At 38.4% G+C, this 72,089-nt stretch overlaps 1 protein-coding gene and 1 pseudogene across 1 annotated transcript; both read left to right on the top strand.

The window, feature by feature from the left end:
- Positions 1-33,543: 33,543 nt before the first annotated feature.
- Positions 33,544-34,482, top strand: LOC121437776 (annotated as a pseudogene).
- Positions 34,483-67,755: 33,273 nt separating this feature from the next.
- LOC121438720 (putative vomeronasal receptor-like protein 4) lies at positions 67,756-68,679 on the top strand. Its single transcript, XM_041639102.1, has one exon. The coding sequence runs from the start codon at positions 67,780-67,782 to the stop codon at positions 68,677-68,679; it is 900 nt and encodes a 299-aa protein (XP_041495036.1). The 5' UTR covers positions 67,756-67,779.
- The last annotated feature ends 3,410 nt before the right edge of the window (positions 68,680-72,089 follow it).

Here is a 72,089-nt window from a genome sequence, read left to right as displayed (position 1 = left end):
ATCCTCCTGCTTTCCCAAGGCCCGACCTCCTTCCCTTCTAACTTTTCTCTCCCCATCTCCCCTTACCCCCAACCCACCCCACCCCAAGATCCCAATTTTCTCCGCGGCAATTTTGTCTACTTCCCTTAGCCAAGAGGATAACTATATGTTTTTCCTTGGGTTCCCCTTGTTACTTAGCTTCTTTAGATTCACCTATTTTAGACTCCGTGACCCTTATTTATGGCTAGAAACCAATTATGAGTGAGTACAACCCATGTTCATCTTTTTGGGTCTGGGATACCTCACTCAGGATAGTGTTTTCTATTTCCATCCATTTGCATGCAAAATTCGAGAAGTCATTGTTTTTTACCGCTGAGTAGTACTCTAATGTGTAGATATTCCATACTTTCTTCATCCATTCTTCCATTGAAGGGCATCTAGGTTGTTTCCAGGTTCTGGCTATTACAAATAATACTGCTATGAACATAGTTGAACAAATGCTTTTGTCATATGATAGGGCATTTCTTGGGTATATTCCCAAGAGTGGTATTGCTGGGTCCAGGGGTAGGTTGATCCCGAATTTCCTAAGAAACCGAAACACTGACTTCCATAGTGGTTGCACAAGATTGCATTCCCACCAGCAATGGATGAGGGTACCCCTTCCTCCACAACCTCTCCAGCAAAGGTTATCGTTGGTGTTTTTGACTTTAGCCATTCTCACAGGTGTAAGATGATATCTCAAAGTTGTTTTGATTTGCATTTCCCTGATTGCTAAGGAAGTTGAGCATGACCTTAAGTGTCTTTTGGCCATTTGAACTTCTTCTGTTGAGAATTCTCTGTTCAGATCAGTGCCCCATTTTTTAATTGGGTTAATTAGCATTTTAAAGTCTAGTTTCTTGAGTTCTCTATATATTTTGGAGATCAGACCTTTGTCTGTTGCAGGGTTGGTGAAGATCTTCTCCCAGTCAGTAGGTTGCCTTTGTGTCTTAGTGACAGTGTCCTTTGCTTTGCAGAAGCTTCTCAGTTTTAGTAGGTCCCATTTATTCAATGTTGCTCTTAATGTCTGTGCTTCTGGGGTTATACATAGGAAGCGATCTCCTGTGCCCATCTGTTGTAGGGTATTTCCCACTTTCTCTTCTATCAGGTTCAGTGTGTTCGGGCTGATATTGAGGTCTTTAATCCATTTGGACATGAGTTTTGTGCACGGTGAAAGATGTGGGTCTATTTTCATTCTTCTACAGGTTGACAGCCAGTTGTGCCAGCACCATTTGTTGAAGATGCTTTCTTTCTTCCATTGTATACTTTTAGCTCCTTTATCAAAAATGAGGTGTTCATAGGTTTGTGGGTTAAAATCCGGGTCTTGTATACGATTCCATTGGTCGACTTCTCTGTTTTTATGCCAGTACCACACTGTTTTCATTACTGTAGCTCTGTAATAGAGTTTGAAGTCAGGGATGGTAATGCCTCCAGAAGATCCTTTATTGTATAGGATTGTTTTGGCTATCCTGGGTTTTTTGTTTTTCCATATAAAGTTGATTATTGTCCTCTCCAGATCTGTGAAGAATTTTGATGGGATCTTGATGGGGATTGCATTGAATCTATAAATTGCCTTAGGTAGAATTGCCATTTTTACTATGTTGATCCTCCCAATCCAAGAGCAAGGTAGATCCATCCATTTTTTGGTATCCTCTACAATTTCACTAAGAGGAAAGTTCATCGCACTAAGTGCCCACTTAAAGAAAACAGAGAAAGCACATATTGAAGACTTAACAGCCCACCTGAAAGCTCTAGAAAAAAAAGAAGCAGATTCACCTAGGAGGAGTAGAAGATTGGAAATAATCAAACTGAGGGCTGAAATCAACAAAATAGAACACAGAAAACAATCCAAAGAATCAATGAAACAAAAAGCTGGTTCCTGGAGAAAATCAACAAGATTGATAAACCCCTAGCCAAACTAATCAAACGGCAGAGAGAGAATACGCAAATTAATAAGATCAGAAATGAAAAGGGGGACATAACCACAGACACAGAGGAAATTCAGAGAATCATCAGATCATATTACAAAAGCCTGTATAACACAAAACTGGAAAATGTAAAAGAAATGGACACTTTTTTAGATAAATACCATATACCAAAGTTACACCAGGACCAGGTGAACAATCTAAACAGACCTGTTGGTCGCGAAGAATTAGAAGCTGTTATCAAAAACCTCCCTACCAAAAAAAGCCCAGGACCAGATGGTTTCAATGCAGAATTCTACCAGAAGTTCCAAGAAGAGCTAATACCCATACTCCTTAATGTATTCCACAATATAGAAATAGAAGGGTCATTACCTAATTCCTTTTATGAAGCTACAGTTACTCTGATACCAAACCACACAAAGACTCAACCAGGAAAGAGAATTACAGGCCAATCTCACTCATGAACATCGACGCAAAAATCCTCAACAAAATACTGGCAAACCAAATCCAAGAACACATTAGGAAAATTATCCATTATGATCAAGTAGGCTTCATTCCTGAGATGCAGGGCTTGTTCAACATATGAAAATCTATCAATGTAATCCAGCATATAAATAAACTGAAGGAAAATAACCATATGATCATCTCATTAGATGCTGAGAAAGCATTCGACAAAATTCAACATCCATTTATGTTAAAAGTCTTGGAGAGATTAGGGATACAAGGGTCATACCTAAATATAATAAAAGCTATATACAGCAAGCCGACAGCTAACATCAAATTAAACGGAGAGAAACTCAAAGCCATCCCGCTTAACTCAGGAACACGACAAGGATGTCCACTCTCTCCATACCTCTTCAATATAGTACTTGAAGTTCTAGCAATAGCAATAAGACAACATAATGGGATCAAGGGGATTCGAATTGGAAAGGAAGAAGTTAAACGTTCGTTATTCGCAGATGATATGATAGTGTACTTAAGCGACCCCCAAAACTCCACCAAAGAACTTTTACAGCTGATAAACAGCTTTAGTAATGTGGCAGGATACAAGATCAACTCCAAAAAATCAGTCGCCCTCTTATACACAAAGGATATGGAAGCAGAGAGGGAAATCAGAGAAGCTTCACCATTCACGATAGCCACAAACAGCATTAAATATCTTGGGGTAAATCTAACCAAGGAAGTGAAAGATCTATTTGACAAGAACTTTAAGGCATTGAAGACTTCTCTGTTTTTATACCAATACCAAGCTGTTTTCAATACTGTAGCTCTGTAGTAGAGTTTGAAGTCAGGGATAGTAATGCCTCCAGAAGTTCCTTTATTATATAAGACTGTTTTGGCTATCCTGGGTTTTTTGTTTTTCCATATAAAGTTGATTATTGTCCTCTCAAGATCTGTGAAGAATTTTGATGGGAGTTTGATGGGGATTGCATTGAATCTATAAATTGCCTTTGGTAGAATTGCCATTTTTACTATGTTGATCCTCCCAATCCAAGAGCAAGGGAGGTCCATCCATTTTTTGGTATCCTCTTCAATTTTTTTCTTCAATTCCTTAAAGTTCTTGTCAAGTAGATCTTTCAATTCCTTAGTTAGAGTTACCCCAAGATATTTTATGCTGTTTGTGTCTATCGTGAAAGGTGATGCTTCTCTGATTTCCCTCTCTGCTTCCCTATCCTTTGTGTATAGGAGGGCGACTGATTTTTTGGAGTTGATCTTGTATCCTGCCACATTACTAAAGCTGTTTATCAGCTGTAAAAGTTCTTTGGTGGAGTTTTTTGGGTTGCTTATGTACACTATCATATCATCTGCAAATAATGAAAGTTTAACATCTTCCTTCCCAATTCGAATCCCCTTTATCCCCTTATGTTGTCTTATTGCTATTGCTAAAACTTCAAGCACTATATTGAAGAGGTTGGAGAGAGTGGACAGCCTTGCCGCATTCCTGATTTTAGTGGGATGGCTTTGAATTTCTCTCCATTTAGTTTGATGTTAGCTGTCGGTTTGCTGTAAATAGGTTTTGTTATATTTAGGTATGACCCTTGTATCCCTAATCTCTCCAAGACTTTTATCATAAAGGGATGTTGAATTTTGTCAAAAGCTTTTTCAGCATCTAATGAAATGATCATATGATTTTTTCTTTCAGTTTATTTATATGATGGATTACATTGGTAGATTTTAGTATGTTGAACCAGCCCTGCATCTCTGGGATGAAGCCTACTTGATCACAGTGGATAATTTTTCTAATGTGTTCTTGAATACAGTTTGCCAGTATTTTGTTGAGGATTTTTGCATCGATGTTCATGAGTGAGATTGGCCTGTAATTCTCTTTCTTGGTTGAGTCTTTGTGTGGTTTTTGTATCAGAGTGACTGTAGCTTCATAAAAGGAATTTGGCAATGACTCTTCTGTTTCTATATTGTGAAAAACCTTAAGGAGTATAAGTATAAGCACTTCTTGGAAGTTCTGGTAGAATTCCGCACTGAAATCATCTGGTCCTGGGCTTTTTTTTGTAGGGAAGTTTTTGATGACAGCTTCTAATTCTTCACGACTAACAGGTCTATTTAGATTGTTCACCTGGTCCTGGTTTAACTTTGGTATATGGAATTTATCTAAAAGCATGTCCATTTCCTTTACATTTTCCAGTTTTGTGGCATACAGTCTAGTGTAGTAAGATCTAATGATTCTTTGAATTTCCTCTGTGTCTGTGGTTATGTCCCCCTTTTCATTTCTGATCTTATTAATTTGCAAATTCTCTCTCTGCCGTTTGATTAGTTTGGATAGGGGTTTATCAATCTTGTTCATTTTCTCCAGGAACCAGTTTTTTGTTTCATTGATTCTTTGGATTGTTTTCTGTGTTTCTATTTTGTTGATTTCAGCCCTCAGTTTGATTATTTCCAGTCTTCTACTCCTCCTAGGTGAGTCTGCTTCTTTTTTTTCTAGAGCTTTCTTGTGGGCTGTTAAGTATCCAATGTGTGATTTCTCTGTTTTCTTTAGGTGGGCACTTAGTGCTATGAACTTTCCTCTCAGGACTGCTTTCATTGTGTCCCATAAGTTTGAATAGGTTGTTTCTTTATTTTCATTGAATTCATGGAAGACTTCGATTTCTCTCTTTATTTCTTCCTTGATCCAGGTGTGGTTCAGAAGTTGACTGTTCAGTTTCCATGAGTTTGTAGGCTTTCTGGGGGTAGCATTGTTGTTGAATTCTAACTTTAATCCATGGTGATCTGATAAGACGCAGGAGGTTACGAATATTTTTTTGTAACTGTGGAAGTTTGCTTTGTTACCGAGTATGTGGTCAATTTTCAAGAAGGTTCCATGAGCTGCAGAGAAGAAGGTATATTCTTTCCTATTTGGGTGGAATATTCTATAGATGTCTTTTAAGTCCATTTGATTCATTACCTCCATTAATTCTCTTATTTCTCTGTTAGGTTTCTGTCTGATTGACCTGTCCATTGGTGAGAGAGGAGTGTTGAAGTCTCCTACTTTTAGTGTGTACCATTTGATGGCAGCCTTGAGTTTTAGTAATGTTTCTTTTACGTACGTGGGTGCTTTTATATTAGGGGCATAGATGTTCCGGATTGAGACTTCATCCTGATGAATTGTTCCTGTTATGAGTATAAAATGTCCCTCTCTATCTCTTCTGATTGATTTAAGTTTAAAGTCAACTTTGTTAGGAATTAGTATGGCCACACCTACTTGTTTCTTGGGTCCATTTGCTTGATAAGCCTTTTCCCAGCCCTTTACTCTGAGTAGGTGCCTGTCTTTCTGGTTGAGGTGTGTTTCTTGTAAACAGCAGAATGTTGGATCCTGTTTTCTTATCCAATCTTTTAGCCTGTGCCTTTTTATAGGTGAGTTGAGTCCATTGACATTAAGTGATATTAATGACCAGTGGTTGTTAACTCCGGTCACTTTTTTAGTCGTAGAGTTTGTGTGTTTCCCTTCTTTGAGTTGTGCTGGTAAAGGGTCTCTAGATGTTTGAGTTATTGTGGTCATTGTTGGACTCCTTGGTTTGTGATTTTCCTTCTATTACTTTCTGTAATGCTGGATTTGTGGCTACGTATTCTTTAAATTTGTTTTTATCCTGGAAAATTTCGTTTTCTCTATTTATAGTGAACGAAAGCTTGGCTGGATATAGTAGTCTGGGTTTGCATCCATGGTCTCTTAGTTTCTGAAGTACATCTATCCAGGACCTTCTGGCTTTCATGATTTCCATAGAGAAGTCAGGTGTAAGTCTGATAGGTTTACCCTTATAAGTAACTTGACCCTTTTCCTTTGCAGCTCTTAATATTCTTTCTTTATTCTGTATGTTTTGTGTTTTGATTATGATATGGAGAGAAGATGTTTTTGTTTGGTCCAGTCTATTCGGTGTTCTTTATGCTTCTTGAACCTTCAAAGGAATATCTTTCTTTAGGCTGGGAAAGTTTTCTTCTATAATTTTATTAAATATATTTTCTGGACCATTGAGCTGTACTTCTTCTCCTTCTTCTATCCCCATTATTCTTAGGTTTGGTCTTTTTATTGTGTCCCAGATTTCCTGAATGTTTTGTGGTGAGAATTTGTTAGTTTTGCTGTTTTCTTTGATCAGTGTGTTTATTTTCTCTATGGTATCTTCAGTGTCTGACATTCTTTCTTCTACCTCTTGTAATCTGTTGTTAGTACTTGTCTCTGTAGTTCCTGTTGGTTTACTCAGATTTTCCATCTCCATCCTTCCCTCAGTTTGTGTTTTCTTCATTGCTTCCATTTCATTCTTCAAGTCTTGAACCACTTCCCTAACCTGTTTGATTGCTTTTTCTTGTTTCTCTTGGTTTTCTTGCGTGTCTTTGAGTGATTTATTCATTTCCTCTACCTTTTTGTTTGTAATCTCTAATTGTTTATGGCAGTTTTCCACCTCTTGTTTAAGGTCCTCTATTATTTTCATATAGTTCACTTTTGAGTCGATTTCTTCTAATTCTTTTGGAGTAGGGTGTACAATTCTTCTTATTTCGGAATCCCTGGATTCTGGTGGTGTCATGTTGCCTTTCAGGTTGTTGGAGGAATTCTTGCATTGGCGCCTTCCCATCTCTTCCTTCAAATGGAGCCAGGAGAGGCCTGGTGTCTTGGTCCAGTCTTTGCTGTGATTGACTCTCTGGGTGTATCTCTTCAGTGTAGAAGCAGGAACCGTTCCCATCCAGATGAACTCCTCAGCACCAAAACATGGACGCCTGGTAGTCCAATGACCCGAGTACAAAAGGGGGAACTTGGGGGGCAGGGTGGGGACGAGTAGAACACAGGACACCCTGCCGCACAGGCTGAAGGTGCATGTGCTTCCTTACCGGGGGTCCTTGAGGCCTGCCCCTTAGGTAGGCTCTCACTGCTCTGGGTGGGTAGCCTTAGTGTAGGAGCAGAAAACTGTTGCTGAGCAAAGGACCTTGCAGAAAACGAAGACTTGGGGGGGGGGGGTCGTGTGTAAGAAAGACAGCCCTGCAGAAGGAGCTGGGGAAGGGGGCTTTGTGCTCTCTTCCGGGACAATCCGCCCCTGGATAGCACACACTCACCCGTCCAGATGGGATTCCTCAGCAACTAAACAGGGCCACCCGGTAGCCCAATGATCGAGGGACAAAAGGATGAATGGAGCAAGGTGGGGGGGGGTGGTATCCAGAAGAGCACAGGAGAGCCTGGCGCATGCACAAGCTGAAGGTGCCCGGTCTCCCTTACAGGGGACCCTGAGGCCTGCCCGGTAGGTAGGCACTCACCACTCTGGGAGGGTAGCCTTAGTGTAGGAGCTTAAAACTGTTCTTGAGCACTGGTCCTAGCATACAGCTTGGCAGGGTTGGGGAGGGGTGCTGGGGGGCTGGGTAGTGCGAAAGAAAGACAGCCCTGCAGAAGGAGCTGGGGGAGGGGGGTTTGTGCTCTCTTCCGGGAAAATCCACCCCTGGATAGCACACACTCACCCGTCCAGATGGAATTCCTCAGCAACTAAACAGGGCTGCCCAGTAGCCCAATGATCCAGGGACAAAAGGATGAATGGAGCAAGGGGGGGGCGGTATTCAGAAGAGCACAGGAAGCCTGGCGCATGCACGAGCTGAAGGTGCCCGGGCTCCCTTACAGGGGACCCTGAGGCCTGCCCGGTAGGTAGGCACTCACCGCTCTGGGTGGGTAGCCTTAGTGTAGGAGCTTAAAACTAGGATCTGCAAATATTCTATTGAGATTGTTTGGTGCTGATTATCTACTTCAGTGCATGGGAACTAGCCTTTAGAGTGGTTTATTTCCCTAGTGAGGCTCCCTTGAAGGAACTAATGTTTCATTTGTAAGGAGCTATCAAACGGAGATAACTTCCAGGTTAGGATTGTCATTCTGTGTCAACTACTCTCAGCTCTAAGACACCACGTAGTGCAGACCTGTGCAGTGCCTGTGCATGCTGCCACAGTTTCTGAATTTATATGTGTGTTGGTGTGGTGTGTTTAGAAGGTGTGGGAGCCCATGTGTGACTCAGTTTTCATTTGAAGTCAATTCTGACTTATAATGTCATTTAAATTCAAACTTGCCTGCTTTGCCTGCTCCAGCATCCTTGAGGGCTATGAGAAAGTTCTGATTAAGCACATGAGAAAGAGCATTTTGTCCATCAGAAGAGGACACACTATCTAGAAGAAAGAATATCACTAATGTATAACCTTAGGAACATCAAGACAGAATTTGACACTGCTTAAAACAGGACAGGAATGGTCTTGTGGTTAGATACTGACCGTCTGTGCTGTTCTTTGTTCTGTTTTGTATATACGCAGGCTCTGAAATAAACTTGTGGCTGTGCAGAATAAGCTGGCAGTCCCCCAAATATATCCTCTGCTTTCTGTCACAATGTCTTCCAATCTGACAGTTTCTTAATCTTTGCACCCCTTCCCTGAATCCCAAAACTGATGTTGTTGGAGTAGTCTCTGATAAGAAGACCTTGTTTTCTTGGTGTCCTTATCCCTCCGGCTCTTATTCTCTTTCCACCTCCTCTTCAACAGAGCTCCCTGAGTCCTGAGGGTAAAGATTTGAAGAAGATATCACATGTAGTACTGAGTGTTTTAGGTCTCACTCTTCATATTGACTGGATGTGATCCTCCATATTTGTTCCCATGTGCTCCCAGAGGAAGCTTCTCTGATGATGACTGAAAAAAGCACTAATCTGTGAGTATAGCAGAATGCCATTAGGAGTCATTTTGTTGCTATTTTATTATAGCAGAATGTAGAAATTCTGCTGTATTTGGTTTTCCCCCAGGCTTCTGACCTATCTGATCTCTGTTTTTTTTATCCACCCAAGCAGTGTCAAGAATGGATTTCATCTCATGGAGTGCACGCTTTAAATCAAAGCAGATATTGGTTGGTTATTTATACAAGCTTAGTGCCACTGTTGCAGCAGCATATCTTGGAGGCAGGCAGGGCACTGTAGCTTGAAGGGTTTGTAGCTAGGTTGGTGTGCAGAGCACACTCCAGAATGATGAACACTAAACCATAGGGGTGAAGGTTCTAGATAGGCACCAGCTCAAATTTTCAGTGTTCAATGATTTGTGCAGGGTATTGTCTTCAGCAATAAGGCCTTACCACCAATTTGTGGAGAGGAACCAATAAATATCCTTGGTGATATCCTGGCTTTTGGGGGGTTTCCATGGGGCCCATTTGCTGTGGGACAATGGTTTTACTCTGTAAAGATTTGTTTCTTGTACTTTTAAAATAAAATGCTGATTGGCTGGTAGCCAGGCAGGAACTAAAGGTAGGGCGAGCAGGCAGGAAGTAGAAGCGGGGCCAGAAGAACAAGAAAATTCTGGGAAGAGAAAAGAGGCAGTGTGCAATCATCACCCAGACACAGGAATCCAGACATAAAAGAGACAAGATATTATTGTCTTGCTGAAATAGGTACCAAGCCACGTGGCTAACAAGGATAAGAATTATAGGCTACTATAAGTTATAAGAGTTAATAAGAACTCTGAGCGAATACGTCAATCAGTTTATAATTAACGTAGACCTCTGTGTGTTTCTTTGGAATTAAATGGCAGTAGAATGGGGTGGGTCAGAAATCTCTTTTAACACCCATTTGTTCAACAACTCAGTTAAATATAACCCATTCCTCGTACTAGAATCTACATTTGGCCAATAGTGATATTCACTTGTGGCTCTGTCTCCACTGTCATTTGGTTATTTAATATAGTTCACGTTCAGAAACATATGTAAGTTTTTACTATATTACATTCCCATACAACCCCTCAAGGGTTCCTTTGTTTTAGTTGTCTCACTCCACATTCCCTTTCTTTTCCCACTCTTTCGTCCCTATCCCCATTTAATTCTTCCGTTCCAACTCATCCATCCATCCATCCATCCATCCAGTCAGCCAGCATCTTCTATTCTATATGTCCTTCATAAGGAAATGCATGCATTCTCTCTATTCTCTTATTCTATACCTAACCTCTGTGGTTATATATAGATTTTAGCTTGCTTATCAATGATGTAAGAGCTAAAACCCACATATAAATAAATGCATACCATGTCCAAGTGACTCTTAAAAAATATAACCTATTGCTATTCCCAAATATTGTTTATAATTGTTTCTTTACATTTAAAGGGGGATATGTTATAGAGATTTACATTGATATGGATCTTGGTTTATTGATACAAATATAAGGTCGATTTTGTTATGCTGTGTATATGTACATTTCTGTTTTTGATTAAGGTATTGTGTTTGTATAGCTCATTTAAAAATGTAAAGTATAATTAAGAAATATAGCTTAATAGAGAGTCATTTAAAATAGTCAAAATTATAGTCATGTTAGATAGATTTTCTAGATATACAGAGATGTATTTCAGACAAGTATTCTTCACATCTATAAGAGACCTTGAGAATATGGCATTTAAAATGGTTAATAACTTAAGATTTTTCATGACAGTGAGACACATCTGTTCCTGGCAGCACCAATCTGCTTCAAGAGGAAGATAGGCATTGAAGAGGCTCTTTATGGAGATTATTAGATGAACTGGACATAGAGGATCCACCGAGAAATAACTGCTGAACTTGCCTAAAGAAATACGATTCTTCAGGGTTTCTGCTTCATGAGAGAGTCTGCTAGACATTCTGCAGGACACAGAAATGTGATCGACAAACTGCAAGTATAGGTGGAACTGTCTTTGAAATTTCCTGCTTCATGGGAAAGTCTGCTGGACACTATGGGCCTGTGGGCTGAAGTTTGGATGCCCCAATGGTACAGAAGAACTTTGGGTGACTGTCCAGGTTGTGAGATGTCTCTGTCAATTTTAGAGTTTTGGAAGTTGCTTACAATGTACTTCCTGTTTACTTAGGTAATATTATATCCTTCTGGAGTCTATGATGGAGTTGAAGAATTTATAGTTATAGTTTTCCTTAGTTATGATAAAAGGTAAAATAGATATAAATATTGTAACTATAATTCTTTCTTGATATCTGTTTTGTTATATGTAATTTTCACTATGTTAAAGTTAAAACCTCCTTTTTTTATTTAAAAAGAAAAGGAGAGGTGATGTGAGAGTCCTCTTTGTGTGCCCAGTCATATGATAGTGTGTCAGGAGGCTGTGTCTTTGTAGCTTCAAAAGGAAAATGCTACACTGTGCTTTTTCTAAAAGGGTCCATGCCTAAGGATCATGTCTCTCTTCTGTGCATTCACCACTTTTTCTTTTTTAATTTTTAATTTTTATTGCTTTATAAATAATACCATTCAAAATTTCCACTACCTCCTCTTCCTCCCTTATACCCTCTTCTTTCCTCCGCCCCCTCCAGTCCTAAGAGAGGGCAGGGTGCCTTGCCTTGTGGGAAGTCCAAGGACCTCCCCCCTTCATCGAGGCCTAGGAGTGTGTGCATCCAAACAGACTAGGATCCCAAACAGCCAGTACGTGCAGTAGAAAAAAAATCCCAGTGCCATTATCATTGGCTTCTCAGTTAGCCCCCATTGACAACCACATTCAGAGAGTCCAATTTGATCACATGGTTGTTCAGTCCCAGTCCAGCTGGACTAGGTGAACTCCCATTAGATCAGTCACACTGTCTCAGTGGGTGGACCAACCCCTCGTGGCCCTGACTTCATTGCTTATCTTCTCCCTCCTTCTGCTCTTCAACTGGACCTTGGGAGCTCAGTCCAGTGCTCTGATGTGGGTCTCTGTCTCTATCTCCACCATCGCTGGATGAAGGTTCATATTTATCTTTTTGGGTCTGAGTTATCTTACTCGGGATGCTGTTTTCTTTTGTTCTGCCGTGTGGTGAGGGCTGAGCTTCCAACTGCACTGTTTCTTCAGTGCATCTTCAATGCTAGACTTTCCCTCTTTCAACCAGAAAAGCTGGGGCTTTAGAAAGGAACAAAGACAGGAACTGTAGGGTTCAAAACTACTTAGGTGTCTCAGCTGGGGTTTAAGTAGCTGGATTTAGGTAATCCATCCACAAGAATATAAAGGAATCTACAGATGGTCTTTACTCAGCCAGTTTTTTGAGGAATTTCATGGTTTTAAGGTTTACACCATACGCTGAAGAAAAAAAAATAGAGCAAAAAGACAAACAGTATAATCATTTTAATGATTACAGTGTTAATATTAGCATACACATTGCAGTTACAAAGTGGTCAAGAGCATTTTCTGCTCTTACAGAATATCTGTGCTTAGTTCCAGCACCCACATGGCAACCCACAACTGCCTAACTCATTCCTAGGGCTCTTCTAGCCTTTGCTAGTTCAAGACATAAGCTTGGTACACTGATATATGTGTAGACAAAACAGCCACAATTTATTTGTTTTATTTAGTTTTATTAATAATAAAACAAACTATCTTTTTTTCACTGTACAAGTTTACCACTCCTTCCCTACCTCCCACTCCCTTCACTTGCCCTTCACCACATCTTTATCCACTTCATAGAGAGGCTAAGACACATTGTTTTGCAGAAGGTCCAAGGCTCTGCCTACTATATCTAGGCTGAGAAAAGTATCCACCCGAAGACAATAGGTTCTCCAAATGCCAGTTCAAGCAGTGGGTTAAATCTTGGTTTCATTGCCAGTGGTCCCTAAGTCTGCTCCACCCATGCAACTGTCAACCACACTCAAAGAGATTACTTTGAATCCCTGTTTGTTTCTTCCCTGTCTGGCTAGAGTTGATGAGTTCCCATTAGCTCAGGTAGACTGTTTCAATGCATGTATCCATCATGGTCTTGACCTTTTATTTATATTCTCACTTCTCCCTCTCTTCAGCTAGACCTCGGTAGCTCAGTCCAGTGCTCTGATGGAGGTCTCTGCCTCTGTATCCATCCATTGCTGGATGAAGATTCTATAAGGACATTTAAGATATTCATCAGTCTGACTACAGGGCAAGGCCAGTTCAGACTCTCCTCTATTGCTTAGGGTCCTGGCTGGGGTCTTACTTGTGCATTCCTTGGAATTTCTATAGAGTCAGTTTTCTTTCTAGATCATTAAGGGCTCCCTCAATCAAGATATCTCATTCCTTGATCATATTTCTGTCCTTCCTCCATCTCAACTATCCAATTCCCTCAAGTTTTCTTCACTCCTCTCTTTCTCCCCTCCTCTTTCTCTTCCACCCTACCTTCTCCCCTCAACTCCAAGCTGCCAATTTTGTCAGACAATCTTGTCTATTATGGATCTATATACATTTCTTAGGGTTCACCTTATTAATTAGCTTCTCTATGATCATTAACTATAGGCTCAATATCCTTTGTTTATATCTATTATTGTTTATATCTATTACCACTTATGAGTAAGTACATACCCATCTATATTTGTCTTTTTGTGTCTGTGTTACCTCACTCATGATGGTGTCCTCTAGTTCCACTCATTTTTATGCAAAATTCAAGTTGTCATTGTCTTTTACTGCTGAGTAGTACTCTAAAGTAAAAATGTGCCACACTTTCTTTATCCATTCTTTGGTTGAGGGATATCTAGGTTTTTTCCAGATTCTAGTTATTACAAATAATGCTGCTATGAACATAGTGGAACAAATAAATGTCTTTGTAGTATGCTAGAGCATCTTTTGGGTATATTACTAAGAGTGGTATTGCTGGATCCTGAGGTAGGTTGATTTCCAATTTTCTGAGAAACCACCATACATATTTCCAAAGTGTTTGTACAAATTTGCTATTTCGCCATCAATGGATGAGTGTTCCCCTTTCTCAACACCCTCTCCAGTATAAGCTATCATTGGTGTTTTTTTATCTTAGCCATTCTGACATGTGTAAGATCAGTCCTCTGTATGATGTGTGGTTGGTGATAATCTTTTCATATTCAGTATGCTGCCCTTCTTACTTCTTGACTGTGTCCTTTGCTTTACAGAAGCTTCCCAGTTTCAGGAGGTCCCATTATTTATTGTTTCTTTCAGTATCCTTGCTACTTGGGTTAAATTTAGGAAGTGGTCTTCTGTGCTCATGCTTTGAATGATTCTTCCCATTTTCTCCTCTATCCTGTTCAGAGTGGTTGGATTTATATTGAGTTCTTTAAACCATTTGGACTTGAATTTTGGGCATAGGGATAGATATGAATCTGTTTTCATTCTTCTACATGTTTACATCCAGTTAGGCCTGCACCATTTGTTGAAGATACTTTATTTATTCTATTGTATAATTTTAGCTTCTTTCAATAATCAGGTGTTCATAAGTGTGTGGATTAATATTCATGTCTTCAATTTGAAATCATTGGTCAACTCCCAGTTTTTATGCCATCACCAAGCTGTTTTCATTACTGTACATATGTAATAGAGATTGATGTCAGGGATGGTGATGCCCCTGTAAGTTCCTTTATTGTACAAGACTCTTTTGGCTATTTTGGGATTTTTGTTTTTCCATATGAAATTATTTTTTTCTTTCAAGGTCTGTGAAAAATTGTGTTGTGATTTTAATGGGGATTGCATTGAATCTATAGAGTAATTTAGGTAGGATTGCCACTTTTCCTATGTTGATTCAAACTATCGAAGCACATGAGAGGTCTTCTCATTTTCTGGTATCTTCTTCAATTTCTTTCTTCAAAGACTTAAAGTTCCTGTCAAATAGGTCTTTCACTTCTTTGGTTAGTGTTACCCCAAGATATTTGTGCTATTTGTGGTCATTTTAAAAGGTGCTGCTTCTCTGATTTCCTTCTCAGCTTTTATATAATTTGTATATAGGAGGGTTACTGATTTTTTTTGAATTAATCTTGTGTAGTAATGAAGCGAGCAGGCCTGCTTTTCATCCCACCCAGCTCCCATAAGACTAGCTTAGTCCCGGAAATAACAACACTCAAACTGCATTCATTTAAACACTGCCTGGCTCATTAGCTCTAGCCTCATACTGGCTAACTCTCACATATTGATTAACCCATTTCTATTAATGTGTGTAGCACCAAGAGGTGGTGGCTTACTGGGAAGATTCTAACCTATGTCCATCTTGGGCCGGACCTTCATGGCGACTGCCTCACTGCCTTCTACCCCACATCCTGTTCTGTTTACTCTGCCTACCTAATTTTCTGTCCTATCAAAGGGTCAAGGCAGTTTCTTTATTAACTAATGAAAGTAACACATAGACAGATGACCCTTTTCCATTAATCTTGTATCCTACCACATCACTGAATGTATTTATCAGCTATAGGAGTTTTCTGGGAGAGTTTTTGGGGTCTTATATATGATACCATGTCATCTGCAATAAAAAAGTTTGACTTCTTCCTTTCCAATTTGAATCCCCTTGATCTTCGTTTATTTTCTTATTGCTATAGCCAGAACTTAAAAACTTGAAGAGATATAGAGAGAGTGGACAGCCTTGTCTTGTTCCTGGTTTTAGTGGAACTGCTTTGAGTTTCTTCCCATTTAATTTCATGTTGGCTGTTGACTTGTATATTGCTTTTATAATATTTAGATTTGTTCCTTTTATTCCTGATCTATCCAAGACCTTTATCATGAAAGGGTGTTGGATTTTGTCAAATGCTTTTTCATGAGTGAGATTGGTCTGTCATTCTCTTTCTTAGTTGAGTCTTTGTGTGGTTTTGATATTAGGGTAACTGTAGCCTCACAAAAAGTTTGGCAATGTTCCTTCTGTTTTTATTATGCAGAACACTTTGAGGAGTATAGTTATTAGCTCTTGTTGGATGTTCTTGTAGAATTCTGCACTAAAACCTTCCAGCCCTGGTCTTTTCTTTTCTTTTTTTATATCTTTCTTTTCTTTTTTTGGGGAGTGGTTGGAAGGTTTTTGATGACAGCTTCTATTTTCTTGCAGTTTATAGGTCTATTTAAATTGCTTACATTGCCTTGATTTAATTTTGATATATGATAGCTGTCTAGAAAATTGTCCTTTTATTTTATGTTTTCCAATTTTGTGGAGTATAGTATTTTTTTATTATACCCTTATGATTCTTCAAATTTCCTCAGTATCTCTTGTTATGTACCTTTGTTTATTTCTGATTTTGTTAGTTTGGATGTTTTCTCTTTTCCTTTTGACTAGTTTGGATATGGGTTTGTCTATCTTGTTGATTTTTATCAAAGAACAAGCTCTTTGTTGCATTGATTCTTTGTATTGTTTTCTTCATTTTTATTGCATTTAGTTCAGCCCTCAATTTGATTATTTACTGTCTTATACTTCTCTTAGATGAGTCTGCTTCTTTTTGTTCTAGAGCTTTCAGGTGTGCTTTTAAGTCACTTATGTGATCTTTCTCCATTTTTTTTCCATGTTAGCCTTTGGTGCTATGAACTTTCCTCCTAGCACTGCTTTCATAGTGTCTCATTGGTTTGCATACATTGTGCCTTTATTTTTATTGAATTCTTGGAAGTTATTCTCTCTCTCTCTCTCTCTCTCTCTCTCCTTCTCTCTCTCTGTCTCTGTCTCTCTCTTTCTTTCTTGACCCAGGGATATTCAAGGAGTTTACTGTTCAATTTTCATGAGTTTGTATGCTTTCTGAGAGTAGTATTGTTGTTATATTCTAACGGTAATCCATGTTTATCTGATAAGACTCAGGGTTTACTCTGTATTTTTTTTTGTATCTGTGGAGGTTTGCTTTGTTGATGAGTATTTGATCATATTTAGAGAAGGTTCCATGAGGAACTGAGAAGAAGGTATAGTCTTTTGTATTTGAATGGAATGTTCTACAGATTGTAGAACTTTAAAACAACTCTGAGGCCATTTCTGAGGCTTCTCAGTATTAGTTCTCTCCCCTCCCCTGGGAACCAAGGACCTAACAACTATTCATGCACTTACTGAAATGTTGGGAACTTTCCATCTCCCCTCAGTCCTTGTGAATGTTCTCCAAATAGAGCTCTGTTCCTGGAATTGGGGCAAGATAACCCTTAGATGTTGACTCAGTTCCTGATGTGTTGATTCAGTTCCTAAAATAGGGCCACATTGATCCACAGATGTTCACCCTTACCCCGCCTGATCTAGCAACTACTCTCTTGCCATGGCTCAGACGAATCATTGCCAATAGCCCTTTGAATAAGCCAATCACAATAGTTGAAGAACAACCTCCAATTTTCCCCCACCTTGTTTCTATGACGTTTTACTTTAAAAATAGCTTGTACCAGCTATTCAGGGTCTTTTGGCTTCTCAAATGCTGAAAGACCCTGTTACGACAGAATTAAATCCTCTTGCTTTTACATAAACTGCAGCAGTGTGAGAGTGTTTTCTTTTGTAATCGGTAATCAGACTCTAGGGTCCAACATTTGGTTCATTGGCCAGGAAAGAGTCACCGCCAGACCCACTCCAGAACCAACCAATTGGAGGCAAGAGAGAACGAGTTTGCTTTTATGTCTGTCTATTCTTTTATTGTTTTTCTCTTTCTGTGTTATTGTTAGTTAGTAATTTGAAAATTTGTACCTTTGCAAGGTTAGTATTGAAATGGGACAAGACGCGAGGCAGACATGTCCTGAGACCTCTTGCCCCAGAACAGGAGTATGCTATATGGTCATTTCTGAGAGAGGGGCGACCAGGATGCCCTAGTCCCCAGGAAGTATGATCTGCCTTCATCTGTACTTTTGGTTTTGCAGTGTGCGGCTTCTGGTTTTGAGTCTGTGCCTCTCTTTTTGTATGCTTGTTTCAGTTTGTCTTTGATAAAATGGAACAAAACAAGCACCTACAGGAACTCAGTGCCCTGTACTGGCCCCATGGCCATCATCAGCTACCCTGATTATTTTCCAATATTGTTATTGACTCAATCCAGAATCAGGTGGTCAAAGTCATTTTGTTGTTAAGGCCCAGGAAATCCCTCATGCCTTTCCCTTTCACTGGTTAGAGCATTACCTTGATAGGATCTTGCCATTCTGTAGCACTATTAATAAAAACCCAGAGATAGATATTGGGGTTCCACCTGAAGTTCAGAAAAGCAAAACAGCCAGCCATTGGCTCTTACCTCTACCTCAGTCAGAAATGGCAATTGATCCCACCTCCAGGAATCTCTGATGAGACTGTGTGAGAACTTTCTCCTCCAGTCTTCAATACTTCTCTGGGGCTGGGATTAGTGGTGTGCATGACTACTGCCCAGTTTCTATGAGAGCTAGTATGGCTATTGGGATTAAAGTTTTGTGTTATCATCTGCCTGGACTGTAAGGCTGACTCTGCTACTCTCAGATCTTTTGGCAAGCTTTATTTACTAAAATACAAATGAATTTGACAACACCACTCTCTTTATTCCATTTAGTATTAGGCTTTTCATTAAATGTTTCTTTAAGAGTTGGCTCCAAGATTATATTTCCTCTTTTTTCTTTTTTCCTCAAACTGTACATTTTATATTTATCTTTGTCATTTAGCTCCTCTTCAATGTAGATCTTCATAAGAATCATCACTTATAATTATCTGACACAGCCAATACTAGGATGTCTTGTAATTACCTTTCCAAAGATATTAATCCTAAAACTCCCCACTTTAGCCTCAGGCAGATTTGAAGGACAAGGCAGAAACTGACCACATTATTTGCCAAAGTATTACAGGAATGGTCTGTAGGCTATTTACTGTTATTCATTTCCTCCGAAACCTCTGAGACTGGAGCCTCCATTGCCCAAATTTCTTCAGCACTATATTGTCTTCCATGGTCTGAAGAGGATGGCCAATTAAGGTCTATCTAAGTGTTAACTGTTTCTCTAAACCAAACTCTCAACATTTTCTATATTACTCCAATAATTATTCTGAGTTGAAAGCCTGGATATGACATTGTAGAGTGCTGGAGCTGGGCAGGAAGATGATAAGGTAAGCTGTGGTCCAATCCTAGAGCTCCTTTGTAGTAAAGACACGAAAGGCCAGACTAGGCTGATAAACTGGTTATAGGACACAGTCTGAATTTGTTAGATTATAGAAAGGGTATGGATAAGAAGCTTGGGGTACACACCAAGATATACCTTGGTGAAGATATAGGAACTCTGACTATGGAGTGGGTTATTGGGGGTGGCACAATGAATTTTCTAGGTAGGTGGAGCTAGGTAGTTTATGGAGGAAATCTAGAGATTCATTGTGTTGTAGGTAGAGGTCTCATAATTTTCACTTTAGTGGAATATGTATTTTAAATGTATTTCTCTATGGTTTTCCAAATTTCAACAGTGTCTGTTCTAATGACTACCTTTCCTCTCAATTTTCTTAATTTGGGTCTTATCTTTATTTCAGTTTGGTTAAGGGCTTTTTAGTTTTGATTGTCTTTTCAAAGCACCAACACTCTGTTCATTGATTTCTCTAACTTCTCCTGAGTTCCCTCTCACCCCACTCAAATTCATGTACTCTTACAGAATAAATGTTGTAAATATATTACTTGTGAAATTTTTGTAAAAGTTAAAAAGTTAAATAAAAACTCATAAATTTCTGCCACAATGTTAATATTTTCTGAAGTATTTGTTTACACTCTAAATATTTGTTTTTGCCTGGGATACCTTCTGATTGGTTTAATAAGGAGGTAAATGGCCAATAGTTAGGCAAGAGAAAATAGGTGGGACTTCTAGGAAAAGAGAGAGGGATTAAGAGTATTAAACGATTTTGTCATCAGCTTGGAGAAAGTTAGACTTGCCATACTGAGGAAAGGCACAAATCCATGTGACAGCATGTAGATTATCAAAAGTAGGTTAGTTTGGCAAAAAGAGCTAGTTGAGGACAAGCCTAAGGTAAAGGCCAAGCTTTCGTAATTAATTAGAAGTCTCCATGTCATTATTTGAGGGCTGGTGATCCAAAAATAATTCAACAATGATGCCTGCTACAGTCTTTTCCTTTCCTCAGCTTCTCTCCACTGTGTTCTGAGAGCTGTTAGCCTATAAGAGGATATGTAGGTTTACAAAATAAATTTCACCCTTTTTGTTTTTGTACTATCTGTTTACTAAAAGTGCACATTGATGCAATACTGTGTATGTGGAGGTCAGAGGTCCACTTGTAGAAATTCTCTCTACTATGTGGTCCTTGGGATTGCGTGCAAGTGATGATTCTTGGTGCAAATGCCATTATCCCACAGATCTATCTTGTCCACCCAAATATCACCTTTTAAATAGGATGGATTTGAATTATGAAAGTAATCAAAGTGACAATTATAATTAGGGTTGATCCATCGACCTCTGGGTTATGGGCCCATCCTCTGCTAGCCAGAACTATAATTAGGGTTGATAAGGACTTTATGATAAATTTTAAGAAGGGGTCATTGACAGTTATGTGTTAAAAACAAGATTCTATTGGTTTTTACTTCTGAGTGTAGGATATAAACAATCTTATGAGTACACTCACTACAGGATTTTAAGTAGTAGGAATAGAAGAACAGTCCACAACTGGAGCCTGGAAGTTCATGCCTAAACTGTAGAGGAAGTATTATGGCAGGAAAATGCAGCATGATCTCCCTATAGCGTTGAACTGGCCATGGGGCAGACAACTTAAAATTCATGATCTATTTCAAAAGTGTAATATATATATGTATATATATATTACACTATATATATATATATATATATATATATATATATATATATATCCATTACAATGTTGGATTATGTGGCACTGAGCTCCAAACTCAGGGATTCATACTTTCTAGGCATGCAGTCTAATCATCTGGAGCTATGTCCCTAGCTACACAGCCTGCTTTTGATGATAGTACTGTTACATCAGCTCCTCTCTGTGCTCTCTGTAAGAAAGATTACTTTTCCTAAGTGTGTTTGGAGGAGGTGGCAGTTTCTTAATTTTAACAAAAGTGTTAATCCTTTATAGATGAGTCCCTGAAGGAAGTATGATGACTATCAGGAAAGTTTTGGAAAAAGAAAGGATACCTTGGGGGAATCTGAAATATTTGTCTCCTTTTGTTAAAAAGAAATGATACTAGTTTGGTTTTGTTCACAAGGTCTAAGAGCATCTACTCTACACAGACAGATACGGCCTGGGGAGAAGAGCTCTCACATGGGAAACCCAGAGCTCAGTGTTCCTACTTCACTGTTTTCTTGGAATTAGAAAAGTTTACTTTCCCATTTGATGGTTGCACTTTCTAACAACTTCAATGTCAGAACTGTCCTTTTCCAGATGACATGAAAATTATGAGTCTAGAGGGAGATGAGGTGATGACATTTTTTCCTTATAACTGCTTCTTAGAGCCTCATTCTATGTGGGTCTTTATCAAAAGCCTGGCTGGTGAGTGTTTTTCTATTCATTAATAGTAAGCTCTAAGTAGGTGGTGAAATGGGTTACAGTTTTCTGTAATAAATGATTAGACAATTCTCTGCTAAGAATTTTATTTTTGAGCCACACTGTGGTCATAAGCAAGCAAAACTGATACTTGTTGACATAAAAACGTGACTGTAAAGATTTATAAAAGAATATACTGTGATCATTTACTGTGATCTCTGAATATAATATATGTGATGTTAGAAAGGGAAGACTACAGGGCCAAACAGAAGTGTGGATAGAGATAAGAAAGCTAACAGGATGAAAGTTGACTGATGGATTTCTAATGAAGCAGATATTTTCTACATATTTCAAAAGTATCTGGAAATCTCACCTTTCTTATTTATTAAATCTTTGCAAGGATATTCTTACAAAAATGTAAAACAGGAAATTTCAGTGAGTCTTGTATGTGTTAATTAAATAAATTTATTTCTAAAATTTTAAGTTTTCTAAATTTAACTTTGTGCACTGATAATGATATAATATTTTCATTAGCAATGAGAAAAGTACTTGCAATTCTCGAATAGTATTAAGGCTATTAAGGACAAAATCGCAAACATTTCCTCTAACAGTTACAAAATACACATTCACAAAATTCCAAGTAAGTTAGTTTACCTGCTGAACATCAGAAGTCCATTTTATCTTGCTTATTTATCACTTACTAATGTGTACAGGAGACTAAATGGAAGTGAAGACAGGTGCGTTGGTATCTGCCTGTGATCGCAGCATTTTGAAGGCTAAGGCAGGAGCATTGTGAGCTTGAAATCAGTTTGACCTACAGAGTGAGATCTCCCCATCTTTCACACACAAAAAAAGTACAACAAAATTAGAGTAGAAAATGAATAATGTAGAATTATGATATAATTATCAATAAAATGGAACAAAATGAAACAAATTACTGTCATTAAGTTATAAGAATAGAGTAGCAACAACACATAAATAAATTGTTAGAAATATGAGTTAACCAATAAAACCAACTAAAAAGAAAAAGAAACAGACACATTATAGATGCTGCTTAAAGTCAACATCTTCAAAGAGAGAGAGGTGGAGGATCAGAGACAGAGTGTGGCACATGAGAAGCTTTCAGGGCAGGGATGTCAAAAATGATGTGATGAAGGCTCACAGGTGACACAGATGCCAGGCATGGACTGTGAGCAAACCACAGAAAGAAACCTAAAGCCATGAATCTCTGGTGTTCATGTGTATGTCCTCAGCTAGGTCCTTGGGCAGCAGAGGAGAGGATGCCAGAACTGGCCTTGTCCCAGTATCACACTGATGATTATCTGGAATTTCACCATAGCAATTTCACCCTAGGACAGATGAAGATAGAGACAGAGACCCTCATTAGAGCAAGAGACTGAGCTCCCAAGGTCCTCTTGAAGAGCAGAAGGAGGGCGAAGATGAGGAAGGAAGTCAGGACTGCTAGGGGTTGGTCCACCCATTGAGACAGTGTGCCTGTTCTAATGGAAGCTCAACAAATCCAGCTAGACTGGGCCTGAATGAGCATGTAATGAAACCAGACTCTCTGAATGTGGCCGATAATGGGGACTGACTGAGAAGCCTTTGCTAAAGGACTTCTTTCTCTGCATGTACTGGCTTTTTGGGACCCTATTCTATTTGGATGCAAAGCTTCCTAGGCCTGGTTATACAGGGGAAGGCCTTGGACTTCCCACAGGGCAGGGTTCCCTGCCCTATCTTAAGAAGGGGGAGGGAGGGATGAGCGTGAGTGGGGGAGCAAGAGGGGAATAGGAGGAGGGGAGGACATGTAAATTTTTGAATGGAAAAATAAAAAAATCTAAAAAAAAGAAAAAGCACAAGTAACACATACATACGTAGAAAAACACAATGTTTGCACACACAGGTTTATAAAAACTGAAAAAACAAAAGTCACAATATAGATGTAAAGGATCTGTGAATATTCCATTTAGATTATTTTGTGCTGATTATCTATGACAGGGCATGGGAACTAGCCTTAAGAGTGGTTTATTTCCCTAGTGAGGCTCCCTTGAAGAAAACTAATTTTTCATTTGCAGGGCTATAAAAAGAAGATTGCTCTTAAATTAGGATTGCGATCCTGTGTCCACTTCTCTCAGCTCCAGGACCCCATGTAGTGCAGAGTTGTGCGGTGCTTGTGCATGCTGTCACAGTCTCTGAATTTATATGTGTGTTGGTGTGCTGTGTTTAGAAGGTGTGGCAGCCCACGTGTGACTCAGTTTTCATTTGGAGTCAATTCTGACTTAAAATGCCATTTGAGTTCAAGCTTGGATACTCTGCTTGTTCCAGCATCCTTGAGGGCTATGAAAAAGTTCTGATTAAGCCCATGGGAAAGAGCATTTTGCCCATCAGAAGAGGACACACTACCTAGTAGAAAGAATACTGCTGATGCCAAACCTTAGGAACATCAAGATAGAATTTGACACTGCTACAACAGGACAGTAATGGTCTTGTAGTTAGATACTGACTGTGCTGTGCTGTGCTTTGTTCTGTTTTGTATATACGCAGACTCTGAAATAAACTTGTGGCTGTGCATAGTAAGCTGGCAGTCCCCCAAATCTATCCTGTGTTTTCTGTCTCATTGTCTTTCAGTCTGACATTTGCTTAATCTTCGTACCCTACTCCAAATCCCTCACCTGATTTTGTTGGAGTAGTCTCTGATAAGACCTTGTTTTCTTTGTGTCATCAGTCCCTCTGGCTCTGAAATACTATTCACCTCCTCTTCCACAGAGTTCCATGAATCCTGAGGGTCAAGATTTGAGGGAGGTAATCCATTTAGAACTGAGTCTTTTGAGGGCTCATTCTGCATATTATCTGTATATGAGTCTCCATATTTGTTCCCAAGTTCTCTCAGAGGAAGCTTCTGTGATGATGGAGTCATTTCAGTGCTACGTTATTATAGCAGAATGTAGAAATTCTGCTGAATTTGGTTTTTCCCTAGGCTTCTGTCCTATCTGATCTCAGGTTTTTATCCACCCAAGCAGTGTCAGGCATGGATTTCATCTCATGGAGTGCATGCTTTAAATCCAAGCAGATATTGGTTGGTTATTTACACAAGCTTAGTGCCACTGTTGCAGCAGCATATCTTGGAGGCAGGCAGGCCACTGTATCTTGAAGAGTTTGTAGTTGGGTTGGTGTGCAGAGCACACTCCAGAATGATGAACACTTAAACCATAGGGGTGAAGGTTCTAGATAGGCACCAGCTCAAATTTTCTATGTTAAATGATTTGTGTAGGGATTGTCTTCAGCAAAAAGGCCTTGCCACCAATTTGTGAAGAGCAATCAATAAATATCCTTGGTGATATCCTGGGATTTGTGGGGTTTCCATGGGGCCCATTTGCTGTGGGACAATGGTTTTACTTTTATTTTATGTCTTTCAATTTTGTGGAGTACAGGTTCTGTAGTATGCTTTAACGGTTCTCCAATTTTTTTCAGTATCTCTTGTTATGTACCTTTTTAAATCTGATTTTGTTATTTTGGATGTTTTCTCTCTGCCTTTTGATTAGTTTGGATATGGGTTTGTCTATCTTGTTGATTATTATCAAAGAACCAGCTCTTTGTTGCATTGATTCTTTGTATATTTTCTTCATTTTTATTGTGTTTATTTCAGCCCTCAATTTGATTATTTACTGTCTTCTGTCATTGGATGCGTCTGCTTCTTTTTGTTCTAGAGCTTTAAGGTGTGCTGTTAAGTCACTGATGTGATCTTTCTCCATTTTTTCATGTTGGAACTTGGTGCTACAACCTTTCGTTTTATCACTTCTTTCACAGTTTCTCATTGGTTTGCATACACTGTGCCTTCATTTTCATTGAATTCTAGGAAGTTTTTATTTTCTCTTTCTTTCTTTCTTTCTTTCTTTCGTTCTTTCTTTCTCCTATCTTTCTTTCTTTTCCCAGAGATAGTTCAGGGAGTTAACTGTTCAATTTTCATGAGTTTTTAGGCTTTCTGAGAGTAGTATTGTTATGAAATTCTAACTGTAATCCATAGTGATCTGAGAAGACTCAGGGGTTACTCTATTTTTTTGTATGTGGAGGTTTGCTTTGTTGCTGAGTATGTGATCAATTTTAGAGATGGTTCCATGAGGTGCTGAGAAGAAGGTATATTCTTTTATATTTGGGTGGAATGTTCCTTAGATTGTAGAACTTTGAGACAACTCTGAGGCCATCTGAGTCCTCTCAGCATTAGTGATCCCCCCTCCCCTGGGAACCAAGTATCTAACAACTATACATGCACGTACTGAAATGTTGAAAATTCCATCTCCCTGAGTCCTTGTGAATGTTCTCCAAATAGAGATCTGTTTCTGGAATTGAGGCAAGAATACCCTTAGATGTTGACTCAGTTCCTGATGTGTTGACTCTATTCCTCAAATTGAGTTGCAACAGAATTAAATCTTCTTGCTTTTAAATCAATTGCAGTGTGAGAGTGTTTTCTTGTAGTGGCTCTTCCTCGGTAATAGGACTAGGGTCCAACATTTGGTTTATTGGCCAGGAAAGAGTTGCCCCCAGACCCACTCCAGACCCACCTAGTTAGAGGTAAGGAAGAACAAGCTTGCTTTTATGTCTGTCTATTTGTTTACTGTGTTTCTGTTTCTGTGTAATTGTGAGTTAGTAATTTGAAAATTGTATCTGCGTGGGGCTAGTATAGAAACAAAATCAAGGGGGGATAACACATGTCCTAAACCTGTTGCCCAGCCCAGGAGGATGCTATGCGTACATTTTTGAGGGAGGGGCAACCAGGACACCCTAGTCCCTGGGAGGCATGATCTGCCTTCATCTATAATTTTGGTTTTGCACTATGCGGCTTCTTGTTTTGATTCTGTGTCTGTCTTTTTTTTTCTGTTTGTTTCTGTGTGTCACTTTGTCTTTGATAAAAAGGAACTGCTTGTAACCACCTGCAGAAACTCAGAGCCCAGTACTGGCCGTAGGGCCATCATCAGCTCCCCTTATGCCGATTCCTAACAGTTGTCACTTATAATTATCTGACACAGTCAATACTAGGATGCCTTGCAATTTCCTTTGACAAAGACATTAATCCTAAAACTCTCCACTTTAGCCTCAGGCAGATTCTTTGGACAAGGCAGAAACTAACCACTTTCTTTGCCAAAATATTACAAGAATGGTCTGTAGGCTATTTACTAATATTCATTTCCTCTGAAACCTCTGAGACTGGAGCCTCCATTGTCCAAATTTCTCTCAGCAATATTGTCTTCCATGGTCTGAGAGGATGGCCAATTAAGATCTATCTACTTAAAGTGTTAACTGTTTCTCTAAACCAAATTCTCAACATTTTCTATATAACTCCAATAACTGTTCTGATTGAAAGTCTGGATATGACACTGTAGAGTGCTGGGGCTGGGCAGGAAGATGGTAAGGTAAGCTGTAGTCCAATCCTAGAGCTCCTGTGCAGGGAAGGCAGGGGAGGCCAGACTAGGCTGATACACTGGAGCCTCCATTGTCCAAATTTCTCTCAGCACTATTGTCTTCCATGGTCTGAGAGGATGGCCAATTAAGGACACAGTCTGAATTTGTTAGGTTATAATAAGGGTATGGAAAAGAAGTTTGGGGTGCACAGCAAGATTACCCTGGTGACTGATATGGGAAATCTGGGTATTGAGGGGATTATTGGGGATGGCACAAAGAGTTGTCTAGGTAGGTAGAGGTATGTAGGTTATGGAGGAAATCTAAAAATTAGTTGTTTTTCAGGTAGAGGTCTCATAATTTTCCATTTAGTGAAATATGTATTTTAAATGTATTTCTTTATGGTTTTCTAAATTTCATCAGTGTCTGTTCTAATGACTACCTTTCATCTTTAATTGTCTTAATTTGGGTCGTATCTTTATTTAATTTTGGCTAAGGGCTTTTTAGTTTTGATTATCTTTTCAAAGCACCAACACTCTGTTCATTGATTCTTCCAACTTCTCTTTATTCCCTTCTCACCTCAACTCAAATTCATGTACTCTTATAGAATAAATTTTATAAATACATTTCTTGCGTAATTTTTTTAAAACTTAAAAATTTAAATAAGAAAATCATAAATTTCTGCCACAATGTTAATAATTTCTTTTGTTGTGAGTATTTGTTTACAGTCTAAATATGTGTCTATGTCTAGGATACCTTCTGATTGATTTAATAAGGAGTTAAATGGCAAATAGTTAGGCAGGAGACAATAGGTAGGACTTCCAGGAAAAAAGAGAGAGATTAGGAGGATTCCACAATTGTTGTCATCATGCTTGGAGAAAGTTAGACTTGCCAAATGAGGAAAGGCACAAATCCATGTGTCACCGTGTAGATTATCAAAAGTAGGTTAATTTGGCAAAAAGAGCTAGTTGAGGACAAGCCTAATCTAAAGGCCAAGCTTTCATAATTAATAAAATGTCTCCATGTCATTATTTGGGAACTGGTGATTCAAAAATAATTCAACAAGTATGCTTGCAACAGTCTCTTCCTTTCCTCAGCCTCTCTACACTTTGTTCTGAGAGCTGTTATCTATAAGAAGATATTTAGGTTTACAAAATTAATTTCATCCTTTTTGTTTTTTTCACTATTTATTTACTAAAAGTGCACATTGATGCCATACTGTGTATGTGGACGTCAGAGGTCCACTGGTAGAAGTTCTCTCCTTCTCCCGTGGGTCTTTGGGATTGCATTGCAGTGATAAGAATTGGTGGAGGATGCCTTTACCCCACAGATCTATCTTGTCCATCCAAATGTCACCATTTAAAAATCAGGTGGATATGAATTAAGAGAATAACCAAGGTGACAGTTATGGTTAGGGCTGAAATAAAACTTTATGTAAATTATAAGAAGGGGACATTGACAGTTATGTGTTAAAAACAAGACTCTGTTGGTACTTCTCAGTGTAGGATATAAACAATCCTGTGAGTACACTCACTGGAAGAGGTTAAGGAGAAGGAATAGAAGAACAGTCCACAACTGGAGCCTGGAGGTTCATGCCTAAATTGTAGAGGAAAAAACTGTTTGGCAGGGAAATGCAGATTGATCTCCTACTAGATTTGAACTTTCCATGGGGTAGACAGCATTGAATTTCTGATCTTCCACTTTTGCTTTCTCAGTGTAGTAATTTATGTATGTCCATTACAATGTTGGATTATGTGGCACTGGGCTCCAAACTCAGGGATTCATACTTTCTAGGCATGCAGTCTAATCAGTTGAGCTATGTCCCTAGCTCCACAGCCTGCTTTTGATGATAGTACTGTTACATCACCTCCTCTCTGTGCTTTCTGTAAGAAAGATTGCTTTTTTCCTAAGTGTGTTTGGAGGAGGTGACAGTTTCTTAATTTTAACAAAAATGTTAATACTTTCTAGATGAGTCCCTAAAGGAAGCATAATGATCACCAGGAATATTTTGGAAATAGGAAGGATACCTTGGGGGAATCTGAAATGTTTGTCTGCTTTTGTTAAAAGCAATGTTACTAGTTTTTTTTTTTCTTTTTTTGGCTCACAAGGCTTGAGAGCAGCTAATCTACACAGACAGATATGGCCTTGGGAGAGAGCTCTCACATTGGAAACCCAGAGCTCATTTGTTCCTACTGCATTGTTTTCCTGGAATTAGGAAAGTTTACTTTCCTATTTGATGGTTGCACTTTCCAACAACGTCATGTTCAGAACTTCCCTTTTTCCAGATGACATGAAAATTATGAGTCTAGAGGGAGATGAGCTGATGACATTTCTTCCTTATAACTGCTTCTTAGAGCCTCATTCTATGTGGGTGTTTATCAAAGGCCGGCCGGGTGAGTGCTTTTCTATTCATTAATAGTAAACTCTAATAGGTGGTGAAATGGGTTAGGGTTTTCTGCAATAAATGATTAGAGAATTCTCTGCTTAGAATTTTACTTTTGAGCCACACTGTATCATAAGCAAGCACAACTGATGCTTACTGATATAAAAATATGAGTGCAATGATTTATAAAAGAATATACTATGAGCACTTACTACGATCTCTGAATATTATGTATGTGATGGTAGAAGGGGAATATTTGGAAGATCATATGGCCAAGCAGAAGTATAGAGAGAGACAGGAAAGGCTAACAGGGTGAAAGATGACTGATGGATAGTATATACTGAATGAAAATGTCATGAAACCAATGACTTTTTACAATGAATGTATACTAATAAATATGTAAAAAGTGACCCTAAATGGAATATAAAAGAGCATAACTTAGTATATATTCTCCTGAGTGTATTCTCCGATATTTCTAAAAACATGATTCCACCTAACTAATTGCAGCTATTTTCGGTTTTCCATCCCTGTAAGAAAACACCTGAAATGACTTAGCAGGCTAAAAACAGAAAACATGCATTAATTATTTTGCTTGGGTACACATATAATATTGATACTTTTGAATTGTATTTTGTATTTTCTCATTTTACAAATTCTCTCAGATTTACTGACTATATGCATTTATATGAAGCTTAAGCCAGGAAATTAGAAGAAATATTCACTGATTTAGTGTTTATCAGTAATTTTCTATTCTGCTAACTTTGCATAAACTTATGAATGCTTTGGAATGTTTTAACTCATGTCCTAGAGTAACACGTAACATGTTCTTAGCATTGTATAATAAATTTTAAAATTTTAATGTAGATTTGTTTATTGTACTGCAATGATCTCTAAAAAAGCAGATCTTTTCTACATATTTCAAAAGTATCTGGAAATCTCAACTTTCTTATTTATTACATCTTTGTAAGGTTATTCTTACAAAAATGTAACACAGGAAATTTCAGTAAGAGTCTTGTATGTTTTAATTAAATTAATTTATCTATAATATTTCAAGTTTTCTAAATTGAACTTTGTGCACTGACACTGATATAACATTTTCATTAGCAATGAGAAAAGTATTTGCAATTCTTGAATAGTATAAAATTAATTAGAGCAGAAATTGCCAATGTCTTCTCTATCAGTTATAAAACACACATTCATGAAAGTGCCAAGTTAATTAAGTTTAGCTGCTGAATATCAGAAGTCCATTTTATTTTGCTTGAATGTCACTGACTAATGTATATAGGAGACTAAAGGGAAGTGAAGGCAGGTGTGTAGGTACCCGCCTGTGATTGCAGCATTTTGAATGTTAGGCAGGAGCATTGTGAGCTTAAATTCAGTTTGAACTACAGAATGAGAACCCCCACCTTTCACATATAGAAAAGTACTACAAAATTAAAGTAGAAAATGGATAATGTAGAATTATGATATAATTATCAATGAAATGGAACAAAATGAAACAAATTACTGTCATTAAGTTATAAGAATAGAGTAGCAAAAACACATAAATGAATTGTTAGAAAAATGAGTTAACCAATGAAACCAACTAAAAAGAAAAAGAAACAGGCACATTATAGATGCTGCTTAAAGTCAACATCTTCAAAGAGAGAGAGGTGGAGGATCAGAGACAGAGTGTGGCACATGAGAAGCTTTCAGGGCAGGGATGTCAAAAATGATGTGATGAAGGCTCACAGGTGACACAGATGCCAGGCATGGACTGTGAGCAAACCACAGAAAGAAACCTAAGCCATAAACCTTTTTCTGGTGTGAGAATGGAAATGGAAAAAAACCTTCACGTATATAAATGAAAGTGGAGAGAACAAATCATAATATTAAAATATGTGTGTCCACCACTAACCTTAAAGAAGAGCCAGTGGCAGGACTTCCTTCTTCAACTCACCAACATCCTCACAAGTAACACAGGCTAACCACTGAAAAGAAAAAATGAAATTCACTCTGAAATATACAAAGACCCTCCTACATGCAGGAATAAAGAATGTGCTCCGGTGCTTTCATATCAGCCTGAGGAGCCCCAGTCTTCATACTCCTGAAAACTTTGAGGTGTGTATACAGTGTGCCTAGAGGGTCCCGATCTCTTTGTCACCCCAGTACTTTGTAGACTCTCTCTCTCTCTGGTGTTACCTTCTATTCGATGGCTTCCTGGGAACAATAGATTAGGGTAATTCTTTTTGTTTTTCTGTTATGGAACTGTCAGAGGCACCAAATAAGAATATCTAATAAAAACTTGGAATTTAAACTAAAATCAACAGCTTGAATTGGTGTGCACACCAGTAACTCCAGCATTCAGGAGGCAGAAGCAGAAGGAGCATAAAATTGAGAACATCCTCAGGTTCACAGCAAAATCAAGGCCAGCATTAGCTGTAGAATAAGGTCCTGTCTTAAAAGCAAGAATCAACAAACAAAATCTCAGAGCTCAAGGATATGAGTGTCTTAGTTTTAGAGAACTTTTCTAGAAAGTGTAGAATACTTACAGTGATCTCAGCATTGAAAAAAAAAAGCTCCTATAAAACAAATGACTTTTCTCAGTGAATATATGCATTAACACCTCAGTTTGTAGCCATGGTAGCTATGGACGTTTCTGGTCCAGTTTCAGCTCCAGTGAACCCAAGAGAAAGATGCCACTTGATCAACTTGAAGATATCTCATTTTTTGTATGTTATAAACATTTACAAAGCAATGGATATGAAGTAGAGAGTTTGAATTACATAGGTTTGTGATAAGAAAACCTTTTTAGATTAATTTCTTTTATATTATTATGTTATCTTCTTTCATGTGGCTTATAATACATGTGCTGTATCAATAAGATGTAGATCTAGAGTTAATAATGAATGGTTATAAGTATATTACTTGACCACTTGAAATTTTTAAGTTAGAATTGGGTTTTTTTTGGAACATTTATTTATTAAGATTTATTTATTTCATTTTATAAACATATGTGTTTTACCTGCGTGCATGTTGTTCACCACTTGCTTGCCTGTGTCAGAAAAACGCAATGGCGTCTCTGGAACTAGTTACAGATGGTCATAAGCCACCATATCGCTACTGGAGAATCAAACCCAGGTTTTCCACGAGAGCAACTGTGCTCTTAACACTTAGCCATCTCTCCTGTCCTTGTTCTGGAGATTCAAAACAGATAAGAACATGGTGCAGCTACCATAGATATATGTTGGATGGAGGAACAGATTCTTGGATCTTACAATTAGGATGAAATTATTCAATTACTAGATTTAGCTTTTTACATATTCATGTAAATATAAAGCATATGATATATGGTTTCTATATGGTTTCACATCAATGGGGAGGTTTTAGAGTGAGTACATACACTAACATTTCTAAATATGCATGCATGCATTAATCTGTGTATGTGGAGTATAGTAGTGAACTTGAATATACATTTGGGCACAACTTTTTTTACAAGACCGTGTTTCAAGGTAATTGTTTTTTATTTCTCAATCACAAAGCCACTTTTAAAAGTACTGAATTATATTAATTTGATAAAATCATGACACTGGTAATTGGGCCAAATGATTATCATAAACACCAAAGGTAAGACTGTTGATTGAAATTATAGAAACTGCCTGTGTGTTGATGATTTATGGTAACACTGAGGCCCTTGATCTCCACTGCATGGGAAAGGATCTCTTTTAAAACAGAAATTCCCAAACAGGATCATTATATGGTCATCTTTGGAAAGTTCATGTTTGTCACAATGTAATATAAATAATATTTGTTTTAGTGTTTTATGTTCTCTCTTCTGGAGGCTCATAGCTCCACATCTGCAGATTTGAATATCTAGCCTGTAGTAGCTACAGATACCAGGAAAGCAAAATAGAACCGTGGCCAGGATAGCGGTGGTGGTAGAAGACCATGGAGAGGGGACTGTTTTAGGTTTCAATTATAAAATAAAACAATATAAATCAGTAGGTTTGGATTATTAAGACATGAGGCCCAGATGCAATACAGGAACACGAAGTGTGCATTCTGTATACGATGTGGGTGACAATGCATTTATTATGCATAATATGCTATGTATACAGGAATTACATGGTGGGTAGATAGAAATATAGGCCATGTTCATTCTGGAACAACAAAAATTAAGTGACAGAAAAATCAAGAATGGGCAGGTAAAAGAGAGTAATGATATAGACATATTGACACAAGTCACAATTTGAAATATAATCTGTTACTTTTTAGGTATATAAAATATGCTTCCACTATGCTTTCTGGATGATTACACTTTCCAATTATGTCCTCGTTAAACAATGTCTTTTATTTCCAAAATGGAATTGGAGTCCTTGCCAATGTATTTCTCCTTCTTTTCTACATTTTTATAATTCTATGTCACAGACCTAAGCCCATGGACCTGATCTCTTGTCAACTGACCTTCATCCATACAGTAATGCTCCTCACTGGAGGAGTTGTTTGGGTTACAGACATATTTGAGTCACTGAACTTTCAGAATGACATCAAATGTAAGACATCATTTTACATAAGCAGGGTGATGAGAGGCCTCTCCATCTGCATCACCTGCCTCCTGAGTGTGTTCCAGGCTGTCACTATCAGTCCCATTACCTCTTTCTTGGCAAACTTTAAACTTCAGCTAAAGAAGTACATAATCTATGCTTTCTTCTATATTTGGTCTCTAAATCTGTCATTTAATAGCTACCTGATCTTCTATGTCGGTCGTTTTACCAATGTGAGTGAGACCAGTCAGATGAAGGTCACTAAATCCTGCTCACTCTTACCCACGAACTTCATCATCAGGGCACTGATTTTAACAGTGACAACCTCCATTGATATATTTCTTGTAGGAGTTATGCTGACCACAAGTGCATACATGGTGCTTATCTTGTTCAGACATCAGAGGCAACACAAGTATCTTCATAGCCTCAGCCACCCAAGATCATCCCCTGAGAAAAAGGCCACCCAGACCATCTTGTTGCTGGTGACTTTCTTTGTGGTCATGTACTGGGTGGACTTCATCATCTCATCCACTGCAGTCCTGTTATGGATGTACAACCCAGTCTTCCTGAGTGTTCAGAAGCTTGTAATGAATGTTTATCCTACAATTACTCCTTTGGTACAAATCAGTTCTGATAACAGAATATTCAATATACTTAAGAAGATTCGGTCAAAATATCACCAGATTTTGTAAAAATGTCATTTTTCTTCTGTAATAAATTTATTTATTTTATTTCATATGGACAATGTTGTGCCAGCTTGTGTGAATGTGTGAATTTTTGGTTCCCAGGGAAGTAAGAAGTGGTCGTCGAATTCCCTGGATCTGGAGGTGCAGATGGTTGTAGGGAATGTAATTGGTGTAGCACCAATAATTTTTGTCTAAAAAACAGACCTTTCATTAATTGTTTAATAGTCATATATTTATATACATTTTTGTCATATACCACATACAAATTCTTGTGACATTTCTGCTGCTAAGTGCTATAGAGTCCTTTAAGTTCATTATACACCATAAGATTGTAGTGAGTAGCTGTGGAGAGGCCTGTTTTTTGTACCACCTGGCTCCTGCAAGGTTAGCTTTATAGCCAAAATAACAACACACAAACTGTAGTCATATAAACACTGCCTGGACTATTATATCTTACCTCTTCTTGGCTAACTCTCATATCTTACCTAACACATTTCTAATAATCTGTGTACCACCACAAGTTGGTATCTTACCGGGAAATATTCAGCATGTCTGACCTGGTGGCTGGCTCTATGGCTGTTGCCCTGGAGAGGAGAGGCATGGTGTCTGGCTCACATCCCTTCTTAGCAGCATTCTGTTCGGTCTACTCCACCTATCTAAATTCTGCCCTATCAGAAATTTTCTTATTCTCTTCTTTTTCTTTATATCATAAATGTACCCTTGATGTTGAGGCTACTCAATTAAATCTGCTTTGTGATACGGATTTGTTTTCTTTTTTCTTTTTTTTTATTTAATTTAATTTTTTTGTTATTGAAAAAAAATTTCTGCCTCCTCCCAGCCTCCCACTCCTCTCCCCCTCCCCCGACTCATCTCCCCTCCCCTCACTCCTCTCCTCCTCCCTCCACTCCTCTCCCCCTTCCTCTCCAGTCTGAAGAGCAGTCAGGGTTCCCTGCCATGTGGAAAGTCCAAAGTCCTCCCCCATCCGTCCTGGTCTAGGAAGGTGAACATCCAAACTGGTTAGGCTCCCACAAAGCCAGAACATGAAGTAGGATAAAAACCCAGTGCCATTGTCCTTGGCTTCTCAGCAGCCCTCATTGTCCACCATATTTAGAGAGTCCGGTTTTATCCCATGCTTTTTCAGTCACAGTCCAGCTGGCCTTGGTGAGCTCCCAATAGATCAGACCCACTGTCTCCGTGAGTGGGTACACCCCTTGTGGTCCTGACTTCTTTGCTCATGTTCTCCCTCCTTCTGCTCCTCATTGGGACCTTAAGAGCTCAGTCCAGTGCTCCAGTGTGGGTCTCTGTCTCTATATCCATCCATTGCCAGATGAAGGTTCTATGGTGATATGCAAGGTATTCATCAGTATGGCTATAGGATAGAATCATTTCAGGTTCCCCATCTTCAGCTGTCCCAGGAACTAACTGGGGACCTCGCCTTGGGCACCTGGGAGCCCCTCTAGGTCAAGTCTCTTCCCAACCCTAAGATGGCTCCCTTAATTAAGGTATGTGCTTCCCTGCTCCCCTATCCAAACTTCCTTTATCCCAATCATCCCGTTGCCCCAAGTTCTCCCCATCCTACCCTTCTCACTTTTCTTTCCCAACTCCCCTTTCCCCCCTCCCACCCCACCCCCAAGATCCCGATTTCTTGCCCGACTATCTTGTCTACTTCCCCAACCCAGGAGGATAACTATATGTTTTTCTTTGGGTTCACCTTCTTATTTAGCTTCTTTAGGATATCAAATTATAGACTCACTGACCTTTATTTATGGCTAGAATCCAATTATGAGTGAGTACATCCCTTGTTCATCTTTTTGGGTCAGGGTTACCTCACTTAGGATAGTATTTTCTATTTCCATCCATTTGCATGCAAAATTTGAGAAGTCATTGTTTTTTTCCGCTGAGTAGTACTCTAATGTGTATATATTCCACACTTTCTTCATCCATTCTTCCATTGAAGGACATCTAGGGTGTTTCCAGGTTCTGGCTATTACAAATAATGCTTCCCTGAACATAGTTGAACAAATGCCCTTGTCATATGATCGGGAATCTCTTGGGTATATTCCCAAGAGTGGCATTGCTGGGTCCCGGGTTAGGTTGATCCTGAATTTCCTGAGAAACCGCCACACTGCTTTCCAAAGTGGTTGCACAACATTGCATTCCCACCAGCAATGGATGAGTGTACCCCTTTCTCCACAACCTTTCCAGCAGAGGCTATCATTGATGTTTTTGATTTTAGCCAATCTGACAGGTGTAAGATGATATCTCAAAGTTGTTTTGATTTGCATTTCCCTGATTGCTAAGGAGGTTGAGCATGACCTTAAGTGTCTTTTGGCCATTTGAACTTCTGCTGAGAATTCTCTGTTCAGTTCAGTGCCCCATTTTTTAATTGGGTTAATTAGCATTTTCAAGTCTAGTTTCTTGAGTTCTTTATATATTTTGGAGATCAGACCTTTGTCTGTTGAGGGGTTGGTGAAGATCTTCTCCCAGTCAGTGGGTTGCCTTTTTGTCTTAGTGACAGTGTCCTTTGCTTTACAGAAGCTTCTCAGTTTCAGGAGGTCCCATTTATTCAATGTTGCCCTTAATGTCTGTGCTGCTGGGGTTATACCTAGGAAGCGATCGCCTGTGCCCATCTGTTGTAGGGTACCTCCCACTTTCTCTTCTATCAGGTTCAGTGTGTTCAGATTGATATTGTGGTCTTTGATCCACTTGGACTTGAGTTTTGTGCATGGTGATAGATATGGGTCTATTTTCATTCTTTTACAGGTTGACATCCAGTTGTGCCAGCACCATTTGTTGAAGATGTTTTCTTTCTTCCATTGTATACTTTTAGCTCCTTTATCTAAAATGAGATGTTCATAGGTTTGTGGGTTAAAATCCGGGTCTTCTATACGATTCCATTGGTCGACTTCTCTGGTTTTATGCCAGTACCACACTGTTTTCATTACTGTGGCTCTGTAATAGAGTTTGAAATCAGGGATGGTAAGTTCCTCCAGAAGTTCCTTTATTATATAAGACTGTTTTGGCTATCCTGAGTTTTTTGTTTTTACATATAAAGTTGATTATTGTCCTCTCAAGATCTGTGAAGAATTTTGATGGGACCTTGATGGGGATTGCATTGAATCTATAAATTGCCTTTGGTAGAATTGCCATTTTTACTATGTTGATCCTCCCAATCCAAGAGCATGGGAGATCCTTCCATTTTCTGGTATCCTCTTCAATTTCTTTCTTCAATGCCTTAAAGTTCTTGTCAAATAGATCTTTTACTTCCTTGGTTAGAGTTACCCCAAGATATTTTATGCTGTTTGTGGCTATTGTGAAAGGTGATGTTTCTCTGATTTCCCTCTCTGTTTCCATATCCTTTGTGTATAGGAGGGCGACTGATTTTTTGGAGTTGATCTTGTATCCTGCCACATTACTAAAGCTGTTTATCAGCTGGTGGAGTTTTTGGGGTCGCTTATGTACACTATCATATCATCTGCAAATAATGAAAGTTTAACCTCTTCCTTCCCAATTTGAATCCCCTTGATCCCCTTATGTTGTCTTATTGCTATTGCTAAAACTTCAAGCACTATATTGAAGAGGTATGGAGAGAGTGGACAGCCTTGTCGCGTTCCAGATTTTAGTGGGATGGCTTTGAGTTTCTCTCCATTTAGTTTGTAGTTAGCTGTCGGTTTGCTGTATATGGCTTATATTATATTTAGGTATGACCCTTGTATCCCTAATCTCTCCAAGACTTTTATCATAAAGGGATGTTGAATTTTGTCAAAAGCTTTTTCAGTATCTAATGAAATGATCATATGGTTTTTTTCTTTCAGTTTATTTATATGATGGATTACATTGATAGATTTTCGTATGTTGAACCAGCCCTGCATCTCTGGGATGAAGCCTACTTGATCATAATGGATAATTTTTCTAATGTGTTCGTGGATACGGTTTGCGACTATTTTGTGAATATTTTTGCGTCGATGTTCATGAGTGAGTTTGGCTTGTAATTCTCTTTCCTGGTTGAGACTTTATGTGGTTTTGGTATCAGAGTGACTGTAGCTTCATAAAAGTAATTTGGCAATGACTCTTCTGTTTCTATATTGTGAAATACATTAAGGAGTATAGGTATTAGGTCTTCTTGGAAGTTCTGGTAGAATTCCGCATTAAAACCGTCTGGTCCTGGGTTTTTTTTGGTAGGGAGGTTTTTGATAACCGCTTCTAATTTTTCACGACTAACAGGTCTATTTAGATTGTTCACCTGGTCCTGGTTTAACTTTGGTATATGGTATTTATCTAAAAAGTGTCCATTTCTTTTACATTTTCCAGTTTTGTGGCACACAGGCTTTTGTAGTAAGATCTAATGATTCTCTGAATTTCCTCTGTGTCTGTTGTTATGTCTCCCTTTTCATTTCTGATCTTATTAATTTGCATATTTTCTCTTTGCCCTTTGATTAGTTTGGATAGGTGTTAGTCAATCTTGTTGATTTTCTCCAGGAACCAGGTTTTTGTTTCATTGATTCTTTGGATTGTTTTCTGTGTTTCTATTTTGTTGATTTCAGCCCTCAGTTTATTATTTCCATTCTTTTACTCCTCCTAGATGAGTCTGCTTCTTTTTTTTCTAGAGCTTTCACGTGGGCTGTTAAGTCTCCAATGTGTGCTTTCTCCATTTTCTTTAAGTGGGTCCTTACTGCTATGAACTTTCCTCTCAGGACTGCTTTCATAGTGTCCCATAAGTTTGAGTAGGTTGTTTCTTTATTTTCATTGAATTCATGGAAGACTTTGATTTCTCTCTTTATTTTTTCCTTGATCCAGGTGTGGTTCAGTAGTTTACTGTTCAGTTTCCATGAGTTTGTAGGCTTTCTGGGGGTAGCATTGTTGTTGAATTCTAACTTTAATCCATGGTAATCTGATAAGACGCAGGAGGTTATGAATATTTTTTTGTAACTGTGGAAGTTTGCTTTGTTAGCGAGTATGTGGTCAATTTTTGAGAAGGTTCCATGAGCTGCAGAGAAGAAGCTATATTCTTTCCTATTTGGGTGGAATGATCTATAGATGTCTGTTAAGTCCATTTAATTCATTACCTCCGTTAATTCTCTTGTTTCTCTGTTAGGTTTCTGTCTGATTGACCTGTCCATTGGTGAGAGAGGAGTGTTGAAGTCTTCTACTTTTAGTGTGTGCCGTTTGATGGCAGCCTTGAGTTTTAGTAATGTTTCTTTTACATACGTGGGTGCTTTGATATTAGGGGCATAGATATTCAGAATTGAGACTTCATCCTGATGAATTGTTCCTGTTATGAGTATAAAATGTCCCTCTCTATCTTTTCTGATTGATTTAAGTTTGAAGTCAACTTTGTTAGAAATTTGTATGGCCACACCTGCTTGTTTCTTGGGTCCATTTGCTTGATAAGCCTTTTCCCAGCTCTTTACTCTGAGTAGGTGCCTGTCTTTGTGGTTGAGGTGTGTTTCTTGTAAACAGCAGAATGTTGGATCCTGTTTTCTTATCCAATCTCTTTGCCTGTGCCTTTTTATAGGTGAGGTGAGTTCATTGACATTAAGTGACATTAATGACCAGTGGTTGTTAACTCCGGTCACTTTTTTAGTAGTAGAGTTTGTGTGTTTCCCTTCTTTGAGTTGTGCTGGTGAAGGGTCTCTAGATGTTTGAGTTATTGTGGTCATTGTTGGACTCCTTGGTTTGTGATCTTCCTTCTATTACTTTTTGTAATGCTGGATTTGTGGCTACGTATTCTTTAAATTTGTTTTTAAATTTGTTTTTTATCCTGGAAGATTTTTTTTTTCTCCATTTATAGTGAACGAAAGCTTGGCTGGGTATAGTAATCTGGGCTTGCATCCATGTTCTCTTAGTTTTTGCTACAGCTTTTTCAAACATTATTCTCTGTTATTGAAAGGAGATTTGTTTCACACAATGTGTTCTGATTAGGGTTCCCCACCTCCTACTCCTCTCAAGTCTTTCCAATTTCCCTCCAATAAACAACCCTAAGATAAAACAAAACCAAGTAAATCAGAGTAGAGAAAAAGAAGAAAAAGCTAAAAACAAAGCACAAGAGTGAATACATTCCATTTTCATCTTTTTGGGTCTGAATTATCTCACTCAGGGTAGTGATGTCTATTTCCACTCATTTATTTGCAAATTTCAAAGTGTAATTTTTTTTTTTTACCACTGAGTAGTACTCTACTGTGTATATGTTCCATATTTTCTTTATCCATTCTTCCATTGAGGGGCATCTGGTTGTTTCCAGGATCTGGCTATTACAAATAATGCTTCTATGAACATAGTTGAACAAATGCTTTTGTAGTATGATTGGCCATCTCTCGGGTAAATCCCCAAGAGTGGTATTGTTGGATCCTGAGGTATGGTGATTTGCAATTTCCTTAGAAACCGCCACACTGATTTCTAAAGTGGTTGCACTAGTTTTCATTTTCACCAGCAATGGATGAGTGTTTCCCTTTCTCCACATCCTCTCCAGCAAAGGCTATCATTGATTTTTTTTTTTGATTTTTAGCCATTCTGACAGGTGTAAGATGGTATCTCCAAGTTGTTTTGATTTGCATTTCCCTGATTGGGAAGGAGGTTGAGCATGACCTTAAGTGTCTTTTGGCCATTTGAACTTTTTCTCTTGAGAATTCTTTGTTCAGTTCAGTGCTTGTGACCCTATTCTCTTTGCATGCAAAGCTTCCTATACCTGGATATAGAGGGGAAGGCCTGGGACTTCCCATAGGGCAGGGTTCCCTGCCCTCTCTTACAGAGGGAGGATGAGGGAGGAGAGTGAGTGGAGGAACTGGAGGAAAATAGGAAGAGGGGAGTAAGTGTAAATTTTTGAATGGAAAAATAAATAAAAAATAAAAAATCTAAAAAAAAGAAGGAAAAGAAATACATTCAGACATAGAAACACACAATGTTTGCACCCACAGGAATCTTATAATAACTGAAAAAACAAAAGTCTAAATATCGATGTAAAGGATCTGTGAATATTCCACTTAGATTATTTTGTGCTTATTATCTACTACAGGGCATGGGAACTAGCCTTAAGAGTGGTTTATGTCCCTAGTGAGGCTCCCTTGAAGAAATCTAATATTTCATTTGCAGGGGGCTATAAAAAGGAGATAGCTTTTAGATTAGGATTGTGACCCTGTGTACACTTCTCTCAGCTCTAGGCAACCATACAGTGCAGACTTGTGTGGTGCCTGTGCATGCTGCCACAGTTCCTGAACTTATATGTGTGTTGGTGTGGTGTGTTTAGAAGGTGTGGGAGCCCACAGGTGACTCAGTTTTTATCTGGAGTCAATTCTGACTTATAATACCATTTGAGTTCAATCTTCCCTGTTCTTCTTGTTCCAGCTTCCTTGAGGGCTGTGAAAAAGTTCTGATTAAGCCCATGAAAAGAGGATTTTGCCCATCAGAAGGGAACACACTACCTAGTAGAAAGAATACTGCTGATGCCAAACCTTAGGAACATCAAGATAGAATTTGACACTGCTACAACAGGATAGGAATGGTCTTGTGGTTAGATACTGACTGTCTGTGTTGTGCTTTGTTCTGTTTTGTTATACGCATGTTCTGAAATAAACTTGTGGCTGTGCAGAGCAACCTGGCAGTCCCCCAAATCTATCCTGTGTTTTCTGTCTCAATGTCTTTCAGTCTGACATTTCCTTAGTCTTCATGCCCTACCCTGTATCCCTCACCTGATTTTTTTTGAGAAGTCTCTGATAAGAACACCTTGTGTTCTTGGTGTTTTCAGTATCTCTGGCTCTGACATTTTTCCACCTCCTCTTCCACAGAGTTCCCTGAGCCATGAGGGTCAAGATTTGAGGGAGATATCCCATGGAGGACTGAGTGTTTTCATGTCTCATTCTGCATATTATCTGTATATGAGTCTCCATATTTGTTCCCATGCTCTCCCAGAAGAAACTTCTGTGATGATGCCTGAGCAAAGCACTTATGTATAGCTATAGCGTGATGCCATTTTATTTTATGTTATTATAGCAAAATGTAGAAATTTTGATGTATTTTGTTTTCCCCTAGGCATCTGGCCTATCTGATCTCTGTTTTTTTTTTATCCACCCAAACAGTGTCATGAATGGATTTCATCTCATGGAGTGCGTGCTTTAAATCAAAGCAGGTATTGGTTGGTTATTTATACAAGCTTTGTGCCACTATTGAAGCAGCATATTTTGGAGGCAGACAGGGCACTGTAGCTTGAAGGGTTTGTACCTGGGTTGGTGTGTAGAACACGGTTGCAGGAGGTCCTCCCACTCCTCCAGCCTATAGCTGCTGAGATACCAGCCCATTTTGGCGTGGTCTCTCTCCCTTTAAAAAAGCGGCCACTTCCCTCTCCTCTCTCTCTTCACTTCCTGCTCCATCTGCGACTAGACTCCCTTCCTGGTTGCGTCGAGGGCTGTTGCCTGGGACAGTGATCTGTAAGTTTTTTCCTTTTTAAATAAATACCACCCTATTAATCATAATTCCAAACTGGTGTGGCATTGTTTGTGACTTACGCCTTCATTTTGGTACCCAACGTTTGGTTTTAGAACCTCTCCTTTCCCCGCTCGGCTGCTGGCCGCCAGTTCGGCTTGCCGGGAGCCCTCCCTTCCTCAGCCGCCACCTGTGCCTTGCAGCAACGGCCTTGGCCTCCCCATGTGGATTTAAACTCCACAGGCTCGCATAGTCTCTGCCCGCGTGGTTTGCTCTTTTCTGAGTCGTTTTTAAATCTCCCTTGCAAGTACAGCTCTTAAGTGGCGCCAATCAGAGCACGCGGTTGCTGAAAGCTGCAACCCCTCAGGGTGACTCTGTCACGTGGAGGCATAAGCAGCTTCCAGGTTGCTCTTCTCTACCCCTGGATTCTGGGTTTCTGGTTCCGTCTCTGGAATTGATTTAATTACATTTACTTTGTTGAGAAACTTGCATTTTCCAGTTTTTAACATCTACTAAGGCATTGAAACAGGACCCTGTTTTCATCGCGACTCGGCAACAGCGCTACCTGCTGGATAATAGGTAATATGGCAGTTTTCGTTTCTAACGCAAATTTTACTGCTTTGTTTTCACTAATACAATGGATTAGTAAATTTATATTTACAAATACAATGGATTATGTTATACAAGGTTTATATGATTATGGGGATACGTTGATTTGCTTGTTACTAGGTTTCAGTTTTCTTTTCCTTATTCTATCATTAAGGAAGAATATGGCACTCCTAAGAACAATAGAATCTTTACGAACTAATAATGAACAACTAATTGACAGGATTAAATTTGAAAATCAGAGGTTACCTGAACAAGTGGATACTATGACAGACAAAATTGACTCCATATCCAAGGGAATTAGAAAGTTACCTGAAAGGGTTCAGGCTGTTGAATTTGATGTTCAGACTTTATCACAAAGTTTTGATAAGGTAACAGACAGAATGTACCTCCAAGATGGGAATCTACATGATATACAAGAAAAGTTTAAGGAGGACATGTTATCTTTGAAGGAAAAAATTAAAGCTTTGGAATCACAGGTGCAGAATGGGGACCAAAAAATTGATGCCTCAGTGAAATCACTGGAAATATATACAGGTCAGGAGATTCAGGATTTAAGAGAGACAATGATAAAAAGATTTGAAAAGATTGGAGAAATTATTGCAGCTGGTGAACAGAGTAAGGAGGCACAAGGACAGGATACAATGCCTCCACCAGCTATTAGAACTGGCTTACCCAGGGTTCTAGCAACATTCCCTATACTTAATTCTGGCAAAGCTTCAACTTCTAAAGGCTCAAAGGGAGTCAGAGAAGCTAGATGGACGCCAATAGCAATGAATGATCTGAAAGAAATTAAGCAAGCTGTTGTTAATATTGGCTTGCACAATGCATATGTAAAGGAAATGATAAGGACTTGGGCTTCTAATGCTAGAGCTACCCCCCATGATTTCCATCAGTTAGTGTCTGCAGTTTTAGATAATGGACCTTCCTTGATGTTTGGAATTTATTTCAGAGAAGAATCCAAACATATGGAACAGCAAGGAAGAGCAAAAGGTGTGGAGGTTTCCCAAGATCAAATTCTTGGTGCAGGAGAATATGCTGATCCACAGGTCCAAGCTCTTTATTACGATGAAGTACTGTGTCTATGTAACCAAGCAGCTTTAAATGCTGGGAATAGGATACAAGATCCAGCAAAAAGGGTTGAATCATATACCAGAATTAGGCAGGGACAGAGAAAACCCTTTATTGACTTTTTGCAAAGATTAATTAAGGCTCTGGACATAGGGGTAACAGACCCAGAAGCTAGACGAATACTTCTTGAATCTCTAGCTTTTGAGAATGCAAAAAGATATTTGGGCCTTTAAAGTCTAGATCAGCATCTATGCATGAATGGATTCAGCATACGATGAATGTTGAGACGTTTAGCTATAATGATGACTCTTGGGTAGGAGAAGCGATTTCCAAAGCAATGAGGAGACATCAAACTGCCAGGTGTTTTAATTGTGGTAAATTAGGACATTTGCAAAGGAATTGCAGGCAAAGAATTTCTAGGAATAATATCTCCTCTGGGAATGACAAAAATAGGAGACCTTGGCCTTCAGGTATATGTAGGAGACGCGGTAAAGGCCGGCATTGGTCCAACGAATGTAGGTCAACAACAGACAGACGGGGCAATCGATATCATCGGGAAACTCCTTGGGGGGCCTCTCGCAGGCCCTCAAGCCAACAGTGGCCCAGTCATTCCCAGTCACAGTGGAGAACGTGCCTCACCAAGAAAATTAAAAGCTCCAATTTCTGCTGTAAAAAGTAATACTGGTCTAAATGATGAATTACGTGTGGAGGATGAGTCAAAAAACCCAGTAGGACAGAGTAAACGTATATTTTGGCAGACTTCTATTAATGATCAAAGACCAAAGCTAAGAGTCTGTATAAATGGCACTTTTATTGAAGGCTTATTAGACACAGGTGCGGATGTAAGTATCATTACCCCAGAATCTTGGCATCCAAATTGGCCTCTTCAAGAGGTAAATGTTCAGTTCCTGGGAACTGGAACCCTATTGCATGTAAAACAAAGCACAAGATGGGTTGAATGCATAGGGCCTGAAGGACAAATAGGAAGACTAAGGCCATATATAGCCAATATTGCCATAAATTTATGGGGTCGTGACCTGCTACAGCAATGGAATACCCAGATTAACATTCCTGTAGTTCCAGGAACTCATAATTCTGGGAAGGATATGATGAGGTATTATGGAAAAAGGTCACCAGCCATTCAGGCTGTACAAGAACATACAGCAAATACCAAACCTTTAGAGGTACCAACAGCCCTACCTTTAAAATGGCCAACTGAGAAGCCAATATGGATCAAACAGTGGCCTCTAGCTGAAGATAAACTACAGGCATTGGAACAGCTGGTGCAAGAGCAACTAGATGCTCACCATATTGAAGAATCAACCAGCCCTTGGAATTCTCCTGTGTTTGTTGTAAGAAAGAAATCTGGTAAATGGAGAATGGTGACAGATCTAAGAGCTGTAAACAAAGTAATACAACCTATGGGCCCACTACAATCTGGAATTCCTTTGTCTTCTCTGTTACCAAAAGGATGGCCTCTTATTGTTATTGATTTGAAAGATTGTTTTTTCACTATGCCATTACAAGAAAAGGATAGAGAAAAATTTGGCTTCACAGTGCCTACTTATAATAATTCTCAGCCTAATAGGAGATATCAATGGACTGTCCTCCCACAGGGTATGCTCAATAGTCCTACATTGTGCCAATATTTTGTAAGTAAGCCATTGGAAATAATTCGTAAACAATTCCCCAAGTCCATCATTACATGGATGACATCTTGTTATCTGATTCAAATAAAGATACTTTTGAAAGGTTGTTTGAAGAAGTAAAGAAAGTCTTGCCTAGGTGGGGATTACAAATTGCCCCTGAAAATATTCAAAGAGGAAATTCTATTAATTACCTAGGTTACAGAATAGGGTTAGAGAAAATTAAAACGCAAAAGGCACAAATTAGAAGAGACTGGTTAAAGACTCTTAATGACTTCCAAAGATTGTTAGGAGACATTTCCAGTCTACGACCAGCTGTTGGGATAACACCTGATCTAATAGTTCATTTAAACAAAACCTTAGATGGTGATAAAGATTTGAATAGTCCAAGAAAACTGACAGCTGAAGCAGAAAAGGAACTGACAATGATTGAGGAAAAATTACAGGAGGCACATGTGGATAGGGTGAACCCAAATCTTAGCTGCATCCTAATCATATTGCCTTCCAGAATTTCTCCTACACGGATTCTAATGCAGAGGAAAGATATTATTTTAGAGTGGATATTTATACCTAATAAATCAAGTAAAAAATTAAAAACGTATGTGGAAAAAGTCTCTGAATTAATTATAAAAGGTAAGCTGAGACTTCATCAACTAGTAGGTATAGACCCAGCAGAAATTATAGTGCCTTTTACTATTGAAGAAATAAAAAAGTTATGCGAAGACAATGAACCATGGCAAAGAGCTTGTGCTAATTTTTTTGGGAGAAATTAATAGCAACTATCCCAAAAGTGGTAGACTTAACCTCATAAAGAGAACTTCTTGGATTCTTCCTAGAATTGTACGTGATGCTCCAATAACTGGAGCCCGTACATTCTATACTGAGGGAAATAAATCAGGGAAAGCAGGTTACAAGTCAGATGAATTGAGTAAGGTGGAACAAAGCCCTTATAATTCTGTCCAGAAGGCAGAATTATATGCCATTCTTATGGTGCTAAGGGATTTTAAAGAACCTCTTAATATAGTTACAGATTCACAATATGCAGAAGAGTTATCTTGCATATTGAAATGGCTGAATTTATACGAGATGACACAGAGTTGACTTCATTGTTTATCCAGGTACAAGACATAATCAGGAATAGGCTTTGTCTGATGTACATAACATACATCCGGTCCCATACAGGTTTGCCTGGTCCTCTAGCCCAAGGCAACGCTGAGGTTGATCAATTATTGATTGGAAGTGTGTTGCAGGCCTCAGAATTTCATAAGAAGCATCCTGTCAATAGTAAAGGCCTAAAGGAAGAATTTTCCATTACTTGGCAACAAGCTAAGGACATTATAAAGAGATGTCCTACTTGTTCTTTCTATAATCAAACACCGTTGCCTGCAGGGAGTAACCCAAAGGGTACTAAGAGAAATGAAATCTGGCAGATGGATGTGTTCCACTTTATGGAATTTGGTAAATTAAAATATGTACACCACACCATAGACACGTATTCAGGTTTTCAATGGGCTACTGCCCTGAGCTCAGAAAAGGCTGATTCAGTAATCACACATTTATTGGAAGTTATGGCCATCATGGGTATACCTGCGCAAATAAAGACAGATAATGGTCCAGCATATGTATCTAATAAAATGAAATGCTTTTTTGATTATTATAATATAAAACACATTACAGGTATACCAAATAATCCTACAGGTCAGGCAGTTATAGAAAGATCAAATCATACTATAAAGGATATGCTGAACACACAGAAAGGGACTGAAAATACCCCCAGAAATAGATTACATAATGCTTTATTAACCTTGAATTTTCTTAACGCTAATGAGAAAGGAACTACAGCAGCAGAGAGACATTGGATAATGGAAAAGTCTGCTGAACTAAATCAACCGATGTATTTCAAAGATGTGCTGACCTCTCAATGGAAGCCAGGAGATGTGCTACGTTGGGGAAGGGGTTTTGCTCTTGTTTCCACAGGAGAAGAAAAATTGTGGATACCATCAAAATTAATGAAGTTTTGATTTGAAGAGGAGAAAACTCTTGGAAAGGAGAAATGACAACTCATCCACAATGATGATATTCATACAGGTGGTAAGAAAAATATAGAATGGGGGCAGGGTTCTGTTCCTATCTCCACAGGAAAAGACTCATCTTTGAAAAATTCAAGGGACCCTGGATGTTTGGATACTGACAGATGGAAAAATACTTGCCCAATAGGAAATATCAAGAAAACTGAATGGGTTGTGTAAGTAATATTAAACCATATTTCTAAATTTATAAAGCTGGTTTTGAAGTTGGACTCTGGCTCAGTCCCTCTCCAATTCCCAGCCTGTTAATAAGAGAAAAACCCAGAGTTTCTTGAGTTTTTGTCTCATGTCAAGAGCAATGATATGGCACAGAAAGAAATATGAGTTTAGAAAACATCTTTGCTTTTCTTCATATCTATCATACTTTTCGTTGAATATATCTATCATGCCTTTCAGTGAATATATACATATATGTCTATATGATTAATGTTTAAGTTTTTCACAATGAACAATGAGTTTTTGCTGAAGTGACATTTGAAGTTTCCAGGAAGAAGATGGGGCCCCATAACAACAACTCCACCTGGTTGATATGACGTCATGATACTGATAGCGCTACTACAAGACCTGCTTTGGGTACCAGCTGCACAAGACAGTTCCAACTTGTTTAGCTGAAATGGTGCACATCTTATACAACATTTTGGCCAGACCTGCACAAAATACTCAGAGAGTATTTGCAATTTTAAAAGACATTGATCTTGAAATTTAACCATCCTTTTACTTTCACAGGATCCCCCAGAAAGAACGTCGCCCCCATGACAGCTGGAAGTAATTCTAGAGGACGACGTCCCCTCTCCCAGTAAAGTTTGCCCTTGGGTTTAGGGACATCATTTAGGGGTTGATTATAATTAGTATATGATTGAGGGTTGGGGGAGGAATTTTATAAGCTCAGGGATCATTTTGAAAAAAAAAGAGGGATGATGGGATAATAGATTTGTAATTGTGAGTTACTGTTTTTAGACAAATATATTGGTATAGATTCTTGTATGTTGATACAAAGTTAAATTATATTGATTATTGTATGCATGCATGTTCCTACCTCTGTTTAAAACATTTTTTAATATATTGACATATATTGTATTGATATATATTGTATATATTTACCATATTGCAGTGTAGAATTCTACCTCTGATTAAGATACTTATATATTGTTTGTGTATTGATATATATTTACCATATTGCAATGTATATTTGTACATTGTTTATATTTGGAAGTCATTGTCCTCATTTGTTTCATAGTCGTTTATTGTCTTAGTCTTTAAGTTAGATAGATATTGAGAATTATATAGATTAATAGTCATCTAAGTTTGTCATTTATAATTAGACTAATCAGGTTATTTAGATATATAGAGATTATACTCAGTATAGATAGATAATCTTCAACTTCTTCAAAGAGCTGTAGAAAATGGCCTTTAATCTAACTCAGAGTTTTGTGGTAGTGAGACACAATTGCTCCTGGCAACACCACTCTATTCCCGAGAGAATGTTGAGCACCAAAGACACTCCACCTGGAGCCTTTCTTTTTGGCAGAACTGGCCTTTGGGCAAAGAAATGCCCATACCTCAATGACTGACAAAGATACAGAGCGTACATCAATGGATAAAACAGGACTGTCATATCCTGCCAAGACAGGCTAAGATAGTTTTGAAAAGTTGCTTGCCTTAGAAAATGGTATGTCAGTTATGTTAGGCCTTAGCCAAAGTTGGTTGCTTCAATGCTGCTAATGTGACTTTGGGTGATTGCCCAGGTAGCTAGTTGTCTCTGTGATTTGTTGCATGTTTTGGAAGTTGTTTTACTGAACTTCCTAATTACCCAGGTAACATTATTTCCCTTCTCAGATCTTCAATGGGGTTGAAGACTATATAAATGTAGTTACTTTCTCTCATGACTTGGCCAAGTTATTTATTATACAAGACCAAGCTAGTTAGAATAGGATATTTGTACTTATTGCATATAATTTCATAGTAGGTTTAGAACTCTCTTATTTAAACAAAAGGGGGAGGTGTTACGGGAGGTCCTCCCACTCCTCCAGCCTATAGCTGCTGAGATACCAGCCCACTGGGGCGTGGTCTCTCTCCCTTTAAAAAAGCGGCCACTTCCCTCTCCTCTCTCTCTTCACTTCCTGCTCCGCCGGCGACTAGACTCCCTTCCTGGTTGCATAGAGGGCTGTTGCCTGGGACAGTGATCTGTAAGTTTTTTCCCCTTTAAATAAATACCACCCTATTAATCATAATTCCCAACTGGTGTGGCATTGTTTGTGACTTACGCCTTCAGAACACCAACCAGAATGATGATCACTAAACCATAGGGGTGAAGGTTCTAGATAGTCACCAGCTCAAATTTTCAGTGTTCAATGATTTGTGCAGGGTATTGTCTTCAGCAAAAAGGCCTTACCACCAATTTGTGGAGAGGAACCAATAAATATCCTTGGTGATATCCTAGGATTTGGGTGGTTTCCATGGGGCCCATTTGCTGTGGGACAATGGTTTTATCCTGTAAAGATTTGTTTTTGTACTTGATTAATAAAATGCTGATTGGCCAGAAGCCAGGCAGGAATTTGAGGCAGGGCAAGGAGAACAGGAAAATTTTGGGAATAGAAAAGAGGAAGTCTGCAGTCATCACCAAGACACAGAGGAAGCCAGACACAAAAGAAGCAAGATGTGACTGCCTTGTTGAAAAGGGGATGAAGCCACGAGGCTAACACAGACAAGAACTATGAACTACTATAAGTTATACGAGTTAATAAGAAGCCTGAGCTAATAGGCCAATCAAATTATAATTAATGTAAACCTCTGTGTTTTTCTTTGGGGATTAAATGGCTGTAGGACTGGGCAGGTAAGAAATCTCTTTCAACAGCCATTTGTCCAACAACTCAATTAGATATAACTAATCCTGGATTTATATCTACATTTGGCCAAAAGTGATGTTCTGTTTTGGCTCTGTCTCCCCTGTTATTTGGTGATTTAATTTAGTTCAAATTCTGATATATATGTAAGTTTTTACTGTATTACATTCCCAAACACCCCTCAAGTGTTCCTTAGTTTTAATTTTCTTCATCCCTATTCCCTTTCTTTCCCCATTCTTCCTTCCCTATCCCCATTCAATTCTCCAATTCCACCTCCCCCATCCATCCATTCAGTATCATCTACTCTATATTCCCTTCATAAGAAAATCCATCTATTCTCTCTATTCCTTTACTCTATACCTATCCTCTGTTGTTATATAGATTGTAGCTAGCTTATCAATGACATAATAGCTGAAATTAACATATTAACAAATGTATACCATGTTTGTATTTCTGAGTCTGGGTTACCTCACTCAAAATCATTTTTTTCTAGTTTTATCCATTTACCTGAAAATTTCATTATTTTTAATGGCTGAGTAATAGTCCAATGTGTCAATATACCACCCTTTTTATTCATTAATCCATGGGTGTACATTGGGTTGTTTCCAATTTAGGTTATTATAAATATAGCAGCAATGAACTTGGTTAAGCAAGTGTTTTTGTAATAGGATGAAGTTTCTTTTTGGTATAAGGCCAATAGTGGTATAGCTGGATCTCTTCCCAGCTTTGTGAATAACTGCCACACCGATTTTCATAGTGGATATATGTAGACAGATACTTCTTCTTTTCCTCCCTGAACTGATCAATATAATCACAGAGAAACTATATTAATTACAGTAAAACTTGACCAATTAGCTTAGGCTTCTTATTAACTGACTCTTACCTCTTAAATCAACATATTTCTATTAATCTACATATCACCATAAGGCTGTTGCTTACTGGAAACCTTCCAGCACCCAAGTTTTCTTATTTGGCATCTTCTTGACTCCACCTACTTTCTGTATATTTCTGTTCATATTTCCTGCCTGGCTTTGCTCAGCTAAGCCAGTGGTAGAAACAGCTTTGTTCATTAACTAAAAGTAATAAAACATATTCACAGCATACAGACGGGAATCCCACTTCAGATATACAAGTTTACACTCCCAACAGCAGTGCAAGAGTGATCTCCTTACTCTACAACCTCCCAATCACGAGTTCTCATTTGTTTTATTGATCTTGGGCATTCTGATGGTGTAAAATGAAATCTCAGAGAAGTTTTAATTTTAAGTTCCCTGATAACTAAGGATATTGAAAAGTTCTTTAGTGAACATCAGACTTTTGTTTTTCCTTTGAGAGTTCTTTGTACCCTACTTTTAAATTACGCTGTTTCCTTGGTGTCTATTTTTAAGTTTTTTTTCATATTAATCCGCTATCTGATGTTTAGTTGGTAAATGTCTTTTCCCATCCTGTAGTCTTCCGATTTGTCTGAATGATGGTGTCTTTTGCCATGAAGGAGGTCTTTATTTTCAGAGGTTACATTTATTAATTTTTGATTTTAGTTACTATGCTAACAGTGTTCCTTTCAGAAACTTTTTCCCTGTACCAATGAGTTCAAGGATATTCTCCACTTTCTCATCTATGAGATTCAGTGTAACTAGCCATATGTTGATGCCTTTGATCTTTTTGGAGTTGAATTTGTGTAGTGTGATAACTATGGATAAATTTTTCATTCTTCTACATGTAGCCATCTAATTTGACTAGCAACATTTGTTGAAGATGCTGCCTTTTTTTCCAAATTGATCTTCAATTTGTATCCAGTGATCAACCTGTCTGATTCTGTGCCAATCTGATGCTGTTTTTTTTATTAACATAGCTCTAAAGTGCAAATTGATTTTGGGAATGGTGATACCTTCAGAAGTTCTTTTATCATTCACGAGTAAATTAGTTCTGCTGGGTGTTTTGTGTTTCCATATAGAACTAAAAAATGATCTTTTCAATTTCTCTGAAGATTGTGAGGGAATTTTGAAGGGGGCTTCAATGAATCTGTAGATCGGTTTTGGTAGAATGGCCATTTCTACTATGTTAATCCATAGATCCATGAGCATGGGAGATCTTTCCAACTTCTGATATCTTCTTCCATTTCTTTCTCCAATGTGTTAAAGATTTTAGTCATATAAGTCTTTCACTTGTTTGGTTAGAATTGTCCTAGGATATTTTATATTATTTGAGGTTATTGTGCAATTGTGCAAGGTGTTATTTCCCTGCTTTTTCTCAGTTTATTTATTTGTATATAAGATGGCTACTGATTTTTATGTGTTAATTTTGAATCCCCAGCCACTTTGATGAAAGTTTTGATCAGATAGCAAAAGTTTTAGTCACTTATTTTTTGTGCTTGTCAGGGTTCTTTTTCTAGGGAAACACAATATATAGAGTCTATCTATCTATCTATCTATCTATCTATCTATCTATCTATCTATGTATCTTTATCTATCTATCATCTACCTACCTACCTACCTACCTACCTATCTATCTCTCTATCTATCTTCCAAGGAAATTTACTAGAATGACTTACTGGCTGTCTTCCATCCAGTTTATCAATGGCTATCTACTAATGTCCAAGAATCCAGTAGTTGTTCAGTGCACCAGGATGGATGTCTCAGCTAATCTTCAGTATATGATGGATTCCTGAAGAAGTAGGCTCTAATGTCAGTAAAGCAATAAACTTTTTTTGCAAGATCAAGCAAGCAAAGAGAGTTAAGCTTCCATCTTCCATGTTCTTTAAATAGCCTGCCAAGAGAATTCATGATTCAGATTAAAGGTGGATCTCCCTACCTCATAAGATCTGGATCAATGATCTGTCTTCCTACCTCAAAGATCCAGATTAGAAATGGGTCTCTCCACTTCAAATGATTTAATTAAGAAAAAATAATTTTCTAGAGGTGTGTCCAGTGTCAACTCGACAACTGAGAATAGCTATCACACAATCGTAGCATCTGCAAATAAAGACCCTTTGACTTCTTTCCTATTTGTATCTCTTCATTGTCTTATTGTTCTAGCTTAGACTTCAAATACTATATTGAATAGGTATGGAGAGACTGGACATACTTCCTTTTCTTCCTGATTTTAAGGGAAGTTTCTCTCCATGTAAGCTGATATTGGCTATGTACTTGCTGTAATTGCCTTTATTATGCAGATGTATATTCCTCAAATCCCATAGGCCAGGAAAGTCTGATAGTTTCTTTATCCCTAGTGTATAGTCACTCTGGTAAAATCTTGGGGTACTTCTTAAAAATGGTGACTATCAGTAAAACTCTAGTTTTGAGCTGCCCAGTGTGGTTCCTGGGAACTAACCTTGGGTCCTCTGTAAGAGAAGCACGTATTGTTTAGCACTGAGCCCATTTCCCCAACACCAAGACAAATTGTAAGCAGTGAATCCACTTAAACATTGTAATTACCCTGAGTCTTAAAAAACTTCCATTAACACTAAACCAAGGGATATGAGGCATCTCCAGCCCCTATCTCAATAGGTCATCTTGGACAAATATTTTGGCAATTTCTTGATGTCTTAAAAAAAGTGTGAGCCTCCATGATAACCTTGAAAGCTCTGATTAGTGATCTCATTTGAATAAACTCAGACTAATTTAGTATTATGATCCTTCTGCTATTAACTCACAGCTTTATAACACTCCATCACATTTTCCCCATAGTTGTACTTGGATGAGAGGCAAACTCATTAAGTTCTTGGAAATACAGCATAACTCCTCATAGAGCACACAACAAGATATACCAGGCTTTCCTTAACAGTAGAGAAAGATCCCACAATTTCTTTTCAGTATTGTTATTGACTCAATCAAGAATCAGGTGGTTAAAGTCATTTTTGTTGTTTAGGCCCAGGAAATTCCTCAGGCCTTTCTCTTTCACTTGTTGCAGGATTAGCTTGGTGAGGTTTTACCATTCTGTAGCATGATTAATAAAATCAGAGAGACAGATACTGGGATTCAACCTGAAGGTCAGAAAAGCAAAACAGCCAGCCACTGGCTCTAACCTCTACCTCAGTCAGAAATTGCGATCAAACCCACCTCCAGGAATTTCTGATGAGATTGTGTGAGAACTTTCCTCTCCAGTCTTAAATGCCTCTCTAGGGCTGGGATTAAAGGTATGCATGACTACAGCCCAGTTTCTATGAGAGCTAGTGTGGCTATTGGGATTAAAGTTTTGCCTCATCATTGCCTGGTCTGTAAGGCTGACTAGTGGAGCTGTGTTACTCTCTGATGTTTCGGCAAGCTTTATTTATTAAAATACAAATGTGTATCACTGCACCACTCTCTTTATTCCATTTAGCATTAGGCTTTTCATTAAATGTTTTCATAAGACTTGGTTCTATCCTTACATTTCCTGGTTCTCTTTTTTCTCCTCAAACTGTACATTTTATATTTATCTTTGTCCTGTTTGCTTCTCTTCAATGTAGATCTTCTGAACAGTTGTCACTTACATCTATCTGACACAGTCAATACTAGGATGCCTTGCAATTTCCTTTGCCATAGAAATTAATGCTGAAATCCTCCACTTTAGCCTCAGGCAGATTCTCAGGACAATGCAGAAACTAACCATGTTCTTTGCCAAAATATTACAAGAATGGTCTGTAGGCTATTTACTAATGTTCATTTCCTCTGAAACCTCTAAGACTGGAGCCTCCATTATCCAAATTTCTCTCAGCACTATTGTCTTCCATGGTCTGAAGAGGATGGCCAATTAATGTCTATCTAATTAAAACGTTAACTGTTTCTCTAAACCAGACTCTCAACATTTTCTATATTACCACAATAATTGGTCTGTGTTGAAAGTCTGGATATGACACTGTAGAGTGCTGGAGCTGAATGGGAAGATGGTAAGTTAAGCTGTGGTCCAGTACTAGAGCTCCTGTGCAGTAAGGGCAGAGAAGGTCAGACTAGGCTGATACACTGGTTATAGGACCCAGTCTCAATTTGTTAGGTAAAAGTGTATGGATAAGAAGGTTAGAGTGCACAACAAGATATACCCTGGTGACAGATATGGGAGCTCTGGGTAATGAGTGGGTTATTGAGGGTGGCACAAAGAATTGTCTAGGTAGTTGGAGGTAGGTAGGTTATGGAGAAAATCTAGAGATTAGTTGTGATGTATGTAGAGGTCTCATAATTTTCAATTTAGTGGAATATGTACTTTAAATGTGTTTTTTATAGTTTTCTAATTTGAACAGTGTTCTAATGACTACCTCTCATGTTTAACTTTCTTAATTTGGGTCTTATCTTTATTTCAGTTTGGCTAAGGGCTTTTAGTTTTGATTATCTTTTCAAAGCACCAACACTCTGTTCATTGTTTCCTTTTTTTTAAATTTATTTATTTATTGAAAAGAAAAAAAGATTCTGCCTCCTCCCAGCCTCCCATTTCCCTCCCCCTCCTTCCGCCCCTTCTCCCCTTCCCCCACTTTTCTCCTCCTCCCTTTCCAGTCCGAAGAGCAGTCAGGGTTCTTTGCCGCGTGGAAAATTCAAGGTCCTCCACCTTCCATCCAGGTCTAGGAAGGTGAACATCCAAACTGGTTAGGCTCCCACAAAGCCAGAACATGAAGTAGGATCAAAACCCCGTGCTTTTGTCCTTTGCTTCTCATCAGCTCTCATGGTCCGCCATGTTCAGAGAGTCCAGTTTTATCCCTTGCTTTTTCAGTCACAGACCAGCTGACCTTAGTGAGCTCCCAATAGATCAGCCCCACTGTCTCAGTGGGTGGGTGCACCCCTCGTGGTCCTGACTTCCTTGCTCATGTTCTCCCTCCTTCTGCTCCTCATTGGAACCTTGGGAGCTCAGTCTGGTGCTCCAGTGTGGGTCTCTGTCTCTATTTCCATCCATCGCCAGATGAAGGTTCTATGGTGATATGCAAGATATTCATCGGTATGGCTATAGGATAGGGTCATTTCAGGTTCCCTATCCTCAGCTGCCCAAGGAACTAACTGGGGACATCGCCCGGGACAGTTGGGAGCCACTCTAGGTTCGAGACTCTTGCCAACCCTAAGGTGGCTCCCTTAACTAAGATATGTACTTCCCTGCTTCCCTATCCAGCCCTCCTATATTCCAATCATCCCGTTTCCCCAAGTTCCCCCCATCCTTCCCTTCTCACTTTTCTTTCCCCCTCTCCCCTTACACCCATCCCGCCCCACCCCCAAGATCCCAGTTTTTTGCCCGGCATTCTTGTCTACTTCCCATAGCCAGGAGGATAACTATATGTTTCTCTTTGGGTCCAGCTTCTTATTTAGCTTCTTTAGGATCACAAATTACAGACTCAGTGACCCTTATTTATGGCTAGAAACAAATTATGAGTGAGTACATCCCTTGTTCACCTTTTTGAGTCTGGGTTACCTCACTCAGGATAGTGTTTTCTATTTCCATCCATTTGCATGCAAAATTCGAGAAGTCATTGTTTTTTACCGCAGAGTAGTACTCTAATGTGTATATATTCCACACTTTCTTCATCCATTCTTCCATTGTAGGACATCTAAATTCAACATCCCTTTATGATAAAAGACATGGAGAGATTAGGGATACAAGGGTCATACCTAAATATAATAAAAGCTATTTACAGCAAGCCTACAACTAACATCAAATTAAATGGAGAGAAACTCAAAACCATCCCACTAAAATCAAGAACATGACAAAGTTGTCCACTCTCTCCATACCTCTTCAATATAGTGCTTGAAGTTTTAGCAATAGCAATAAGACAACATAAGGGAATCAAGGGGATCCGAATTGGAAAGGAAGAAGTTAAACTTTCGTTATTTTCAGATGATATGATAGTGTACATAAGCGACCCCAAAAACTCCACCAAAGAACTTTTACAGCTGATAAACACCTTTAGTAATGTGGCAGGATACAAGATCAACTCCAAAAAATCAGTTACCCTCTTATACACAAAGTATACGAAAGCAGAGAGGGAAATCAGAGAAGCATCACCTTTCACGATAGCCACAAACAGCATAAAATATCTTGGGGTAACTCTAACCAAGGAAGTGAATGATCTATTTGACAAGAACTTTAGGGCATTGAAGAAAGAAACTGAGGAGTATACCAGAAAATGGAAGGATCTCCTATGCTCTTGGATTGGGAGGATCAACATAGTAAAAATGGCAATTCTACCAAAGGCAATTTATAGATTCAATGCAATCCCCATCAAGATCCCATCAAAATTCTTCACAGATCTGGAGAGGACAATAATCAACTTTATATGTAAAAACAAAAAACCCAGGATAGCCAAAACAATCCTATACAATAAAGGATCTTCTGGAGGCATTACCATCCCTGACTGCAAACTCTATTACAGAGCTACAGTAATAAAAACAGCATGGTACTGGCATAAAAACAGAGAAGTCGAACAATGGAATCGTATAGAAGACCCGGATTTTAACCCACAAACCTATGACCACCTCATTTTCGATAAAGGAGCTAAAAGTATACAATGGAAGAAAGAGAGCATCTTCAACAAATGGTGCTGGCACAACTGGCTGTCAACCTGTAGAAGAATGAAAATAGACCCATATCTATCACCACGAGCAAAACTCAAGTCCAAATGGATCAAAGACCTCAATATCAATCTGAACACACTGAACCTGATAGAAGAGAAAGTGGGAAGTACCGTACAACAAATGGGCACAGGAGATCGCTTCCTAGGTATCACCCCCGCGGCACAGACCTTAAGGGCAACATTGAATAAATGGGACCTAGTGAAACTGAGAAGCTTCTGTAAAGCAAAGGACACTGTCACTAAGACAAAAAGGCAACGTACTGACTGGGAGAAGATCTTCACCAACCCCTCAACAGACAAAGGTCTGATCTCCAAAATATATAAAGAACTCAAGAAACTAGACTTTAAAATGCTAAATAACCCAATTAAAAATGGGGCACTGAACTGAAAAGAGAATTCTCAACAGAAGAAGTTCAAATGACCAAAAGACACTTAAGGTCATGCTCAACCTCCTTAGCGATCAGGGAAATGCAAATCAAAACAACTTTGAGATATCATCTTACACCTGTCAGAATGGCTAAAATCAAAAACACCAATGATAGCCTTTGCTGGAGAGGTTGTGGAGGAAGGGGTACCCTCATGCATTGGTGGCAATACCACTCTTGGGAATATACCCAAGAGATGCCCTATCATATGACAAAAGCATTTGTTCAAATATGTTCATAGCAGCATTATTTGTAATAGCCAGAAACTGTTCATGGATTCTTAAAACTTCTCCTGAGTGCTCCCTCACCTCCACTCAAATTTATGTACTCTTATAAAATAAATTTTGTAAATATATTACTTGTGAAATTTTTGAAAAAGTTAAAAATTTAAATAAAAAATCAAAAATTTCTTCCATAATGTTAATATTGTCTTTTGTTGTAGAGTATTTGTTTACAATCTAAATACGTGTCTTGCCTAGGATACCTTCTGATTGATTTAATAAGGAATTAAATGGCCAATAATTAGGCAGGAATTTCAGGAAAAGAGAGAGAGAGAAATTAGGAGAATTCCACGATTCTTGTCATCAGGCTTGGAGAAAGTTAGACTTGCCATACTGAGGAAAGGCACAAATCCATGTGACAGAGTATAGATTATCAAAAGTAGGTTAATTTGGCAAAAAGAGCTAGTTGATGACAAGTCTAAGCTAAAGGCCAAGCTTTCATAATTAATAAGAAGTCTCCATGTCATTATTGGGGGCTTGTGATCCAAAAATAATTCAACAAGGATGCTTACTCCGTGCTTTGCCTTTCCTCAGCCTCTCTCTACCATGTGATGAGAGCTGTTAGCCTATAAGAGGATATGTAGGTTTACAAAATAAATGGCACCCCTTTTATTTTTTTACTATCTGTTTACTAAAATTGCACATTGATGGCATACTGTATATGTGAGGGTCAGAGATCCACTTGTAGAAGTTCTCTCCTTCTATTATGTGGGTCCTTGGGATTGAAGGCCAATGATGAGTCTTGGTGCAAGATGCTTTTACCCCACAGATGTATCTTATCCACCCAAATGTCACCATTTAAAAATCAGATTTATTTGAATTAAGAGAATAACTAAGGTGGCAGTTATGATTAGGGCTGAAATAAACTTCATGATAAATTATAAGAAGGGGTCAATTGACAGTTATGTGCTAAAAACAAGACATTATTGTTTTCTACTACTGAGTGTATGACCTATACAATCCTGTGAATACACTCACTGGAGGAGGGTAAGGACTAGGAATAGAAGAACAGTCCACAACTGGAGCTGGAGGTTCATGCCGAAACTGTAGAGGAAGGAAGTATTCTGGCAGGGAAATGCAGCATGATCTCTCACTAGCTTTGAACTGGCCATGGGACAGACAACTTTGAATTTCTAATCTTCAAATTTGCTTCCTCAGTGTAATATATATATATATATATATATATATATATATATATATATATATCCATTACTATGTTGAATTATGTAGCACTGGGCTCTAAACTCAGGATTCATGCTTTCTAGGCATGCAGTCTATCAGTATGTCCGTAGCCCCACAGCCTGCCTTTCCTGATAGTACTGTTACATCACCTCCTCTCTCTCTGTGCTCTCTGTTAGAAAGATTACTTTTCCTAAGTGTGTTTTAAGGAGGTGGCAGTTTCTTAATTTTAACAAAAGTTTTAGTACTTTCTAGATGAGTCCCTGAAGGAAGTATGAAGACTATCAGGAATGTTGTGGAAACAGGAGGAATACCTTGGGGGAATCTGAAATATTTGTCTGATTTTTCAAAAAAGCAATGCTACTAGTTTGGTTTGTTCACAAGACTTGAGAGCAGCTAATCTACACAGACAGATATAGCCTGGGGAGAAGAGCTCTCACATGGGAAACCCAGAGCTCAGCTGTTCCTACAAACTATGTTACTGGAATGAGAAAAGTTCACTTTCCCGTTTGATGGTTGCACTGTCTAAGTGTCAAGGGCAAAACTGCCCTTTTGCAGATGACATGAAAATTATGAGTCAAGAGGGAGATGAGCTGATGACATTTCTTCTTTATAACTGCTTCTTAGAGCCTCATTCTATGAGGATGTTTATCAAATGCCCAGCCAGGTGAGTGTGTTTCTATTTATTAAGAGTAAGATCTAAGTAGGTGGTAAAATGAGTTAGGGTTTTCTGCAATAAATGATTAGAGAATTCTCTGCTTAGAATTCTACTTTTGAGCCACTCTGTGTCATAAGCAAGCACAACTGATGCTTGTTGACATAAAAACATGAGTGTAATGATTTATAAAAGAATATACTATGATCATTTACTATGAATCTGAATATACTGTATTACGGTAGAAGGGGAATATTGGGAAGAGCACAGGGCCAAGCAGAAGTGTGGATAGAGACAGGAAAGCCTAACAGGGTGAAAGATGACTGATGATAGTATATACTGAATGAAAATGTCATGAAACCAATCACTTTTTACAATGAATGTATACTAATAAATATGTAAAAAGTGACCCCTAATGGAATATTTTAAGCAGCATAACTTAGTATAGATTCTCCTGAGTGTATACTCTAATAATTCTAAAAACATGATTCCACCTAGCTAATGGTAGTTGTTTTAGGTTCTCCATCCCTGTAAGAAAACACCTGAAATGACTTAGAGGGTGAAAAACAGAGAACACGCATTAACTGGTTTGTTTGGGTACATTTATAATATTGATACATTTGAATTATGTTTTGTATTTGCTCATTTTACAAATTTTCTCAGATTTACTGACTATATGCACTTATATGAAACTTAAGCTAGGAATTTAAAAGAAATATTAACTAATTTAGTGTTTATCTGTAATTTTCTATTATGTTAACTTTGCATATACTTATGAATGCTTAGAAATGTTTTAACTTATGGCCTAGAGTAAAACATAAGATGTACTTAGCATTGTATAATAAATTTTAAAATTTTAATGTAATTTTTATTGTACTGAAATGATTTCTAATAAAGTAGATCTTTTCTACATATTTCAAAAGTGTCTCGAAATCTCACCTTTCTTATTTATTAAATCTTTGTATGATTATTCTTTTGTTTCTTTTTTCTTTTTTGGTTTTTCGATACAGTGTTTCTCTGTGGCTTTGGAGCCTGTCCTGAAACTAGCTCTGTAGACCAGGCTGGTCTCGAACTCACAGAGATCTGCCTGCCTCTGCCTCCCGAGTGCTGGGATTAAAGGCATGTGCCACCATCGCCCAGCTGTATGGTTATTCTTACAAAAATGTAAAACAGGAAATTTCAGTAAGAGTCTTGTATGTTTTAATTAAAAAATTTACTTCTAATATTTTAAGTTTTCTAAATTGAACTTTGTGCACTAATACTGATACGATATTTTCATTAGCAGTGAGAAAAGTATTTGCAATTCTCGAATAGTATAAAATCAATTTAAGACAAAATTGCCAAGTGTCTCCACTAACAGTTAAAAATACACATTCACAAAATTCCAAGTAAATTAGTTTAGCTGCTGAATATCAGAAGTCCATTTTATCTTGGTTGAATGTCATTGACTAATGTATATAGGAGACTAAAAGGAAGTGAAGGCAGGTTTGTAGGTACCCGCCTGTGATCGCAGAATTTTGAATGCTAAAGCAGGAGATTTGTGAGCTTTAATTCAGTTTGACCTACAGAGTGAGACCCTTCATCTTTCACACACAGAATAACACAACAAAATTAAAGTAGAAAATGGATAATGTAGAATTATGATATAATTATCAATAAAATGGAATAAAATGAAGCAAATTACTGTCATTAAGTATGGGTAGAGATTAGAAACAACACAGAAGTAAATTGTTAGAATATGAGTTAACCAATAAAACCAACTAAAAAGAAAAGGAAACAGACACATTATAGATGCTGCTTAAAGTCAACATCTTCAAAGAGAGAGAGGTGGAGGATCAGAACCAGAGTCTGGCATATGAGAAACTTCCAGGGTAGGGATGTCAAAAATGATATGATGAAGGTGACACAGATGCCAGGCATGGACTGTGAGCAAACCACAGAAAGAAACCTAAAGCCATAAACCTTTATCTGGTGTGAGAATGGAAATGGAAAAAATTATATCCTTCATGGATATAAATGCAATTGGTTAGAATAGAACTCAATATTAAAATATGTGTGTTTACCACTAACCTTAAAGAACAGCCAGTGGCAGGACTTGCTTCCTCAACTCACTAACATCCTCCCAACTAACACAGGCTAACTACTGAGTAGAAAAATAAAATTAACTCTGTACATATGCAAGACCCACCAATGTGCAGGAATAAAGTCACGGACATGGGTATCACTCTGAACTCCTTCTGGCCGTTGGGAAGTTCAAGATGCTAAGAAGGTTCAGCTGTTCATTCTCACTTCATCCCCTCCAGATAGCAAGCAACTCACTATGTGCTCCTGAGTGGTAGTCTGGAAATGTAAAACAAAGGCTTTCCATCATAGTCTCTCTCCTTCCAGAACAGTGCCTTTTTCCAGGCTAACCAACCATCCTGTCTCTCAGAGCCCTCATCTGGTAAATGCATTCAGTTGGTTGTCTTTTCTATAAAGCTCTTGGGACAATATACTTTGGAGAAATAGGTTTTTAATAGACTTTCACCTTGGCTATCAGCCACTGTAGGTAATTTATCCTGTTCAGCGTCTTTCTGGAAACTCCATGTGAAGAGTTTCATAAACCACAAAATGAAAACAAAGGCCATTTCCCTCCCTATTGACTCAGGAGGGTGCCTCCAAGCAAATCCATGCAGGGTTCCCAATGAGCCATGGAAGTCAGTGTTCCCTTTAGCCGCAACTAGAGCTGTTCTCTGATTGCACACACACAGCGCTCTTAGAGGTGAAGAGGGACTCAGGTGTGGTGGGAGCTGGACAGAGGTTTTCAGATTCTCGGCAGAATCATTTCTGGAAGTTTTGGGGAAACAGGGTCCTTCCTTGTAGACACTACGCCAATCTGGAAATGCAGACTGCTTTGCTAACTTCTTAGTCATCAAGTAAATCTTTGTTTGCCTCCTGCAAAAGAAGAAAAAAGAAAGAAAGAGAGAGAGAGAGAGAGAGAGAGAGAGAGAGAGAGAGAAATATGCGTTAACATTTACAAACATTATAGAACACTCATTTGTTCTGAGTATTTACTTTAAACGTCTGCATAGGCAGACTAGGCAGGTCCAAGATCTCTGATCAAGTCAACAGAAAACAGAGGACAAATGAATTCTCCATTTTCCTTAAAGTTCACTATATTACACAAACATATTTGATATAACTCACAGGTTTTTACTAAAGGGCTATACAGGGGTTCATGTTAGTACTTCTATTGTTCACTATGCTATTGCTCTGTTCTGAGTCTCAGTAGTCCAATAATGTCACACACACACACACACACACACACACACACACACACACACACACACACTTTTTTTGTGAACATTTTCCTATCTTTCCCAGACGTAAATTATGGGAGTTTTGATCAATCTCGGGTCTGACTGCTTCCCCACAGGCTCTGCAGTGACACTGCTGCTGCTGCTTCCTTGCAGGGGACCTGTCTGGTAAGTGTGAGATCGTTATAATCTTTCTATGTCTTTGCGCTTCCAGTTAACTGTGCTAAATTCTAGTTCCAAAAATAACTTATGCATTTAAATTATCTAAGAGTACCAGTAATAGCTAAGAATTAATAACTTATTAATAAGTAGTCACTATTTGTTCCTGATGGCATCATGTATTTCATAAAGATCTCCTCATGGAACTAGTTTGGGTGGCTAAGGTCTTCATCTTTCTGAGATTCCCTAAGAGGTATTAATGTTGCTGACATTGGACAGTACATCAGCCAACACCATGTATCTTGTCACCTGAAGTCACACAATCACTTTATGTTCTCTCTGAGCAGACACACTGATTTTCTTCATTTCTCACTAATTATATTAAACAAAATGAAATTGACACTTGATCTATTATGTTTGTATGTTCATTATATAATTATATTATCAAATCAAAATTAAAAGACCAGAATAATTCATATAATAAGACTTTTCTAAAATCAAATACTATAATAATGAAGGGGTAAAGTGATTTTTCTTAGAAGAACATGGAGCTATGCAAGAAGCAACACTTGCTTTTTTTGCACATTTCTTCCAACAGCTGCTTTCAGACTGCTTGTTCTTTTGGTCTAGGTCAATATAATGGCGGTGGCTTCCCCACTGTTATGAGTATTCATGGCCACACTTTGCGTTTTAGTACTTACAGCTAAATACTGCAATTTAAACTATTGGGAGATTTTGATGCAGCAATAACCAACAGCTACCTTCAGTGTCTGCTCTGAATGTGCTACAGTGCTTTACTATCAGCCTGAACAGCCTCAGTCTTCACAATTCCGCAGACTTTGAGGTGTGTATACACTATGTCCTAGAGAGTCCAGATCTCCTTGCACTGAAGTACTTTGTAGCCTTATCTCTCTCTGGTGTTTTCTTGTATTCTATGCCTTCCTGGTTACATTACCTTAGGATAATTCTTTTTGTACTGTTATGGAACTGCCAGAGGCATCAAATAAAAATGTCTAATAAATACTTGGAATTTAAACTAAAATAAACATCTTTAATTGGTATGCACACCAGTAACTCCAGCATTCAGGAGGCAGAAACAGAAAGAACATAAAATTGAGAACATCCTCAGGTTCACAGCAAAGTCAAGGCCAGCATCAGCTGTAGACTAATGTCCTGTCTTAAAAGCAAGAACCAACAAACAAAACCTCAGATATCAAGGATATGTGTGTCTCAGTTTTAGAGATCTTTCCTAGAAAGTGCAGATACTTACAGTGATCTCAAAATTGCAAAAAAAAAAAAACAAAACCCAAAAAACAAAAAAACAAAACAAAAAAACTCTTATTAAATAAATGACTTTTCTCAGTGAATATATGCATTAACACCTCAGTTTGAAGCCATGGTAGCAACGGACTTTTCTGGTCCAGTTTCAGCTCCAGTGAACCCAAGAGAAAGATTCCACTTGGATCAACTAGAAGATATCTCATTTTTTGTGTGTGTTAAACATTTACAAAGCAATGGATATAAAGTAGAGAGTTTGAAGTGCATAGTTTTTGGATAAGAAAACATTTTTTGATTACTTTATTTATATAATTTTTTATCTTTTTACATGTGGCTTATAATATTAATAAGTATTAATAAGTTTTAGATCTAGAGTAAATAATGAATAGGTATAAGTATAAGAATTGACCACTTGCAATTTTAAAGTTGGAATTGGCCTACACTTCTTAGAGTTTGGAGATCAACACGGAAATGAGATTTTATTCTGGAACTTTTATTTATTAAGATTTATTTATTTCATTTTATATACATATGTGTTTTGCCTGCATACATGTTGTGCACCACTTGCTTGCCCGAGTCAATAGAAGGCAATGGAGTCCCTGGAACTAGTTACAGATGGTCATAAGCCACCTTATTGCTACTGGAGAATCAACCCCTGTTTATCACAGAAACTAATGTGTTCTTAAGACTGAGCCATCTCTCCTGTCCCTATTCTGTAGATTCTAAAACAGAGAACAACATGGTGCAGCTACCATAGATTTTTGTTGGTGGGAGAAACAGATTCTTGGCTCTTACAATGGGATGAACCTATTCAATTACTAGATTAAGATTTTTACATAATCATGTATATATAAATCATAAGATATATGGTTTCTATATTGTTTTACATCGATGGTGAAGTTTTAGAGTGAGCTCACCCACTAACATTTCTATACATGCATGCATGCATTAATTTGTGTATGTGGAGTATAGTAGTGAACTTGAAAATACAATTGGGCACACTTTTCTTACAAGAACCTGTGTCAAGTTAATTGTTTTTATTTCTTTATTACGAAGCCACTTTTAAAGTACTGAATAATATTAATTTGATAAAAAATGACACTGGTAACCAGTCAAATAACTAACATAAACATCAAAGGTAACACTGTTAATATAAATAATAGAAACTGCCTGTGTGTTGATGATTTATGGTAACACTGAGGCCGTTGATTTCCATTGCATGGGAAATGATCTCTTTTAAAACAGAAATTCAAAAACAGGATCATTATATGGTCATCTTTGGAAAGTTCATGTTTGTCACAATGTAATATAAATAATATTTATTTTAGTGTTTCATGTTCTCTCTTCTGGAGGCTCATAGCTCCACATCTGCAGAACTGAATATCTAGCCTGTAGTAGCTATAGATACCAGGAAAGCAAAATAGAACCATGGCCAGGATAGTGGTGGTGGTAGGAGACAATGGAGAGGGGACTGTTTTAGGTTTCAATTATAAAATAAAGCAATATAAATCAGTAGGATTGGATTTCTAAGACATGAGGCCCAGATGCAATACAGGAACATGAAGTGCATTCTGTTTAGGATGTACCTGACAATGCATTTATTATGCACAATATGCTATGTATTCAGGAATTACGCAGAAGGCACATATAAATATAGGCCGTATCTAGTCTGGAACAACAAAAGTAAAGTGACAGATAAATCAAGAATGCGCAGGTAAAAGAGAGTGATGATATAGACATATTGACACAAGTCACAATTTTGATGTATACTCTGTTATTTTTTAGGTCGATGACATATGATTCATCTCTGCTTCCTTGATGATTACACTTCCCAATTATGTCCTTGTTAAACAATGTCTTTTATTTCCAAAATGGACTTGGGGCCCTTGCCAATATATTTCTTCTTCTTTTCTACACTTTCATAATCCTATGTCACAGACTTAAGCCCATGGACCTGATCTCTTGTCAACTGACCTTCATCCATACAGTAATGCTCCTCACTGGAGAAGTTGTTTGGGTTACAGACATATTTGAGTCACTGAACATTGACAATGACGTCAAATGCAAGACAGCGTTTTATATAAGCAGGGTGATGAGAGGCCTCTCCATCTGCATCACCTGCCTCCTGAGTGTGTTCCAGGCTGTCACTATCAGTCCCAGTACCACTTTCTTGGCGAACTTTAAACTTAAGCTAAAGAAGTACATAATCTATGCTTTCTTCTATATTTGGTCTCTCACTTTGTCATTGTATAGCTACCTGATCTTCTATGTTGGTGGTTTTACCAATGTGAGTGAGACCAGTCAGATGAAGGTCACTAAATACTGCTCAATCTTCCCCACGAACTACATCATCAGGGCATTGAATTTAACAGTAACAACCTCCATTGATATATTTCTTGTAGGAGTTATGCTGATCACAAGTGCATACATGGTGCTTATCTTGTTCAGACATCAGAGGCAACACAAGCATCTTCACAGCCTCAGCTCCCCGAGATCATCCCCTGAGAAAAAGGCCACCCAGACCATCTTGCTGCTGGTGACTTTCTTTGTGGTCATGTACTGGGTGGACTTCATCATCTCATCCACTGCAGTCCTGTTATGGATGTACAACCCAGTCATCCAGAGTGTTCAGAAGCTTGTGTTGAATGTTTATCCCACAGTTACTCCTTTGGTACAAATCAGTTCTGATAACAGAATAATCAATATACTGAAAAACACTCGGTCAAAATACCACTAGATTTTGCAAAAAATTGTATATTTTCTTTTAAATTTATTTATTTTAATTTATATGTGGAATGTTGTGCCAGCTTGTGTGCATGTGTGAAATTTTGGTTCCCAGGGAAGTCAGAAGAGGTTATTGAATTCCCTGTAACTGTTGGTGCAGATGGTTGTAGGGAATGATGTTGGTGTAGCACCAATAATTTTTTTATCTAAAAAACAGACTTTTCATAAACTCTTTAGTAGTTTAAGTAGCAAATCAAGATTCTTCATATATTTAAATACAATTTTTTCATATACCACAAACACATTCTTGGGGCATTTCTGCTGCCAAGTGGTATAGAGTCCTTTAAGTTCATTATACACCATAAGTTTAAATTTCTACAGGAATTTTCTTATTCTCTTCTTTTTACTTTATATCATAAATGTACCCTTGATGCTGAGGCTACTCAAATGAAGCTTCTTGGTGATTCTGATTTCTTTCTTTCTTTCTTTCTTTCTTTCTTTCTTTCTTTCTTCTCTCTTCTCTTCTCTCTCTCTCTCTCTCTCTCTCTCTCTCTCTCTCTCGCTCAGTCTTTCTTTCTTTTTGTTTTTTAAGACAGGGTTTCACTTCAGTTTTGAGCCTGTCCTGGAACTTGCTCTTGTAGACCAGGCAGGCCTTGAACTCACAGAGATTCACCTGCCTCTGTGTCCTAAGTGCTGGGATTAAAGTCATGTGTCACCACTGCCTGGCGTTGTTACTGACTTTTTAAGTTTTTCTTTTTTTTCCCTTATTTTTACTTTATTTATTTAATATTTTTTTGTTAAAAATTTCTACCTCCCCCCACTCCATATCCCCCTCCCCCCACTCCTCCTCCCCATCCCTCTCTAGTCCAAAGAGCAGTCAGGGTTCCTTGCCCTGTGGGAAAACCAAGGTCTTCCCCCCTCCATCCAGGTTTAGGAAGGTGAGCATCCAAACAAACTAGGATCCCACAAAGCCAGTACATGCAGTAGAATCAAAACCCAGTGCCATTGTCCTTGGCTTCTCATTTAGGCCTCATTGTCTGCCACCTTCAGTGAGTCCGGTTTGATCACATGCTCCATCAGTCTCAGTCCAGCTGGACTTGGTGAGCTACCATTAGATCAGCCCCACTGTCTCAGTGGGTGGGCACACCCCGCCCGATCCATACTTCCCTGCTCATGTTCTCCCTCCTTCTGCTCCTCATTGTGACCTTAAGAGCTCAGTCAAGTGCTCCTATGTGGGTCTCTGTCTCTATCTCCATCCATCGCCAGATGACTGTTCTATGGTGATATGCAAGATATTCATCAGTATGGCTATAAGACAGGGCCATTTCAGGCTCCCTCTCCTCAGCTGCCCAAGGAACTAGCTGAAGACATCTAAAAACAAGTCCATTTCTATTACATTTTCCAACTTTGTGGAACATAAGCTTTTGCAGTAAGACCTAATCATTCTCTGAATTTTGTCAGTGTCTGTTGTTATATCTTCTTTTTCATTTCTGATCTTGTTAATTTGCAGGTCTCTCTCTGCCTTTTGACTAGTTTGGATAAATGTTTGTCAATATTGTTGACTTTCTCAGAGAACCAGCTCTCTGTTTCATTAATTCTTTGGAATGATTTCTGTATTTCTATTTTGTTGTATTTTTTATTTGTTTTATTTAGTTTTTTTAAATAAAACAACCTATCTTTTTTTTAATGTACATTCCAGTCCAAGTTCCCACTCCCTTCCTTCCTCCCACTCCCTTCACTTGCCCCCTCACCACATCCCCCATCCATTCCACAGAGAGTCTAAGGCACATTGATTTGCACAAGGTCCAAGGCTCTGCCTACTATATCTAGGCTGAGAAAAGTATCCATCCAAAGACATAAGTTCTCTAAAAGCCAGTAGAGGCAGAGGGATAAATTCTGGTTCCATTGCCATTGGTCCCTAATCTGCCCCAGCCATGCAACTGTCAACTACACTCAGAGGGACTACTTTGTACCTATGTTGGTTTCTTCCAAGTCTGGCTGAAGTTCATGAGATCTCATTAGCTCAGGAAGACTGTTTCAGTGTGTGTATCCATCATGGTCTTGACCTCCTTATTTATATTCTCACTCCTTCCACTCTTCAACTGGACCTTGGGAGCTCAGTCCAGTGCTCTGATGGAGGTCTCTGCCTCTGTATCCATCCATTGCTAGATGATTATTCTATGGGGACATTTAATATATTCATCAGTCAAACATAGGGCAAGGCCAGTTCAGGCACCCTCTTCTCTATTGCTTAGAGTCTTACCTGGAATGCATCCTTGTGCATTCCTGGGGATTTCGATACAGTCAGGTTTCTCTCTAGATTTAAAAGGGCTCCCTCAATCAAGATATCTCATTCCTTGCTCACATTTCTGTCCTTCTTCCATCTCAACTATCCAATTCCCTCAAGTTCTCTTCACTCCTCTTTTTCTCTCCTCCTCTTTCTCTTCCACCTTCCCTTTGCCTCCTATGTCCAAGTTGCCAATTGTGTCAGGCAATCTTGTCTATTATGGATCTATAAGCATTTGTTTTAGGGTTCATCTTAGTACATAGCTTCTCTATGATCGTGAACTATAGGCTCAATATTTTTTGTTTATAGCTAGTATCCACTTATGAGTAAGTACATACCAATCTATATTTGTCTTTTTTGGTCTGTGTTACCTCATTCAGGATGCTGTCTTCTAGTTCCATTCATTTGCCTGGAAAATTCAAGTTGTCATTGATTTTTACTGCTGAGTAGTACTCTAAAGTGGAAATGTGCTACACTTTCCTTATCCATTCTTCAGTTGAGGGATATCTACGTTATTTCTAAATTCTGGTTATTACAATTAATGCTGCTATGAACATAGTGGAACAAATAAATGTCTTTGTAGTATGATTGAAAATCTTTTCGGTATATGTCCAAGAGTGATATCGGTGGATCCTGATGTAGGTTGATTCCCAATTTTCTGAGAAACTACCATACTGATTACCAAAGTGTTTGTACAAGTTTGCATTCCCACCATCAATTGATGAGTATTCCCCTTTCTCTACATCTTCTCCAGTATAAGCTATCATTGATGTTTTATATCTTAGTCATTCTGACAGGTTTTAGATCAGTCCTCTGTATGATGTGTGGTTGGTGATAATTTTTTGCTATTCATTATGCTGCCTTTTGGACTTCTTGACTGTATCCTCTGCTTTACAGAAGCTTCCCAGTTTCAGGAGGTCTCATGATTTATTGTTTCTCTCAGTGTCTTTGCTACTTCGCTTATATTTAGGAAGTGGTCTTCTGTGCCTATGCTTTGAAAGATACTTCCCATTTTCTCTCCTATCCAATTCAGTGTGGATTGATTTATATTGAGGTCTCTAATCCATTTGAACTTGAGTTTTGTGCATAGGGATAGATATGGATCTATTTTCATTCTTCTATACGTTGATATCCAC

This window comes from Microtus oregoni, unplaced genomic scaffold, assembly GCF_018167655.1.
Source record: "Microtus oregoni isolate MIOR12 unplaced genomic scaffold, Mior012 000002F_ref0000024, whole genome shotgun sequence".
In the NCBI taxonomy this organism is placed as follows: Eukaryota; Metazoa; Chordata; class Mammalia; order Rodentia; family Cricetidae; genus Microtus; species Microtus oregoni.
The sequence above is the reverse complement of the archived record's forward strand: the minus strand, read 5'-3'. Positions and strand labels throughout refer to the sequence as shown.

Coding starts and splice junctions, on each gene's coding strand:
- LOC121438720 (XM_041639102.1), top strand. CDS start 67,780: ATGTCCTTGTTAAACAATGTCTTTTATTTCCAAAATGGACTTGGGGCC.